The sequence below is a fragment of the Passer domesticus genome, chromosome 3 (genome assembly GCF_036417665.1).
Source record: "Passer domesticus isolate bPasDom1 chromosome 3, bPasDom1.hap1, whole genome shotgun sequence".
Taxonomy (NCBI): Eukaryota; Metazoa; Chordata; class Aves; order Passeriformes; family Passeridae; genus Passer; species Passer domesticus.
In genome coordinates, this window is record NC_087476.1 from 85,185,806 (window position 1) to 85,257,680 (window position 71,875).

The following is a 71,875-nucleotide window of genomic DNA, read 5'->3' on the forward strand; positions in this document are numbered from 1 at the left end:
GCACCTTGCTTCTGGGAGGCATCCTGAGATGTTTGGAATTTTAAGAGGCACCAGGCCACACAGGGCCACCTGAACCGGGAGAAGAACAATGGCCTTTTCCTGTGAGAAACAAAACTCAGCAGGCCAGGTTCCTGATGTCAGTTTGCAGGAGGCATTTGGCACTGTCAAACCAGCCATAGTTGCCTGTGGTGGCATCTTGCTTCAGGGAGGCGTCCTGAGACATTCGGAAATTCAAAATGCACACGGCCACTCCGGGCCACCGGAAGCTGGACACGGTCTATGTCCTTTTCTCTGAGAAAAAAAACTCAGCAGGCCAGGTTCCTGATGTCAGTTTGCAGGAGGCACTTGGCACTCTCAAACAAGCCACATTTGCCCGTGGTGGCACCTTGCTTCCTCAAGGCATCCTGAGACGCGTGGAATTTCGGCAGGCAGCTTGCCACCCCGGGCCACGGGAAGCTGGACATGAACCATGGCCTTTCCTATGAGACACAAAACTCACCAGGCCAACTTCCTGATGTCCGTTTGCAGGAGGCACTTGGCACTCTCATACCAGCCGCAGATGCCTGTGCTGGCACTTTGTGTCTTGGAGGCATCCGGGGACATTCGGAATTTGAGAATGCAGCCGGCCATTGCGTGACAGCAGGCCCTGGACACGAACCATGTCCTTTCCCCAGAGAAGCAAAACTCACCAGGCCAAGTTCCTGATGTCAGTTTGCAAGAGGCACTTGGCACTGTCCAACCAGCCACACTTGCCTCTGGTGGTGTCTTGCTTCTGGCAGGTATCCGGAGATGTTCGGAATTTTAAGACCACCCTGCCGCTATGGTCCACCGGAAGCTGGCCAGGAACTATGGCTGTTCCCCAGAGACACAAAACTCACCAGGCAAGGTTCCTGATGTCAGTTTGCCGGAGGCACTTGGCAATGTCAAACCAGCCACAGTTGCATCTGGTGGCGCCTTGCTTTTTCTGGGAGGCATCCTGAGATATTTGGAATTTCAGGAGGCAGCTGGCCAGACTGGGCCACCGGGGCCTGGACAGAAACAATGTCTTTTCCTCTGAGAAACATAACTCAGCAGGCCAGGTTCCGGATGTCAGTTTGCAGGAGGCACTTGGCACTCTCAAAGCAGCCACGGTTGCCAGTGGTGGCACCTTGCTTCTGGCTGGTATATTGGGACGTTGAGAATTTCAGCAGGCACCAGGCCTCTGCGAGCCACCAGAAACTGGACAGGAAGGATGGCCTTTTCTCTGAGAAACAGAACTCACCAGGCCAGGTTCCTGATGTCAGTTTGCAGGAGGCACTTGGCACCGTCAAACCAGCCACTGTTGACTGTGGTGGCCTCTTGCGTCTGGGAGGTATATGGAGACTTTGGGAATTTCAGCACACAGCCGGCCACTGCGGGAAACCGGAACCTGGCCAGGAAGGATGGCCTTTCCCCAGACAAACAAATCTCACCAGGCCAGGTTCCTGCTGTCAGTTTGCAGGAGTCACTTGGCACTGTTGAACCAGCCATGGTTGCCAGTGGTGGCACCTTGTTTCTGGGAGGTATATTGGGACGTTCAGAATTTCAGCAGGCTCCAGGCCTCTCCGGGCCACCGGAGCCTGAACACCAACGATGGCCTTTTCTCTGAGAAACAAAACTCACCAAGCCAGGTTCCTGATGTCCGTTTGCAGGAGGCACTTGGCACTGTCCAACCAGCCACAGTTGCCTCTGAGGGCACCTTGCTTCTGGAAGGCATCCTGAGACGTGCGGAATTTCAGGAGGCAGCTTGCCATGCCGGGCAACGGGAACCAGGACACGAACAATGGCCTTTCCTATGAGAAACAAAACTCAGCAGGCCAGGTTCCTGATGTCCGTTTGCAGGAGGCACTTGGTGCTGTCAAATCAACCACAGTTTCCTGTGATGGCACCTGGCCTCTGCAAGGCATCCTGAGACGTTCGGAATTTCAGCAGGCAGCCGGCTGCTCCGTGTGACCAGACACTATTTACGAATGATGGCCGTTTCTCTGAGGAACAAAACTCACCAGGCCTGATTTCTGATGTCAGTTTCCAGGAGGCACTCGGCACTGTCCAACCAGCCACTGTTGACTGTGGTGGCCTCTTGTGTCTGGGAGGTATATGGAGACATTGGGAATTTCAGCACACAGCCGGCCAATACGGGAGACCGGAACCTGGCCAAGAACGATGGCATTTCCCCAGAGAAACAAAACTCAGCAGGCCAGGTTCCTGATGTCAGTTTGCCAGAGGCATATGGCACTGTCAAACCAGTCTCATTTGCCTCTGGTGGCGCCTTGCTTCTGGGAGGCATTGGGAGACTTTCTGAATTTAGGCAGGTAGACAGCCACTGCGCAAGACCGGAACCTGGCCAGGAACGATGGCCTTTCCCCAGAGAAACAAAACTCACCAGGCAAGCTTCCTGATGTCAGTTTGCAGGAGGCACTTGGCACTGTCAAATCCGCCACAGTTGCCTGTTGGGGCGCCTTATTTCTACGATGTATATTGAGACGTTCGGAACTACGGCACGCAGCCGGCCACTGCTGGCTACAGGACACGGGACAAGACCAATGTCTTTTACTCTGAGAAACAGAACTCAACAGGCCAGGTTCCTGATGTCAGTTTGCAGGAGGCACTTGGCACTGTCCAACCAGCCACCATTGCCTCTGATGGCACCTTGCTTCTGGGAGGTATATGGCAACATTGGGAATTTCAGCACACAGCCGGCCACCGCGGGAGAGCGGAACCTGGCCAGGAACGATGGCCTTTCCCCAGAGAAACAAAACTCAGCAAGCCAGGTTCCTGAGGTCAGTTTGCCAGAGGCACTTGGCACTTTCAAGCCAGCCACACTTGCCTCTGGCGGCACCTTGCTTCTGGGAGGCATCCTGAGATGTTTGGAATTTTAAGAGGCACCAGGCCACACAGGGCCACCTGAACCGGGAGAAGAACAATGGCCTTTTCCTGTGAGAAACAAAACTCAGCAGGCCAGGTTCCTGATGTCAGTTTGCAGGAGGCATTTGGCACTGTCAAACCAGCCATAGTTGCCTGTGGTGGCATCTTGCTTCAGGGAGGCGTCCTGAGACATTCGGAAATTCAAAATGCACACGGCCACTCCGGGCCACCGGAAGCTGGACACGGTCTATGTCCTTTTCTCTGAGAAAAAAAACTCAGCAGGCCAGGTTCCTGATGTCAGTTTGCAGGAGGCACTTGGCACTCTCAAACAAGCCACATTTGCCCGTGGTGGCACCTTGCTTCCTCAAGGCATCCTGAGACGCGTGGAATTTCGGCAGGCAGCTTGCCACCCCGGGCCACGGGAAGCTGGACATGAACCATGGCCTTTCCTATGAGACACAAAACTCGCCAGGCCAACTTCCTGATGTCCGTTTGCAGGAGGCACTTGGCACTCTCATACCAGCCGCAGATGCCTGTGCTGGCACTTTGTGTCTTGGAGGCATCCGGGGACATTCGGAATTTGAGAATGCAGCCGGCCATTGCGTGACAGCAGGCCCTGGACACGAACCATGTCCTTTCCCCAGAGAAGCAAAACTCACCAGGCCAAGTTCCTGATGTCAGTTTGCAAGAGGCACTTGGCACTGTCCAACCAGCCACACTTGCCTCTGGTGGTGTCTTGCTTCTGGCAGGTATCCGGAGATGTTCGGAATTTTAAGACCACCCTGCCGCTATGGTCCACCGGAAGCTGGCCAGGAACTATGGCTGTTCCCCAGAGACACAAAACTCACCAGGCAAGGTTCCTGATGTCAGTTTGCCGGAGGCACTTGGCAATGTCAAACCAGCCACAGTTGCATCTGGTGGCGCCTTGCTTTTTCTGGGAGGCATCCTGAGATATTTGGAATTTCAGGAGGCAGCTGGCCAGACTGGGCCACCGGGGCCTGGACAGAAACAATGTCTTTTCCTCTGAGAAACATAACTCAGCAGGCCAGGTTCCGGATGTCAGTTTGCAGGAGGCACTTGGCACTCTCAAAGCAGCCACGGTTGCCAGTGGTGGCACCTTGCTTCTGGCTGGTATATTGGGACGTTGAGAATTTCAGCAGGCACCAGGCCTCTGCGAGCCACCAGAAACTGGACAGGAAGGATGGCCTTTTCTCTGAGAAACAGAACTCACCAGGCCAGGTTCCTGATGTCAGTTTGCAGGAGGCACTTGGCACCGTCAAACCAGCCACTGTTGACTGTGGTGGCCTCTTGCGTCTGGGAGGTATATGGAGACTTTGGGAATTTCAGCACACAGCCGGCCACTGCGGGAAACCGGAACCTGGCCAGGAAGGATGGCCTTTCCCCAGACAAACAAATCTCACCAGGCCAGGTTCCTGCTGTCAGTTTGCAGGAGTCACTTGGCACTGTTGAACCAGCCATGGTTGCCAGTGGTGGCACCTTGCTTCTGGGAGGTATATTGGGACGTTGAGAATTTCAGCAGGCTCCAGGCCTCTCCGGGCCACCGGAGCCTGAACACCAACGATGGCCTTTTCTCTGAGAAACAAAACTCACCAAGCCAGGTTCCTGATGTCCGTTTGCAGGAGGCACTTGGCACTGTCCAACCAGCCACAGTTGCCTCTGAGGGCACCTTGCTTCTGGAAGGCATCCTGAGACGTGCGGAATTTCAGGAGGCAGCTTGCCATGCCGGGCAACGGGAACCAGGACCTGAACAATGGCCTTTCCTCTGAGAAAAAAAAGTCACCAGGCAAGGTTCCTGATGTCCGTTTGCAGGAGGCACTTGGCACTCTCAAACCAGCCATAGTTATCTTTGGCTGAACCGTGCTTCTGGGAGGTATATGGGGACGTTCGGAATTTCAGCAGGCAGCCCGCCATCTGGGCCAGTGGTCCTAGACAGCAATGATGGCCTTTGCCCAGACAAACAAAAATCACCAGGCCAGGTTCCTGATGTCCGTTTGCAGGAGGCACTTGGTACTGTCAAATCAACCACAGTTTCCTGTGATGGCACATGGCCTCTGCAAGGCATCCTGAGACGTTCGGAATTTCAGCAGGCAGCCGGCTGCTCCGTGTGACCGGACACTATTTACGAATGATGGCCGTTTCTCTGAGGAACAAAACTCACCCGGCCTGATTTCTGATGTCCATTTCCAGGAGGCACTCGGCACTGTCCAACCAGCCACTGTTGACTGTGGTGGCCTCTTGTGTCTGGGAGGTATATGGAGACATTGGGAATTTCAGCACACAGCCAGCCAATACGGGAGACCGGAACCTGGCCAAGAACGATGGCATTTCCCCAGAGAAACAAAACTCAGCAGGCCAGGTTCCTGATGTCAGTTTGCCAGAGGCATATGGCACTGTCAAACCAGTCTCATTTGCCTCTGGTGGCGCCTTGCTTCTGGGAGGCATTGGGAGACTTTCTGAATTTAGGCAGGTAGACAGCCACTGCGCAAGACCGGAACCTGTCCAGGAACGATGGCCTTTCCCCAGAGAAACAAAACTCACCAGGCAAGCTTCCTGATGTCAGTTTGCAGGAGGCACTTGGCACTGTCAAATCCGCCACAGTTGCCTGTTGGGGCGCCTTATTTCTATGATGTATATTGAGACGTTCGGAACTACGGCACGCAGCCGGCCACTGCTGGCTACAGGACACGGGACAAGACCAATGTCTTTTACTCTGAGAAACAGAACTCAACAGGCCAGGTTCCTGATGTCAGTTTGCAGGAGGCACTTGGCACTGTCCAACCAGCCACCATTGCCTCTGATGGCACCTTGCTTCTGGGAGGTATATGGCACCATTGGGAATTTCAGCACACAGCCGGCCACCGCGGGAGAGCGGAACCTGGCCAGGAACGATGGCCTTTCCCCAGAGAAACAAAACTCAGCAAGCCAGGTTCCTGAGGTCAGTTTGCCAGAGGCACTTGGCACTTTCAAGCCAGCCACACTTGCCTCTGGCGGCACCTTGCTTCTGGGAGGCATCCTGAGATGTTTGGAATTTTAAGAGGCACCAGGCCACACAGGGCCACCTGAACCGGGAGAAGAACAATGGCCTTTTCCTGTGAGAAACAAAACTCAGCAGGCCAGGTTCCTGATGTCAGTTTGCAGGAGGCATTTGGCACTGTCAAACCAGCCATAGTTGCCTGTGGTGGCATCTTGCTTCAGGGAGGCGTCCTGAGACATTCGGAAATTCAAAATGCACACGGCCACTCCGGGCCACCGGAAGCTGGACACGGTCTATGTCCTTTTCTCTGAGAAAAAAAACTCAGCAGGCCAGGTTCCTGATGTCAGTTTGCAGGAGGCACTTGGCACTCTCAAACAAGCCACATTTGCCCGTGGTGGCACCTTGCTTCCTCAAGGCATCCTGAGACGCGTGGAATTTCGGCAGGCAGCTTGCCACCCCGGGCCACGGGAAGCTGGACATGAACCATGGCCTTTCCTATGAGACACAAAACTCACCAGGCCAACTTCCTGATGTCCGTTTGCAGGAGGCACTTGGCACTCTCATACCAGCCGCAGATGCCTGTGCTGGCACTTTGTGTCTTGGAGGCATCCGGGGACATTCGGAATTTGAGAATGCAGCCAGCCATTGCGTGACAGCAGGCCCTGGACACGAACCATGTCCTTTCCCCAGAGAAGCAAAACTCACCAGGCCAAGTTCCTGATGTCAGTTTGCAAGAGGCACTTGGCACTGTCCAACCAGCCACACTTGCCTCTGGTGGTGTCTTGCTTCTGGCAGGTATCCGGAGATGTTCGGAATTTTAAGACCACCCTGCCGCTATGGTCCACCGGAAGCTGGCCAGGAACTATGGCTGTTCCCCAGAGACACAAAACTCACCAGGCAAGGTTCCTGATGTCAGTTTGCCGGAGGCACTTGGCAATGTCAAACCAGCCACAGTTGCATCTGGTGGCGCCTTGCTTTTTCTGGGAGGCATCCTGAGATATTTGGAATTTCAGGAGGCAGCTGGCCAGACTGGGCCACCGGGGCCTGGACAGAAACAATGTCTTTTCCTCTGAGAAACATAACTCAGCAGGCCAGGTTCCGGATGTCAGTTTGCAGGAGGCACTTGGCACTCTCAAAGCAGCCACGGTTGCCAGTGGTGGCACCTTGCTTCTGGCTGGTATATTGGGACGTTGAGAATTTCAGCAGGCACCAGGCCTCTGCGAGCCACCAGAAACTGGACAGGAAGGATGGCCTTTTCTCTGAGAAACAGAACTCACCAGGCCAGGTTCCTGATGTCAGTTTGCAGGAGGCACTTGGCACCGTCAAACCAGCCACTGTTGACTGTGGTGGCCTCTTGCGTCTGGGAGGTATATGGAGACTTTGGGAATTTCAGCACACAGCCGGCCACTGCGGGAAACCGGAACCTGGCCAGGAAGGATGGCCTTTCCCCAGACAAACAAATCTCACCAGGCCAGGTTCCTGCTGTCAGTTTGCAGGAGTCACTTGGCACTGTTGAACCAGCCATGGTTGCCAGTGGTGGCACCTTGTTTCTGGGAGGTATATTGGGACGTTGAGAATTTCAGCAGGCTCCAGGCCTCTCCGGGCCACCGGAGCCTGAACACCAACGATGGCCTTTTCTCTGAGAAACAAAACTCACCAAGCCAGGTTCCTGATGTCCGTTTGCAGGAGGCACTTGGCACTGTCCAACCAGCCACAGTTGCCTCTGAGGGCACCTTGCTTCTGGAAGGCATCCTGAGACGTGCGGAATTTCAGGAGGCAGCTTGCCATGCCGGGCAACGGGAACCAGGACACGAACAATGGCCTTTCCTATGAGAAACAAAACTCAGCAGGCCAGGTTCCTGATGTCCGTTTGCAGGAGGCACTTGGTGCTGTCAAATCAACCACAGTTTCCTGTGATGGCACCTGGCCTCTGCAAGGCATCCTGAGACGTTCGGAATTTCAGCAGGCAGCCGGCTGCTCCGTGTGACCAGACACTATTTACGAATGATGGCCGTTTCTCTGAGGAACAAAACTCACCAGGCCTGATTTCTGATGTCAGTTTCCAGGAGGCACTCGGCACTGTCCAACCAGCCACTGTTGACTGTGGTGGCCTCTTGTGTCTGGGAGGTATATGGAGACATTGGGAATTTCAGCACACAGCCGGCCAATACGGGAGACCGGAACCTGGCCAAGAACGATGGCATTTCCCCAGAGAAACAAAACTCAGCAGGCCAGGTTCCTGATGTCAGTTTGCCAGAGGCATATGGCACTGTCAAACCAGTCTCATTTGCCTCTGGTGGCGCCTTGCTTCTGGGAGGCATTGGGAGACTTTCTGAATTTAGGCAGGTAGACAGCCACTGCGCAAGACCGGAACCTGGCCAGGAACGATGGCCTTTCCCCAGAGAAACAAAACTCACCAGGCAAGCTTCCTGATGTCAGTTTGCAGGAGGCACTTGGCACTGTCAAATCCGCCACAGTTGCCTGTTGGGGCGCCTTATTTCTACGATGTATATTGAGACGTTCGGAACTACGGCACGCAGCCGGCCACTGCTGGCTACAGGACACGGGACAAGACCAATGTCTTTTACTCTGAGAAACAGAACTCAACAGGCCAGGTTCCTGATGTCAGTTTGCAGGAGGCACTTGGCACTGTCCAACCAGCCACCATTGCCTCTGATGGCACCTTGCTTCTGGGAGGTATATGGCAACATTGGGAATTTCAGCACACAGCCGGCCACCGCGGGAGAGCGGAACCTGGCCAGGAACGATGGCCTTTCCCCAGAGAAACAAAACTCAGCAAGCCAGGTTCCTGAGGTCAGTTTGCCAGAGGCACTTGGCACTTTCAAGCCAGCCACACTTGCCTCTGGCGGCACCTTGCTTCTGGGAGGCATCCTGAGATGTTTGGAATTTTAAGAGGCACCAGGCCACACAGGGCCACCTGAACCGGGAGAAGAACAATGGCCTTTTCCTGTGAGAAACAAAACTCAGCAGGCCAGGTTCCTGATGTCAGTTTGCAGGAGGCATTTGGCACTGTCAAACCAGCCATAGTTGCCTGTGGTGGCATCTTGCTTCAGGGAGGCGTCCTGAGACATTCGGAAATTCAAAATGCACACGGCCACTCCGGGCCACCGGAAGCTGGACACGGTCTATGTCCTTTTCTCTGAGAAAAAAAACTCAGCAGGCCAGGTTCCTGATGTCAGTTTGCAGGAGGCACTTGGCACTCTCAAACAAGCCACATTTGCCCGTGGTGGCACCTTGCTTCCTCAAGGCATCCTGAGACGCGTGGAATTTCGGCAGGCAGCTTGCCACCCCGGGCCACGGGAAGCTGGACATGAACCATGGCCTTTCCTATGAGACACAAAACTCGCCAGGCCAACTTCCTGATGTCCGTTTGCAGGAGGCACTTGGCACTCTCATACCAGCCGCAGATGCCTGTGCTGGCACTTTGTGTCTTGGAGGCATCCGGGGACATTCGGAATTTGAGAATGCAGCCGGCCATTGCGTGACAGCAGGCCCTGGACACGAACCATGTCCTTTCCCCAGAGAAGCAAAACTCACCAGGCCAAGTTCCTGATGTCAGTTTGCAAGAGGCACTTGGCACTGTCCAACCAGCCACACTTGCCTCTGGTGGTGTCTTGCTTCTGGCAGGTATCCGGAGATGTTCGGAATTTTAAGACCACCCTGCCGCTATGGTCCACCGGAAGCTGGCCAGGAACTATGGCTGTTCCCCAGAGACACAAAACTCACCAGGCAAGGTTCCTGATGTCAGTTTGCCGGAGGCACTTGGCAATGTCAAACCAGCCACAGTTGCATCTGGTGGCGCCTTGCTTTTTCTGGGAGGCATCCTGAGATATTTGGAATTTCAGGAGGCAGCTGGCCAGACTGGGCCACCGGGGCCTGGACAGAAACAATGTCTTTTCCTCTGAGAAACATAACTCAGCAGGCCAGGTTCCGGATGTCAGTTTGCAGGAGGCACTTGGCACTCTCAAAGCAGCCACGGTTGCCAGTGGTGGCACCTTGCTTCTGGCTGGTATATTGGGACGTTGAGAATTTCAGCAGGCACCAGGCCTCTGCGAGCCACCAGAAACTGGACAGGAAGGATGGCCTTTTCTCTGAGAAACAGAACTCACCAGGCCAGGTTCCTGATGTCAGTTTGCAGGAGGCACTTGGCACCGTCAAACCAGCCACTGTTGACTGTGGTGGCCTCTTGCGTCTGGGAGGTATATGGAGACTTTGGGAATTTCAGCACACAGCCGGCCACTGCGGGAAACCGGAACCTGGCCAGGAAGGATGGCCTTTCCCCAGACAAACAAATCTCACCAGGCCAGGTTCCTGCTGTCAGTTTGCAGGAGTCACTTGGCACTGTTGAACCAGCCATGGTTGCCAGTGGTGGCACCTTGCTTCTGGGAGGTATATTGGGACGTTGAGAATTTCAGCAGGCTCCAGGCCTCTCCGGGCCACCGGAGCCTGAACACCAACGATGGCCTTTTCTCTGAGAAACAAAACTCACCAAGCCAGGTTCCTGATGTCCGTTTGCAGGAGGCACTTGGCACTGTCCAACCAGCCACAGTTGCCTCTGAGGGCACCTTGCTTCTGGAAGGCATCCTGAGACGTGCGGAATTTCAGGAGGCAGCTTGCCATGCCGGGCAACGGGAACCAGGACCTGAACAATGGCCTTTCCTCTGAGAAAAAAAAGTCACTAGGCAAGGTTCCTGATGTCCGTTTGCAGGAGGCACTTGGCACTCTCAAACCAGCCATAGTTATCTTTGGCTGAACCGTGCTTCTGGGAGGTATATGGGGACGTTCGGAATTTCAGCAGGCAGCCCGCCATCTGGGCCAGTGGTCCTAGACAGCAATGATGGCCTTTGCCCAGACAAACAAAAATCACCAGGCCAGGTTCCTGATGTCCGTTTGCAGGAGGCACTTGGTACTGTCAAATCAACCACAGTTTCCTGTGATGGCACATGGCCTCTGCAAGGCATCCTGAGACGTTCGGAATTTCAGCAGGCAGCCGGCTGCTCCGTGTGACCGGACACTATTTACGAATGATGGCCGTTTCTCTGAGGAACAAAACTCACCCGGCCTGATTTCTGATGTCCATTTCCAGGAGGCACTCGGCACTGTCCAACCAGCCACTGTTGACTGTGGTGGCCTCTTGTGTCTGGGAGGTATATGGAGACATTGGGAATTTCAGCACACAGCCAGCCAATACGGGAGACCGGAACCTGGCCAAGAACGATGGCATTTCCCCAGAGAAACAAAACTCAGCAGGCCAGGTTCCTGATGTCAGTTTGCCAGAGGCATATGGCACTGTCAAACCAGTCTCATTTGCCTCTGGTGGCGCCTTGCTTCTGGGAGGCATTGGGAGACTTTCTGAATTTAGGCAGGTAGACAGCCACTGCGCAAGACCGGAACCTGTCCAGGAACGATGGCCTTTCCCCAGAGAAACAAAACTCACCAGGCAAGCTTCCTGATGTCAGTTTGCAGGAGGCACTTGGCACTGTCAAATCCGCCACAGTTGCCTGTTGGGGCGCCTTATTTCTATGATGTATATTGAGACGTTCGGAACTACGGCACGCAGCCGGCCACTGCTGGCTACAGGACACGGGACAAGACCAATGTCTTTTACTCTGAGAAACAGAACTCAACAGGCCAGGTTCCTGATGTCAGTTTGCAGGAGGCACTTGGCACTGTCCAACCAGCCACCATTGCCTCTGATGGCACCTTGCTTCTGGGAGGTATATGGCACCATTGGGAATTTCAGCACACAGCCGGCCACCGCGGGAGAGCGGAACCTGGCCAGGAACGATGGCCTTTCCCCAGAGAAACAAAACTCAGCAAGCCAGGTTCCTGAGGTCAGTTTGCCAGAGGCACTTGGCACTTTCAAGCCAGCCACACTTGCCTCTGGCGGCACCTTGCTTCTGGGAGGCATCCTGAGATGTTTGGAATTTTAAGAGGCACCAGGCCACACAGGGCCACCTGAACCGGGAGAAGAACAATGGCCTTTTCCTGTGAGAAACAAAACTCAGCAGGCCAGGTTCCTGATGTCAGTTTGCAGGAGGCATTTGGCACTGTCAAACCAGCCATAGTTGCCTGTGGTGGCATCTTGCTTCAGGGAGGCGTCCTGAGACATTCGGAAATTCAAAATGCACACGGCCACTCCGGGCCACCGGAAGCTGGACACGGTCTATGTCCTTTTCTCTGAGAAAAAAAACTCAGCAGGCCAGGTTCCTGATGTCAGTTTGCAGGAGGCACTTGGCACTCTCAAACAAGCCACATTTGCCCGTGGTGGCACCTTGCTTCCTCAAGGCATCCTGAGACGCGTGGAATTTCGGCAGGCAGCTTGCCACCCCGGGCCACGGGAAGCTGGACATGAACCATGGCCTTTCCTATGAGACACAAAACTCACCAGGCCAACTTCCTGATGTCCGTTTGCAGGAGGCACTTGGCACTCTCATACCAGCCGCAGATGCCTGTGCTGGCACTTTGTGTCTTGGAGGCATCCGGGGACATTCGGAATTTGAGAATGCAGCCAGCCATTGCGTGACAGCAGGCCCTGGACACGAACCATGTCCTTTCCCCAGAGAAGCAAAACTCACCAGGCCAAGTTCCTGATGTCAGTTTGCAAGAGGCACTTGGCACTGTCCAACCAGCCACACTTGCCTCTGGTGGTGTCTTGCTTCTGGCAGGTATCCGGAGATGTTCGGAATTTTAAGACCACCCTGCCGCTATGGTCCACCGGAAGCTGGCCAGGAACTATGGCTGTTCCCCAGAGACACAAAACTCACCAGGCAAGGTTCCTGATGTCAGTTTGCCGGAGGCACTTGGCAATGTCAAACCAGCCACAGTTGCATCTGGTGGCGCCTTGCTTTTTCTGGGAGGCATCCTGAGATATTTGGAATTTCAGGAGGCAGCTGGCCAGACTGGGCCACCGGGGCCTGGACAGAAACAATGTCTTTTCCTCTGAGAAACATAACTCAGCAGGCCAGGTTCCGGATGTCAGTTTGCAGGAGGCACTTGGCACTCTCAAAGCAGCCACGGTTGCCAGTGGTGGCACCTTGCTTCTGGCTGGTATATTGGGACGTTGAGAATTTCAGCAGGCACCAGGCCTCTGCGAGCCACCAGAAACTGGACAGGAAGGATGGCCTTTTCTCTGAGAAACAGAACTCACCAGGCCAGGTTCCTGATGTCAGTTTGCAGGAGGCACTTGGCACCGTCAAACCAGCCACTGTTGACTGTGGTGGCCTCTTGCGTCTGGGAGGTATATGGAGACTTTGGGAATTTCAGCACACAGCCGGCCACTGCGGGAAACCGGAACCTGGCCAGGAAGGATGGCCTTTCCCCAGACAAACAAATCTCACCAGGCCAGGTTCCTGCTGTCAGTTTGCAGGAGTCACTTGGCACTGTTGAACCAGCCATGGTTGCCAGTGGTGGCACCTTGTTTCTGGGAGGTATATTGGGACGTTCAGAATTTCAGCAGGCTCCAGGCCTCTCCGGGCCACCGGAGCCTGAACACCAACGATGGCCTTTTCTCTGAGAAACAAAACTCACCAAGCCAGGTTCCTGATGTCCGTTTGCAGGAGGCACTTGGCACTGTCCAACCAGCCACAGTTGCCTCTGAGGGCACCTTGCTTCTGGAAGGCATCCTGAGACGTGCGGAATTTCAGGAGGCAGCTTGCCATGCCGGGCAACGGGAACCAGGACACGAACAATGGCCTTTCCTATGAGAAACAAAACTCAGCAGGCCAGGTTCCTGATGTCCGTTTGCAGGAGGCACTTGGTGCTGTCAAATCAACCACAGTTTCCTGTGATGGCACCTGGCCTCTGCAAGGCATCCTGAGACGTTCGGAATTTCAGCAGGCAGCCGGCTGCTCCGTGTGACCAGACACTATTTACGAATGATGGCCGTTTCTCTGAGGAACAAAACTCACCAGGCCTGATTTCTGATGTCAGTTTCCAGGAGGCACTCGGCACTGTCCAACCAGCCACTGTTGACTGTGGTGGCCTCTTGTGTCTGGGAGGTATATGGAGACATTGGGAATTTCAGCACACAGCCGGCCAATACGGGAGACCGGAACCTGGCCAAGAACGATGGCATTTCCCCAGAGAAACAAAACTCAGCAGGCCAGGTTCCTGATGTCAGTTTGCCAGAGGCATATGGCACTGTCAAACCAGTCTCATTTGCCTCTGGTGGCGCCTTGCTTCTGGGAGGCATTGGGAGACTTTCTGAATTTAGGCAGGTAGACAGCCACTGCGGGAGACCGGAACCTGGCCAGGAACGATGGCCTTTCCCCAGAGAAACAAAACTCACCAGGCAAGCTTCCTGATGTCAGTTTGCAGGAGGCACTTGGCACTGTCAAATCCGCCACAGTTGCCTGTTGGGGCGCCTTATTTCTACGATGTATATTGAGACGTTCGGAACTACGGCACGCAGCCGGCCACTGCTGGCTACAGGACACGGGACAAGACCAATGTCTTTTACTCTGAGAAACAGAACTCAACAGGCCAGGTTCCTGATGTCAGTTTGCAGGAGGCACTTGGCACTGTCCAACCAGCCACCATTGCCTCTGATGGCACCTTGCTTCTGGGAGGTATATGGCAACATTGGGAATTTCAGCACACAGCCGGCCACCGCGGGAGAGCGGAACCTGGCCAGGAACGATGGCCTTTCCCCAGAGAAACAAAACTCAGCAAGCCAGGTTCCTGAGGTCAGTTTGCCAGAGGCACTTGGCACTTTCAAGCCAGCCACACTTGCCTCTGGCGGCACCTTGCTTCTGGGAGGCATCCTGAGATGTTTGGAATTTTAAGAGGCACCAGGCCACACAGGGCCACCTGAACCGGGAGAAGAACAATGGCCTTTTCCTGTGAGAAACAAAACTCAGCAGGCCAGGTTCCTGATGTCAGTTTGCAGGAGGCATTTGGCACTGTCAAACCAGCCATAGTTGCCTGTGGTGGCATCTTGCTTCAGGGAGGCGTCCTGAGACATTCGGAAATTCAAAATGCACACGGCCACTCCGGGCCACCGGAAGCTGGACACGGTCTATGTCCTTTTCTCTGAGAAAAAAAACTCAGCAGGCCAGGTTCCTGATGTCAGTTTGCAGGAGGCACTTGGCACTCTCAAACAAGCCACATTTGCCCGTGGTGGCACCTTGCTTCCTCAAGGCATCCTGAGACGCGTGGAATTTCGGCAGGCAGCTTGCCACCCCGGGCCACGGGAAGCTGGACATGAACCATGGCCTTTCCTATGAGACACAAAACTCGCCAGGCCAACTTCCTGATGTCCGTTTGCAGGAGGCACTTGGCACTCTCATACCAGCCGCAGATGCCTGTGCTGGCACTTTGTGTCTTGGAGGCATCCGGGGACATTCGGAATTTGAGAATGCAGCCGGCCATTGCGTGACAGCAGGCCCTGGACACGAACCATGTCCTTTCCCCAGAGAAGCAAAACTCACCAGGCCAAGTTCCTGATGTCAGTTTGCAAGAGGCACTTGGCACTGTCCAACCAGCCACACTTGCCTCTGGTGGTGTCTTGCTTCTGGCAGGTATCCGGAGATGTTCGGAATTTTAAGACCACCCTGCCGCTATGGTCCACCGGAAGCTGGCCAGGAACTATGGCTGTTCCCCAGAGACACAAAACTCACCAGGCAAGGTTCCTGATGTCAGTTTGCCGGAGGCACTTGGCAATGTCAAACCAGCCACAGTTGCATCTGGTGGCGCCTTGCTTTTTCTGGGAGGCATCCTGAGATATTTGGAATTTCAGGAGGCAGCTGGCCAGACTGGGCCACCGGGGCCTGGACAGAAACAATGTCTTTTCCTCTGAGAAACATAACTCAGCAGGCCAGGTTCCGGATGTCAGTTTGCAGGAGGCACTTGGCACTCTCAAAGCAGCCACGGTTGCCAGTGGTGGCACCTTGCTTCTGGCTGGTATATTGGGACGTTGAGAATTTCAGCAGGCACCAGGCCTCTGCGAGCCACCAGAAACTGGACAGGAAGGATGGCCTTTTCTCTGAGAAACAGAACTCACCAGGCCAGGTTCCTGATGTCAGTTTGCAGGAGGCACTTGGCACCGTCAAACCAGCCACTGTTGACTGTGGTGGCCTCTTGCGTCTGGGAGGTATATGGAGACTTTGGGAATTTCAGCACACAGCCGGCCACTGCGGGAAACCGGAACCTGGCCAGGAAGGATGGCCTTTCCCCAGACAAACAAATCTCACCAGGCCAGGTTCCTGCTGTCAGTTTGCAGGAGTCACTTGGCACTGTTGAACCAGCCATGGTTGCCAGTGGTGGCACCTTGCTTCTGGGAGGTATATTGGGACGTTGAGAATTTCAGCAGGCTCCAGGCCTCTCCGGGCCACCGGAGCCTGAACACCAACGATGGCCTTTTCTCTGAGAAACAAAACTCACCAAGCCAGGTTCCTGATGTCCGTTTGCAGGAGGCACTTGGCACTGTCCAACCAGCCACAGTTGCCTCTGAGGGCACCTTGCTTCTGGAAGGCATCCTGAGACGTGCGGAATTTCAGGAGGCAGCTTGCCATGCCGGGCAACGGGAACCAGGACCTGAACAATGGCCTTTCCTCTGAGAAAAAAAAGTCACCAGGCAAGGTTCCTGATGTCCGTTTGCAGGAGGCACTTGGCACTCTCAAACCAGCCATAGTTATCTTTGGCTGAACCGTGCTTCTGGGAGGTATATGGGGACGTTCGGAATTTCAGCAGGCAGCCCGCCATCTGGGCCAGTGGTCCTAGACAGCAATGATGGCCTTTGCCCAGACAAACAAAAATCACCAGGCCAGGTTCCTGATGTCCGTTTGCAGGAGGCACTTGGTACTGTCAAATCAACCACAGTTTCCTGTGATGGCACCTGGCCTCTGCAAGGCATCCTGAGACGTTCGGAATTTCAGCAGGCAGCCGGCTGCTCCGTGTGACCGGACACTATTTACGAATGATGGCCGTTTCTCTGAGGAACAAAACTCACCAGGCCTGATTTCTGATGTCAGTTTCCAGGAGGCACTCGGCACTGTCCAACCAGCCACTGTTGACTGTGGTGGCCTCTTGTGTCTGGGAGGTATATGGAGACATTGGGAATTTCAGCACACAGCCGGCCAATACGGGAGACCGGAACCTGGCCAAGAACGATGGCATTTCCCCAGAGAAACAAAACTCAGCAGGCCAGGTTCCTGATGTCAGTTTGCCAGAGGCATATGGCACTGTCAAACCAGTCTCATTTGCCTCTGGTGGCGCCTTGCTTCTGGGAGGCATTGGGAGACTTTCTGAATTTAGGCAGGTAGACAGCCACTGCAGGAGACCGGAACCTGGCCAGGAACGATGGCCTTTCCCCAGAGAAACAAAACTCACCAGGCAAGCTTCCTGATGTCAGTTTGCAGGAGGCACTTGGCACTGTCAAATCCGCCACAGTTGCCTGTTGGGGCGCCTTATTTCTATGATGTATATTGAGACGTTCGGAACTACGGCACGCAGCCGGCCACTGCTGGCTACAGGACACGGGACAAGACCAATGTCTTTTACTCTGAGAAACAGAACTCAACAGGCCAGGTTCCTGATGTCAGTTTGCAGGAGGCACTTGGCACTGTCCAACCAGCCACCATTGCCTCTGATGGCACCTTGCTTCTGGGAGGTATATGGCAACATTGGGAATTTCAGCACACAGCCGGCCACCGCGGGAGAGCGGAACCTGGCCAGGAACGATGGCCTTTCCCCAGAGAAACAAAACTCAGCAAGCCAGGTTCCTGAGGTCAGTTTGCCAGAGGCACTTGGCACTTTCAAGCCAGCCACACTTGCCTCTGGCGGCACCTTGCTTCTGGGAGGCATCCTGAGATGTTTGGAATTTTAAGAGGCACCAGGCCACACAGGGCCACCTGAACCGGGAGAAGAACAATGGCCTTTTCCTGTGAGAAACAAAACTCAGCAGGCCAGGTTCCTGATGTCAGTTTGCAGGAGGCATTTGGCACTGTCAAACCAGCCATAGTTGCCTGTGGTGGCATCTTGCTTCAGGGAGGCGTCCTGAGACATTCGGAAATTCAAAATGCACACGGCCACTCCGGGCCACCGGAAGCTGGACACGGTCTATGTCCTTTTCTCTGAGAAAAAAAACTCAGCAGGCCAGGTTCCTGATGTCAGTTTGCAGGAGGCACTTGGCACTCTCAAACAAGCCACATTTGCCCGTGGTGGCACCTTGCTTCCTCAAGGCATCCTGAGACGCGTGGAATTTCGGCAGGCAGCTTGCCACCCCGGGCCACGGGAAGCTGGACATGAACCATGGCCTTTCCTATGAGACACAAAACTCACCAGGCCAACTTCCTGATGTCCGTTTGCAGGAGGCACTTGGCACTCTCATACCAGCCGCAGATGCCTGTGCTGGCACTTTGTGTCTTGGAGGCATCCGGGGACATTCGGAATTTGAGAATGCAGCCGGCCATTGCGTGACAGCAGGCCCTGGACACGAACCATGTCCTTTCCCCAGAGAAGCAAAACTCACCAGGCCAAGTTCCTGATGTCAGTTTGCAAGAGGCACTTGGCACTGTCCAACCAGCCACACTTGCCTCTGGTGGTGTCTTGCTTCTGGCAGGTATCTGGAGATGTTCGGAATTTTAAGACCACCCTGCCGCTATGGTCCACCGGAAGCTGGCCAGGAACTATGGCTGTTCCCCAGAGACACAAAACTCACCAGGCAAGGTTCCTGATGTCAGTTTGCCGGAGGCACTTGGCAATGTCAAACCAGCCACAGTTGCATCTGGTGGCGCCTTGCTTTTTCTGGGAGGCATCCTGAGATATTTGGAATTTCAGGAGGCAGCTGGCCAGACTGGGCCACCGGGGCCTGGACAGAAACAATGTCTTTTCCTCTGAGAAACATAACTCAGCAGGCCAGGTTCCGGATGTCAGTTTGCAGGAGGCACTTGGCACTCTCAAAGCAGCCACGGTTGCCAGTGGTGGCACCTTGCTTCTGGCTGGTATATTGGGACGTTGAGAATTTCAGCAGGCACCAGGCCTCTGCGAGCCACCAGAAACTGGACAGGAAGGATGGCCTTTTCTCTGAGAAACAGAACTCACCAGGCCAGGTTCCTGATGTCAGTTTGCAGGAGGCACTTGGCACCGTCCAACCAGCCACTGTTGACTGTGGTGGCCTCTTGCGTCTGGGAGGTATATGGAGACTTTGGGAATTTCAGCACACAGCCGGCCACTGCGGGAAACCGGAACCTGGCCAGGAAGGATGGCCTTTCCCCAGACAAACAAATCTCACCAGGCCAGGTTCCTGCTGTCAGTTTGCAGGAGTCACTTGGCACTGTTGAACCAGCCATGGTTGCCAGTGGTGGCACCTTGTTTCTGGGAGGTATATTGGGACGTTCAGAATTTCAGCAGGCTCCAGGCCTCTCCGGGCCACCGGAGCCTGAACACCAACGATGGTCTTTTCTCTGAGAAACAAAACTCACCAAGCCAGGTTCCTGATGTCCGTTTGCAGGAGGCACTTGGCACTGTCCAACCAGCCACAGTTGCCTCTGAGGGCACCTTGCTTCTGGAAGGCATCCTGAGACGTGCGGAATTTCAGGAGGCAGCTTGCCATGCCGGGCAACGGGAACCAGGACACGAACAATGGCCTTTCCTATGAGAAACAAAACTCAGCAGGCCAGGTTCCTGATGTCCGTTTGCAGGAGGCACTTGGTGCTGTCAAATCAACCACAGTTTCCTGTGATGGCACCTGGCCTCTGCAAGGCATCCTGAGACGTTCGGAATTTCAGCAGGCAGCCGGCTGCTCCGTGTGACCAGACACTATTTACGAATGATGGCCGTTTCTCTGAGGAACAAAACTCACCAGGCCTGATTTCTGATGTCAGTTTCCAGGAGGCACTCGGCACTGTCCAACCAGCCACTGTTGACTGTGGTGGCCTCTTGTGTCTGGGAGGTATATGGAGACATTGGGAATTTCAGCACACAGCCGGCCAATACGGGAGACCGGAACCTGGCCAAGAACGATGGCATTTCCCCAGAGAAACAAAACTCAGCAGGCCAGGTTCCTGATGTCAGTTTGCCAGAGGCATATGGCACTGTCAAACCAGTCTCATTTGCCTCTGGTGGCGCCTTGCTTCTGGGAGGCATTGGGAGACTTTCTGAATTTAGGCAGGTAGACAGCCACTGCGCAAGACCGGAACCTGGCCAGGAACGATGGCCTTTCCCCAGAGAAACAAAACTCACCAGGCAAGCTTCCTGATGTCAGTTTGCAGGAGGCACTTGGCACTGTCAAATCCGCCACAGTTGCCTGTTGGGGCGCCTTATTTCTATGATGTATATTGAGACGTTCGGAACTACGGCACGCAGCCGGCCACTGCTGGCTACAGGACACGGGACAAGACCAATGTCTTTTACTCTGAGAAACAGAACTCAACAGGCCAGGTTCCTGATGTCAGTTTGCAGGAGGCACTTGGCACTGTCCAACCAGCCACCATTGCCTCTGATGGCACCTTGCTTCTGGGAGGTATATGGCAACATTGGGAATTTCAGCACACAGCCGGCCACCGCGGGAGAGCGGAACCTGGCCAGGAACGATGGCCTTTCCCCAGAGAAACAAAACTCAGCAAGCCAGGTTCCTGAGGTCAGTTTGCCAGAGGCACTTGGCAATTTCAAGCCAGCCACACTTGCCTCTGGCGGCACCTTGCTTCTGGGAGGCATCCTGAGATGTTTGGAATTTTAAGAGGCACCAGGCCACACAGGGCCACCTGAACCGGGAGAAGAACAATGGCCTTTTCCTGTGAGAAACAAAACTCAGCAGGCCAGGTTCCTGATGTCAGTTTGCAGGAGGCATTTGGCACTGTCAAACCAGCCATAGTTGCCTGTGGTGGCATCTTGCTTCAGGGAGGCGTCCTGAGACATTCGGAAATTCAAAATGCACACGGCCACTCCGGGCCACCGGAAGCTGGACACGGTCTATGTCCTTTTCTCTGAGAAAAAAAAACTCAGCAGGCCAGGTTCCTGATGTCAGTTTGCAGGAGGCACTTGGCACTCTCAAACAAGCCACATTTGCCCGTGGTGGCACCTTGCTTCCTCAAGGCATCCTGAGACGCGTGGAATTTCGGCAGGCAGCTTGCCACCCCGGGCCACGGGAAGCTGGACATGAACCATGGCCTTTCCTATGAGACACAAAACTCGCCAGGCCAACTTCCTGATGTCCGTTTGCAGGAGGCACTTGGCACTCTCATACCAGCCGCAGATGCCTGTGCTGGCACTTTGTGTCTTGGAGGCATCCGGGGACATTCGGAATTTGAGAATGCAGCCGGCCATTGCGTGACAGCAGGCCCTGGACACGAACCATGTCCTTTCCCCAGAGAAGCAAAACTCACCAGGCCAAGTTCCTGATGTCAGTTTGCAAGAGGCATTTGGCACTGTCCAACCAGCCACACTTGCCTCTGGTGGTGTCTTGCTTCTGGCAGGTATCCGGAGATGTTCGGAATTTTAAGACCACCCTGCCGCTATGGTCCACCGGAAGCTGGCCAGGAACTATGGCTGTTCCCCAGAGACACAAAACTCACCAGGCAAGGTTCCTGATGTCAGTTTGCCGGAGGCACTTGGCAATGTCAAACCAGCCACAGTTGCATCTGGTGGCGCCTTGCTTTTTCTGGGAGGCATCCTGAGATATTTGGAATTTCAGGAGGCAGCTGGCCAGACTGGGCCACCGGGGCCTGGACAGAAACAATGTCTTTTCCTCTGAGAAACATAACTCAGCAGGCCAGGTTCCGGATGTCAGTTTGCAGGAGGCACTTGGCACTCTCAAAGCAGCCACGGTTGCCAGTGGTGGCACCTTGCTTCTGGCTGGTATATTGGGACGTTGAGCATTTCAGCAGGCACCAGGCCTCTGCGAGCCACCAGAAACTGGACAGGAAGGATGGCCTTTTCTCTGAGAAACAGAACTCACCAGGCCAGGTTCCTGATGTCAGTTTGCAGGAGGCACTTGGCACCGTCAAACCAGCCACTGTTGACTGTGGTGGCCTCTTGCGTCTGGGAGGTATATGGAGACTTTGGGAATTTCAGCACACAGCCGGCCACTGCGGGAAACCGGAACCTGGCCAGGAAGGATGGCCTTTCCCCAGACAAACAAATCTCACCAGGCCAGGTTCCTGCTGTCAGTTTGCAGGAGTCACTTGGCACTGTTGAACCAGCCATGGTTGCCAGTGGTGGCACCTTGCTTCTGGGAGGTATATTGGGACGTTGAGAATTTCAGCAGGCTCCAGGCCTCTCCGGGCCACCGGAGCCTGAACACCAACGATGGCCTTTTCTCTGAGAAACAAAACTCACCAAGCCAGGTTCCTGATGTCCGTTTGCAGGAGGCACTTGGCACTGTCCAACCAGCCACAGTTGCCTCTGAGGGCACCTTGCTTCTGGAAGGCATCCTGAGACGTGCGGAATTTCAGGAGGCAGCTTGCCATGCCGGGCAACGGGAACCAGGACCTGAACAATGGCCTTTCCTCTGAGAAAAAAAAGTCACCAGGCAAGGTTCCTGATGTCGGTTTGCAGGAGGCACTTGGCACTCTCAAACCAGCCATAGTTATCTCTGGCTGAACCGTGCTTCTGGGAGGTATATGGGGACGTTCGGAATTTCAGCAGGCAGCCCGCCATCTGGGCCAGTGGTCCTAGACAGCAATGATGGCCTTTGCCCAGACAAACAAAAATCACCAGGCCAGGTTCCTGATGTCCGTTTGCAGGAGGCACTTGGTACTGTCAAATCAACCACAGTTTCCTGTGATGGCACCTGGCCTCTGCAAGGCATCCTGAGACGTTCGGAATTTCAGCAGGCAGCCGGCTGCTCCGTGTGACCGGACACTATTTACGAATGATGGCCGTTTCTCTGAGGAACAAAACTCACCAGGCCTGATTTCTGATGTCAGTTTCCAGGAGGCACTCGGCACTGTCCAACCAGCCACTGTTGACTGTGGTGGCCTCTTGTGTCTGGGAGGTATATGGAGACATTGGGAATTTCAGCACACAGCCGGCCAATACGGGAGACCGGAACCTGGCCAAGAACGATGGCATTTCCCCAGAGAAACAAAACTCAGCAGGCCAGGTTCCTGATGTCAGTTTGCCAGAGGCATATGGCACTGTCAAACCAGTCTCATTTGCCTCTGGTGGCGCCTTGCTTCTGGGAGGCATTGGGAGACTTTCTGAATTTAGGCAGGTAGACAGCCACTGCGGGAGACCGGAACCTGGCCAGGAACGATGGCCTTTCCCCAGAGAAACAAAACTCACCAGGCAAGCTTCCTGATGTCAGTTTGCAGGAGGCACTTGGCACTGTCAAATCCGCCACAGTTGCCTGTTGGGGCGCCTTATTTCTATGATGTATATTGAGACGTTCGGAACTACGGCACGCAGCCGGCCACTGCTGGCTACAGGACACGGGACAAGACCAATGTCTTTTACTCTGAGAAACAGAACTCAACAGGCCAGGTTCCTGATGTCAGTTTGCAGGAGGCACTTGGCACTGTCCAACCAGCCACCATTGCCTCTGATGGCACCTTGCTTCTGGGAGGTATATGGCAACATTGGGAATTTCAGCACACAGCCGGCCACCGCGGGAGAGCGGAACCTGGCCAGGAACGATGGCCTTTCCCCAGAGAAACAAAACTCAGCAAGCCAGGTTCCTGAGGTCAGTTTGCCAGAGGCACTTGGCACTTTCAAGCCAGCCACACTTGCCTCTGGCGGCACCTTGCTTCTGGGAGGCATCCTGAGATGTTTGGAATTTTAAGAGGCACCAGGCCACACAGGGCCACCTGAACCGGGAGAAGAACAATGGCCTTTTCCTGTGAGAAACAAAACTCAGCAGGCCAGGTTCCTGATGTCAGTTTGCAGGAGGCATTTGGCACTGTCAAACCAGCCATAGTTGCCTGTGGTGGCATCTTGCTTCAGGGAGGCGTCCTGAGACATTCGGAAATTCAAAATGCACACGGCCACTCCGGGCCACCGGAAGCTGGACACGGTCTATGTCCTTTTCTCTGAGAAAAAAAACTCAGCAGGCCAGGTTCCTGATGTCAGTTTGCAGGAGGCACTTGGCACTCTCAAACAAGCCACATTTGCCCGTGGTGGCACCTTGCTTCCTCAAGGCATCCTGAGACGCGTGGAATTTCGGCAGGCAGCTTGCCACCCCGGGCCACGGGAAGCTGGACATGAACCATGGCCTTTCCTATGAGACACAAAACTCACCAGGCCAACTTCCTGATGTCCGTTTGCAGGAGGCACTTGGCACTCTCATACCAGCCGCAGATGCCTGTGCTGGCACTTTGTGTCTTGGAGGCATCCGGGGACATTCGGAATTTGAGAATGCAGCCGGCCATTGCGTGACAGCAGGCCCTGGACACGAACCATGTCCTTTCCCCAGAGAAGCAAAACTCACCAGGCCAAGTTCCTGATGTCAGTTTGCAAGAGGCACTTGGCACTGTCCAACCAGCCACACTTGCCTCTGGTGGTGTCTTGCTTCTGGCAGGTATCTGGAGATGTTCGGAATTTTAAGACCACCCTGCCGCTATGGTCCACCGGAAGCTGGCCAGGAACTATGGCTGTTCCCCAGAGACACAAAACTCACCAGGCAAGGTTCCTGATGTCAGTTTGCCGGAGGCACTTGGCAATGTCAAACCAGCCACAGTTGCATCTGGTGGCGCCTTGCTTTTTCTGGGAGGCATCCTGAGATATTTGGAATTTCAGGAGGCAGCTGGCCAGACTGGGCCACCGGGGCCTGGACAGAAACAATGTCTTTTCCTCTGAGAAACATAACTCAGCAGGCCAGGTTCCGGATGTCAGTTTGCAGGAGGCACTTGGCACTCTCAAAGCAGCCACGGTTGCCAGTGGTGGCACCTTGCTTCTGGCTGGTATATTGGGACGTTGAGAATTTCAGCAGGCACCAGGCCTCTGCGAGCCACCAGAAACTGGACAGGAAGGATGGCCTTTTCTCTGAGAAACAGAACTCAGCAGGCCAGGTTCCTGATGTCAGTTTGCAGGAGGCACTTGGCACCGTCCAACCAGCCACTGTTGACTGTGGTGGCCTCTTGCGTCTGGGAGGTATATGGAGACTTTGGGAATTTCAGCACACAGCCGGCCACTGCGGGAAACCGGAACCTGGCCAGGAAGGATGGCCTTTCCCCAGACAAACAAATCTCACCAGGCCAGGTTCCTGCTGTCAGTTTGCAGGAGTCACTTGGCACTGTTGAACCAGCCATGGTTGCCAGTGGTGGCACCTTGTTTCTGGGAGGTATATTGGGACGTTCAGAATTTCAGCAGGCTCCAGGCCTCTCCGGGCCACCGGAGCCTGAACACCAACGATGGTCTTTTCTCTGAGAAACAAAACTCACCAAGCCAGGTTCCTGATGTCCGTTTGCAGGAGGCACTTGGCACTGTCCAACCAGCCACAGTTGCCTCTGAGGGCACCTTGCTTCTGGAAGGCATCCTGAGACGTGCGGAATTTCAGGAGGCAGCTTGCCATGCCGGGCAACGGGAACCAGGACACGAACAATGGCCTTTCCTATGAGAAACAAAACTCAGCAGGCCAGGTTCCTGATGTCCGTTTGCAGGAGGCACTTGGTGCTGTCAAATCAACCACAGTTTCCTGTGATGGCACCTGGCCTCTGCAAGGCATCCTGAGACGTTCGGAATTTCAGCAGGCAGCCGGCTGCTCCGTGTGACCAGACACTATTTACGAATGATGGCCGTTTCTCTGAGGAACAAAACTCACCAGGCCTGATTTCTGATGTCAGTTTCCAGGAGGCACTCGGCACTGTCCAACCAGCCACTGTTGACTGTGGTGGCCTCTTGTGTCTGGGAGGTATATGGAGACATTGGGAATTTCAGCACACAGCCGGCCAATACGGGAGACCGGAACCTGGCCAAGAACGATGGCATTTCCCCAGAGAAACAAAACTCAGCAGGCCAGGTTCCTGATGTCAGTTTGCCAGAGGCATATGGCACTGTCAAACCAGTCTCATTTGCCTCTGGTGGCGCCTTGCTTCTGGGAGGCATTGGGAGACTTTCTGAATTTAGGCAGGTAGACAGCCACTGCGCAAGACCGGAACCTGGCCAGGAACGATGGCCTTTCCCCAGAGAAACAAAACTCACCAGGCAAGCTTCCTGATGTCAGTTTGCAGGAGGCACTTGGCACTGTCAAATCCGCCACAGTTGCCTGTTGGGGCGCCTTATTTCTATGATGTATATTGAGACGTTCGGAACTACGGCACGCAGCCGGCCACTGCTGGCTACAGGACACGGGACAAGACCAATGTCTTTTACTCTGAGAAACAGAACTCACCAGGCCAGGTTCCTGATGTCAGTTTGCAGGAGCCACTTGGCACTGTCCAACCAGCCACCATTGCCTCTGATGGCACCTTGCTTCTGGGAGGTATATGGCAACATTGGGAATTTCAGCACACAGCCGGCCACCGCGGGAGAGCGGAACCTGGCCAGGAACGATGGCCTTTCCCCAGAGAAACAAAACTCAGCAAGCCAGGTTCCTGAGGTCAGTTTGCCAGAGGCACTTGGCACTTTCAAGCCAGCCACACTTGCCTCTGGCGGCACCTTGCTTCTGGGAGGCATCCTGAGATGTTTGGAATTTTAAGAGGCACCAGGCCACACAGGGCCACCTGAACCGGGAGAAGAACAATGGCCTTTTCCTGTGAGAAACAAAACTCAGCAGGCCAGGTTCCTGATGTCAGTTTGCAGGAGGCATTTGGCACTGTCAAACCAGCCATAGTTGCCTGTGGTGGCATCTTGCTTCAGGGAGGCGTCCTGAGACATTCGGAAATTCAAAATGCACACGGCCACTCCGGGCCACCGGAAGCTGGACACGGTCTATGTCCTTTTCTCTGAGAAAAAAAAACTCAGCAGGCCAGGTTCCTGATGTCAGTTTGCAGGAGGCACTTGGCACTCTCAAACAAGCCACATTTGCCCGTGGTGGCACCTTGCTTCCTCAAGGCATCCTGAGACGCGTGGAATTTCGGCAGGCAGCTTGCCACCCCGGGCCACGGGAAGCTGGACATGAACCATGGCCTTTCCTATGAGACACAAAACTCGCCAGGCCAACTTCCTGATGTCCGTTTGCAGGAGGCACTTGGCACTCTCATACCAGCCGCAGATGCCTGTGCTGGCACTTTGTGTCTTGGAGGCATCCGGGGACATTCGGAATTTGAGAATGCAGCCGGCCATTGCGTGACAGCAGGCCCTGGACACGAACCATGTCCTTTCCCCAGAGAAGCAAAACTCACCAGGCCAAGTTCCTGATGTCAGTTTGCAAGAGGCACTTGGCACTGTCCAACCAGCCACACTTGCCTCTGGTGGTGTCTTGCTTCTGGCAGGTATCCGGAGATGTTCGGAATTTTAAGACCACCCTGCCGCTATGGTCCACCGGAAGCTGGCCAGGAACTATGGCTGTTCCCCAGAGACACAAAACTCACCAGGCAAGGTTCCTGATGTCAGTTTGCCGGAGGCACTTGGCAATGTCAAACCAGCCACAGTTGCATCTGGTGGCGCCTTGCTTTTTCTGGGAGGCATCCTGAGATATTTGGAATTTCAGGAGGCAGCTGGCCAGACTGGGCCACCGGGGCCTGGACAGAAACAATGTCTTTTCCTCTGAGAAACATAACTCAGCAGGCCAGGTTCCGGATGTCAGTTTGCAGGAGGCACTTGGCACTCTCAAAGCAGCCACGGTTGCCAGTGGTGGCACCTTGCTTCTGGCTGGTATATTGGGACGTTGAGCATTTCAGCAGGCACCAGGCCTCTGCGAGCCACCAGAAACTGGACAGGAAGGATGGCCTTTTCTCTGAGAAACAGAACTCACCAGGCCAGGTTCCTGATGTCAGTTTGCAGGAGGCACTTGGCACCGTCAAACCAGCCACTGTTGACTGTGGTGGCCTCTTGCGTCTGGGAGGTATATGGAGACTTTGGGAATTTCAGCACACAGCCGGCCACTGCGGGAAACCGGAACCTGGCCAGGAAGGATGGCCTTTCCCCAGACAAACAAATCTCACCAGGCCAGGTTCCTGCTGTCAGTTTGCAGGAGTCACTTGGCACTGTTGAACCAGCCATGGTTGCCAGTGGTGGCACCTTGCTTCTGGGAGGTATATTGGGACGTTCAGAATTTCAGCAGGCTCCAGGCCTCTCCGGGCCACCGGAGCCTGAACACCAACGATGGCCTTTTCTCTGAGAAACAAAACTCACCAAGCCAGGTTCCTGATGTCCGTTTGCAGGAGGCACTTGGCACTGTCCAACCAGCCACAGTTGCCTCTGAGGGCACCTTGCTTCTGGAAGGCATCCTGAGACGTGCGGAATTTCAGGAGGCAGCTTGCCATGCCGGGCAACGGGAACCAGGACCTGAACAATGGCCTTTCCTCTGAGAAAAAAAAGTCACCAGGCAAGGTTCCTGATGTCGGTTTGCAGGAGGCACTTGGCACTCTCAAACCAGCCATAGTTATCTCTGGCTGAACCGTGCTTCTGGGAGGTATATGGGGACGTTCGGAATTTCAGCAGGCCGCCCGCCATCTGGGCCAGTGGTCCTAGACAGCAATGATGGCCTTTGCCCAGACAAACAAAAATCACCAGGCCAGGTTCCTGATGTCCGTTTGCAGGAGGCACTTGGTACTGTCAAATCAACCACAGTTTCCTGTGATGGCACCTGGCCTCTGCAAGGCATCCTGAGACGTTCGGAATTTCAGCAGGCAGCCGGCTGCTCCGTGTGACCGGACACTATTTACGAATGATGGCCGTTTCTCTGAGGAACAAAACTCACCAGGCCTGATTTCTGATGTCAGTTTCCAGGAGGCACTCGGCACTGTCCAACCAGCCACTGTTGACTGTGGTGGCCTCTTGTGTCTGGGAGGTATATGGAGACATTGGGAATTTCAGCACACAGCCGGCCAATACGGGAGACCGGAACCTGGCCAAGAACGATGGCATTTCCCCAGAGAAACAAAACTCAGCAGGCCAGGTTCCTGATGTCAGTTTGCCAGAGGCATATGGCACTGTCAAACCAGTCTCATTTGCCTCTGGTGGCGCCTTGCTTCTGGGAGGCATTGGGAGACTTTCTGAATTTAGGCAGGTAGACAGCCACTGCGGGAGACCGGAACCTGGCCAGGAACGATGGCCTTTCCCCAGAGAAACAAAACTCACCAGGCAAGCTTCCTGATGTCAGTTTGCAGGAGGCACTTGGCACTGTCAAATCCGCCACAGTTGCCTGTTGGGGCGCCTTATTTCTATGATGTATATTGAGACGTTCGGAACTACGGCACGCAGCCGGCCACTGCTGGCTACAGGACACGGGACAAGACCAATGTCTTTTACTCTGAGAAACAGAACTCAACAGGCCAGGTTCCTGATGTCAGTTTGCAGGAGGCACTTGGCACTGTCCAACCAGCCACCATTGCCTCTGATGGCACCTTGCTTCTGGGAGGTATATGGCAACATTGGGAATTTCAGCACACAGCCGGCCACCGCGGGAGAGCGGAACCTGGCCAGGAACGATGGAATTTCAGCACACAGCCGGCCACCGCGGGAGAGCGGAACCTGGCCAGGAACGATGGCCTTTCCCCAGAGAAACAAAACTCAGCAAGCCAGGTTCCTGAGGTCAGTTTGCCAGAGGCACTTGGCACTTTCAAGCCAGCCACACTTGCCTCTGGCGGCACCTTGCTTCTGGGAGGCATCCTGAGATGTTTGGAATTTTAAGAGGCACCAGGCCACACAGGGCCACCTGAACCGGGAGAAGAACAATGGCCTTTTCCTGTGAGAAACAAAACTCAGCAGGCCAGGTTCCTGATGTCAGTTTGCAGGAGGCATTTGGCACTGTCAAACCAGCCATAGTTGCCTGTGGTGGCATCTTGCTTCAGGGAGGCGTCCTGAGACATTCGGAAATTCAAAATGCACACGGCCACTCCGGGCCACCGGAAGCTGGACACGGTCTATGTCCTTTTCTCTGAGAAAAAAAACTCAGCAGGCCAGGTTCCTGATGTCAGTTTGCAGGAGGCACTTGACACTCTCAAACAAGCCACATTTGCCCGTGGTGGCACCTTGCTTCCTCAAGGCATCCTGAGACGCGTGGAATTTCGGCAGGCAGCTTGCCACCCCGGGCCACGGGAAGCTGGACATGAACCATGGCCTTTCCTATGAGACACAAAACTCACCAGGCCAACTTCCTGATGTCCGTTTGCAGGAGGCACTTGGCACTCTCATACCAGCCGCAGATGCCTGTGCTGGCACTTTGTGTCTTGGAGGCATCCGGGGACATTCGGAATTTGAGAATGCAGCCGGCCATTGCGTGACAGCAGGCCCTGGACACGAACCATGTCCTTTCCCCAGAGAAGCAAAACTCACCAGGCCAAGTTCCTGATGTCAGTTTGCAAGAGGCACTTGGCACTGTCCAACCAGCCACACTTGCCTCTGGTGGTGTCTTGCTTCTGGCAGGTATCCGGAGATGTTCGGAATTTTAAGACCACCCTGCCGCTATGGTCCACCGGAAGCTGGCCAGGAACTATGGCTGTTCCCCAGAGACACAAAACTCACCAGGCAAGGTTCCTGATGTCAGTTTGCCGGAGGCACTTGGCAATGTCAAACCAGCCACAGTTGCATCTGGTGGCGCCTTGCTTTTTCTGGGAGGCATCCTGAGATATTTGGAATTTCAGGAGGCAGCTGGCCAGACTGGGCCACCGGGGCCTGGACAGAAACAATGTCTTTTCCTCTGAGAAACATAACTCAGCAGGCCAGGTTCCGGATGTCAGTTTGCAGGAGGCACTTGGCACTCTCAAAGCAGCCACGGTTGCCAGTGGTGGCACCTTGCTTCTGGCTGGTATATTGGGACGTTGAGCATTTCAGCAGGCACCAGGCCTCTGCGAGCCACCAGAAACTGGACAGGAAGGATGGCCTTTTCTCTGAGAAACAGAACTCACCAGGCCAGGTTCCTGATGTCAGTTTGCAGGAGGCACTTGGCACCGTCAAACCAGCCACTGTTGACTGTGGTGGCCTCTTGCGTCTGGGAGGTATATGGAGACTTTGGGAATTTCAGCACACAGCCGGCCAATACGGGAAACCGGAACCTGGCCAGGAAGGATGGCCTTTCCCCAGACAAACAAATCTCACCAGGCCAGGTTCCTGCTGTCAGTTTGCAGGAGTCACTTGGCACTGTTGAACCAGCCATGGTTGCCAGTGGTGGCACCTTGCTTCTGGGAGGTATATTGGGACGTTGAGAATTTCAGCAGGCTCCAGGCCTCTCCGGGCCACCGGAGCCTGAACACCAACGATGGCCTTTTCTCTGAGAAACAAAACTCACCAAGCCAGGTTCCTGATGTCCGTTTGCAGGAGGCACTTGGCACTGTCCAACCAGCCACAGTTGCCTCTGAGGGCACCTTGCTTCTGGAAGGCATCCTGAGACGTGCGGAATTTCAGGAGGCAGCTTGCCATGCCGGGCAACGGGAACCAGGACCTGAACAATGGCCTTTCCTCTGAGAAAAAAAAGTCACCAGGCAAGGTTCCTGATGTCCGTTTGCAGGAGGCACTTGGCACTCTCAAACCAGCCATAGTTATCTTTGGCTGAACCGTGCTTCTGGGAGGTATATGGGGACGTTCGGAATTTCAGCAGGCAGCCCGCCATCTGGGCCAGTGGTCCTAGACAGCAATGATGGCCTTTGCCCAGACAAACAAAAATCACCAGGCCAGGTTCCTGATGTCCGTTTGCAGGAGGCACTTGGTACTGTCAAATCAACCACAGTTTCCTGTGATGGCACCTGGCCTCTGCAAGGCATCCTGAGACGTTCGGAATTTCAGCAGGCAGCCGGCTGCTCCGTGTGACCAGACACTATTTACGAATGATGGCCGTTTCTCTGAGGAACAAAACTCACCAGGCCTGATTTCTGATGTCAGTTTCCAGGAGGCACTCGCCACTGTCCAACCAGCCACTGTTGACTGTGGTGGCCTCTTGTGTCTGGGAGGTATATGGAGACATTGGGAATTTCAGCACACAGCCGGCCAATACGGGAGACCGGAACCTGGCCAAGAACGATGGCATTTCCCCAGAGAAACAAAACTCAGCAGGCCAGGTTCCTGATGTCAGTTTGCCAGAGGCATATGGCACTGTCAAACCAGTCTCATTTGCCTCTGGTGGCGCCTTGCTTCTGGGAGGCATTGGGAGACTTTCTGAATTTAGGCAGGTAGACAGCCACTGCAGGAGACCGGAACCTGGCCAGGAACGATGGCCTTTCCCCAGAGAAACAAAACTCACCAGGCAAGCTTCCTGATGTCAGTTTGCAGGAGGCACTTGGCACTGTCAAATCCGCCACAGTTGCCTGTTGGGGCGCCTTATTTCTATGATGTATATTGAGACGTTCGGAACTACGGCACGCAGCCGGCCACTGCTGGCTACAGGACACGGGACAAGACCAATGTCTTTTACTCTGAGAAACAGAACTCAACAGGCCAGGTTCCTGATGTCAGTTTGCAGGAGGCACTTGGCACTGTCCAACCAGCCACCATTGCCTCTGATGGCACCTTGCTTCTGGGAGGTATATGGCAACATTGGGAATTTCAGCACACAGCCGGCCACCGCGGGAGAGCGGAACCTGGCCAGGAACGATGGCCTTTCCCCAGAGAAACAAAACTCAGCAAGCCAGGTTCCTGAGGTCAGTTTGCCAGAGGCACTTGGCACTTTCAAGCCAGCCACACTTGCCTCTGGCGGCACCTTGCTTCTGGGAGGCATCCTGAGATGTTTGGAATTTTAAGAGGCACCAGGCCACACAGGGCCACCTGAACCGGGAGAAGAACAATGGCCTTTTCCTGTGAGAAACAAAACTCAGCAGGCCAGGTTCCTGATGTCAGTTTGCAGGAGGCATTTGGCACTGTCAAACCAGCCATAGTTGCCTGTGGTGGCATCTTGCTTCAGGGAGGCGTCCTGAGACATTCGGAAATTCAAAATGCACACGGCCACTCCGGGCCACCGGAAGCTGGACACGGTCTATGTCCTTTTCTCTGAGAAAAAAAAACTCAGCAGGCCAGGTTCCTGATGTCAGTTTGCAGGAGGCACTTGGCACTCTCAAACAAGCCACATTTGCCCGTGGTGGCACCTTGCTTCCTCAAGGCATCCTGAGACGCGTGGAATTTCGGCAGGCAGCTTGCCACCCCGGGCCACGGGAAGCTGGACATGAACCATGGCCTTTCCTATGAGACACAAAACTCGCCAGGCCAACTTCCTGATGTCCGTTTGCAGGAGGCACTTGGCACTCTCATACCAGCCGCAGATGCCTGTGCTGGCACTTTGTGTCTTGGAGGCATCCGGGGACATTCGGAATTTGAGAATGCAGCCGGCCATTGCGTGACAGCAGGCCCTGGACACGAACCATGTCCTTTCCCCAGAGAAGCAAAACTCACCAGGCCAAGTTCCTGATGTCAGTTTGCAAGAGGCACTTGGCACTGTCCAACCAGCCACACTTGCCTCTGGTGGTGTCTTGCTTCTGGCAGGTATCCGGAGATGTTCGGAATTTTAAGACCACCCTGCCGCTATGGTCCACCGGAAGCTGGCCAGGAACTATGGCTGTTCCCCAGAGACACAAAACTCACCAGGCAAGGTTCCTGATGTCAGTTTGCCGGAGGCACTTGGCAATGTCAAACCAGCCACAGTTGCATCTGGTGGCGCCTTGCTTTTTCTGGGAGGCATCCTGAGATATTTGGAATTTCAGGAGGCAGCTGGCCAGACTGGGCCACCGGGGCCTGGACAGAAACAATGTCTTTTCCTCTGAGAAACATAACTCAGCAGGCCAGGTTCCGGATGTCAGTTTGCAGGAGGCACTTGGCACTCTCAAAGCAGCCACGGTTGCCAGTGGTGGCACCTTGCTTCTGGCTGGTATATTGGGACGTTGAGCATTTCAGCAGGCACCAGGCCTCTGCGAGCCACCAGAAACTGGACAGGAAGGATGGCCTTTTCTCTGAGAAACAGAACTCACCAGGCCAGGTTCCTGATGTCAGTTTGCAGGAGGCACTTGGCACCGTCAAACCAGCCACTGTTGACTGTGGTGGCCTCTTGCGTCTGGGAGGTATATGGAGACTTTGGGAATTTCAGCACACAGCCGGCCACTGCGGGAAACCGGAACCTGGCCAGGAAGGATGGCCTTTCCCCAGACAAACAAATCTCACCAGGCCAGGTTCCTGCTGTCAGTTTGCAGGAGTCACTTGGCACTGTTGAACCAGCCATGGTTGCCAGTGGTGGCACCTTGCTTCTGGGAGGTATATTGGGACGTTGAGAATTTCAGCAGGCTCCAGGCCTCTCCGGGCCACCGGAGCCTGAACACCAACGATGGCCTTTTCTCTGAGAAACAAAACTCACCAAGCCAGGTTCCTGATGTCCGTTTGCAGGAGGCACTTGGCACTGTCCAACCAGCCACAGTTGCCTCTGAGGGCACCTTGCTTCTGGAAGGCATCCTGAGACGTGCGGAATTTCAGGAGGCAGCTTGCCATGCCGGGCAACGGGAACCAGGACCTGAACAATGGCCTTTCCTCTGAGAAAAAAAAGTCACCAGGCAAGGTTCCTGATGTCGGTTTGCAGGAGGCACTTGGCACTCTCAAACCAGCCATAGTTATCTCTGGCTGAACCGTGCTTCTGGGAGGTATATGGGGACGTTCGGAATTTCAGCAGGCAGCCCGCCATCTGGGCCAGTGGTCCTAGACAGCAATGATGGCCTTTGCCCAGACAAACAAAAATCACCAGGCCAGGTTCCTGATGTCCGTTTGCAGGAGGCACTTGGTACTGTCAAATCAACCACAGTTTCCTGTGATGGCACCTGGCCTCTGCAAGGCATCCTGAGACGTTCGGAATTTCAGCAGGCAGCCGGCTGCTCCGTGTGACCGGACACTATTTACGAATGATGGCCGTTTCTCTGAGGAACAAAACTCACCAGGCCTGATTTCTGATGTCAGTTTCCAGGAGGCACTCGCCACTGTCCAACCAGCCACTGTTGACTGTGGTGGCCTCTTGTGTCTGGGAGGTATATGGAGACATTGGGAATTTCAGCACACAGCCGGCCAATACGGGAGACCGGAACCTGGCCAAGAACGATGGCATTTCCCCAGAGAAACAAAACTCAGCAGGCCAGGTTCCTGATGTCAGTTTGCCAGAGGCATATGGCACTGTCAAACCAGTCTCATTTGCCTCTGGTGGCGCCTTGCTTCTGGGAGGCATTGGGAGACTTTCTGAATTTAGGCAGGTAGACAGCCACTGCGCAAGACCGGAACCTGGCCAGGAACGATGGCCTTTCCCCAGAGAAACAAAACTCACCAGGCAAGCTTCCTGATGTCAGTTTGCAGGAGGCACTTGGCACTGTCAAATCCGCCACAGTTGCCTGTTGGGGCGCCTTATTTCTATGATGTATATTGAGACGTTCGGAACTACGGCACGCAGCCGGCCACTGCTGGCTACAGGACACGGGACAAGACCAATGTCTTTTACTCTGAGAAACAGAACTCAACAGGCCAGGTTCCTGATGTCAGTTTGCAGGAGGCACTTGGCACTGTCCAACCAGCCACCATTGCCTCTGATGGCACCTTGCTTCTGGGAGGTATATGGCAACATTGGGAATTTCAGCACACAGCCGGCCACCGCGGGAGAGCGGAACCTGGCCAGGAACGATGGAATTTCAGCACACAGCCGGCCACCGCGGGAGAGCGGAACCTGGCCAGGAACGATGGCCTTTCCCCAGAGAAACAAAACTCAGCAAGCCAGGTTCCTGAGGTCAGTTTGCCAGAGGCACTTGGCACTTTCAAGCCAGCCACACTTGCCTCTGGCGGCACCTTGCTTCTGGGAGGCATCCTGAGATGTTTGGAATTTTAAGAGGCACCAGGCCACACAGGGCCACCTGAACCGGGAGAAGAACAATGGCCTTTTCCTGTGAGAAACAAAACTCAGCAGGCCAGGTTCCTGATGTCAGTTTGCAGGAGGCATTTGGCACTGTCAAACCAGCCATAGTTGCCTGTGGTGGCATCTTGCTTCAGGGAGGCGTCCTGAGACATTCGGAAATTCAAAATGCACACGGCCACTCCGGGCCACCGGAAGCTGGACACGGTCTATGTCCTTTTCTCTGAGAAAAAAAACTCAGCAGGCCAGGTTCCTGATGTCAGTTTGCAGGAGGCACTTGGCACTCTCAAACAAGCCACATTTGCCCGTGGTGGCACCTTGCTTCCTCAAGGCATCCTGAGACGCGTGGAATTTCGGCAGGCAGCTTGCCACCCCGGGCCACGGGAAGCTGGACATGAACCATGGCCTTTCCTATGAGACACAAAACTCACCAGGCCAACTTCCTGATGTCCGTTTGCAGGAGGCACTTGGCACTCTCATACCAGCCACAGATGCCTGTGCTGGCACTTTGTGTCTTGGAGGCATCCGGGGACATTCGGAATTTGAGAATGCAGCCGGCCATTGCGTGACAGCAGGCCCTGGACACGAACCATGTCCTTTCCCCAGAGAAGCAAAACTCACCAGGCCAAGTTCCTGATGTCAGTTTGCAAGAGGCACTTGGCACTGTCCAACCAGCCACACTTGCCTCTGGTGGTGTCTTGCTTCTGGCAGGTATCCGGAGATGTTCGGAATTTTAAGACCACCCTGCCGCTATGGTCCACCGGAAGCTGGCCAGGAACTATGGCTGTTCCCCAGAGACACAAAACTCACCAGGCAAGGTTCCTGATGTCAGTTTGCCGGAGGCACTTGGCAATGTCAAACCAGCCACAGTTGCATCTGGTGGCGCCTTGCTTTTTCTGGGAGGCATCCTGAGATATTTGGAATTTCAGGAGGCAGCTGGCCAGACTGGGCCACCGGGGCCTGGACAGAAACAATGTCTTTTCCTCTGAGAAACATAACTCAGCAGGCCAGGTTCCGGATGTCAGTTTGCAGGAGGCACTTGGCACTCTCAAAGCAGCCACGGTTGCCAGTGGTGGCACCTTGCTTCTGGCTGGTATATTGGGACGTTGAGCATTTCAGCAGGCACCAGGCCTCTGCGAGCCACCAGAAACTGGACAGGAAGGATGGCCTTTTCTCTGAGAAACAGAACTCACCAGGCCAGGTTCCTGATGTCAGTTTGCAGGAGGCACTTGGCACCGTCAAACCAGCCACTGTTGACTGTGGTGGCCTCTTGCGTCTGGGAGGTATATGGAGACTTTGGGAATTTCAGCACACAGCCGGCCAATACGGGAAACCGGAACCTGGCCAGGAAGGATGGCCTTTCCCCAGACAAACAAATCTCACCAGGCCAGGTTCCTGCTGTCAGTTTGCAGGAGTCACTTGGCACTGTTGAACCAGCCATGGTTGCCAGTGGTGGCACCTTGCTTCTGGGAGGTATATTGGGACGTTGAGAATTTCAGCAGGCTCCAGGCCTCTCCGGGCCACCGGAGCCTGAACACCAACGATGGCCTTTTCTCTGAGAAACAAAACTCACCAAGCCAGGTTCCTGATGTCCGTTTGCAGGAGGCACTTGGCACTGTCCAACCAGCCACAGTTGCCTCTGAGGGCACCTTGCTTCTGGAAGGCATCCTGAGACGTGCGGAATTTCAGGAGGCAGCTTGCCATGCCGGGCAACGGGAACCAGGACCTGAACAATGGCCTTTCCTCTGAGAAAAAAAAGTCACCAGGCAAGGTTCCTGATGTCCGTTTGCAGGAGGCACTTGGCACTCTCAAACCAGCCATAGTTATCTTTGGCTGAACCGTGCTTCTGGGAGGTATATGGGGACGTTCGGAATTTCAGCAGGCAGCCCGCCATCTGGGCCAGTGGTCCTAGACAGCAATGATGGCCTTTGCCCAGACAAACAAAAATCACCAGGCCAGGTTCCTGATGTCCGTTTGCAGGAGGCACTTGGTACTGTCAAATCAACCACAGTTTCCTGTGATGGCACCTGGCCTCTGCAAGGCATCCTGAGACGTTCGGAATTTCAGCAGGCAGCCGGCTGCTCCGTGTGACCAGACACTATTTACGAATGATGGCCGTTTCTCTGAGGAACAAAACTCACCAGGCCTGATTTCTGATGTCAGTTTCCAGGAGGCACTCGGCACTGTCCAACCAGCCACTGTTGACTGTGGTGGCCTCTTGTGTCTGGGAGGTATATGGAGACATTGGGAATTTCAGCACACAGCCGGCCAATACGGGAGACCGGAACCTGGCCAAGAACGATGGCATTTCCCCAGAGAAACAAAACTCAGCAGGCCAGGTTCCTGATGTCAGTTTGCCAGAGGCATATGGCACTGTCAAACCAGTCTCATTTGCCTCTGGTGGCGCCTTGCTTCTGGGAGGCATTGGGAGACTTTCTGAATTTAGGCAGGTAGACAGCCACTGCAGGAGACCGGAACCTGGCCAGGAACGATGGCCTTTCCCCAGAGAAACAAAACTCACCAGGCAAGCTTCCTGATGTCAGTTTGCAGGAGGCACTTGGCACTGTCAAATCCGCCACAGTTGCCTGTTGGGGCGCCTTATTTCTATGATGTATATTGAGACGTTCGGAACTACGGCACGCAGCCGGCCACTGCTGGCTACAGGACACGGGACAAGACCAATGTCTTTTACTCTGAGAAACAGAACTCAACAGGCCAGGTTCCTGATGTCAGTTTGCAGGAGGCACTTGGCACTGTCCAACCAGCCACCATTGCCTCTGATGGCACCTTGCTTCTGGGAGGTATATGGCAACATTGGGAATTTCAGCACACAGCCGGCCACCGCGGGAGAGCGGAACCTGGCCAGGAACGATGGCCTTTCCCCAGAGAAACAAAACTCAGCAAGCCAGGTTCCTGAGGTCAGTTTGCCAGAGGCACTTGGCACTTTCAAGCCAGCCACACTTGCCTCTGGCGGCACCTTGCTTCTGGGAGGCATCCTGAGATGTTTGGAATTTTAAGAGGCACCAGGCCACACAGGGCCACCTGAACCGGGAGAAGAACAATGGCCTTTTCCTGTGAGAAACAAAACTCAGCAGGCCAGGTTCCTGATGTCAGTTTGCAGGAGGCATTTGGCACTGTCAAACCAGCCATAGTTGCCTGTGGTGGCATCTTGCTTCAGGGAGGCGTCCTGAGACATTCGGAAATTCAAAATGCACACGGCCACTCCGGGCCACCGGAAGCTGGACACGGTCTATGTCCTTTTCTCTGAGAAAAAAAAACTCAGCAGGCCAGGTTCCTGATGTCAGTTTGCAGGAGGCACTTGGCACTCTCAAACAAGCCACATTTGCCCGTGGTGGCACCTTGCTTCCTCAAGGCATCCTGAGACGCGTGGAATTTCGGCAGGCAGCTTGCCACCCCGGGCCACGGGAAGCTGGACATGAACCATGGCCTTTCCTATGAGACACAAAACTCGCCAGGCCAACTTCCTGATGTCCGTTTGCAGGAGGCACTTGGCACTCTCATACCAGCCGCAGATGCCTGTGCTGGCACTTTGTGTCTTGGAGGCATCCGGGGACATTCGGAATTTGAGAATGCAGCCGGCCATTGCGTGACAGCAGGCCCTGGACACGAACCATGTCCTTTCCCCAGAGAAGCAAAACTCACCAGGCCAAGTTCCTGATGTCAGTTTGCAAGAGGCACTTGGCACTGTCCAACCAGCCACACTTGCCTCTGGTGGTGTCTTGCTTCTGGCAGGTATCCGGAGATGTTCGGAATTTTAAGACCACCCTGCCGCTATGGTCCACCGGAAGCTGGCCAGGAACTATGGCTGTTCCCCAGAGACACAAAACTCACCAGGCAAGGTTCCTGATGTCAGTTTGCCGGAGGCACTTGGCAATGTCAAACCAGCCACAGTTGCATCTGGTGGCGCCTTGCTTTTTCTGGGAGGCATCCTGAGATATTTGGAATTTCAGGAGGCAGCTGGCCAGACTGGGCCACCGGGGCCTGGACAGAAACAATGTCTTTTCCTCTGAGAAACATAACTCAGCAGGCCAGGTTCCGGATGTCAGTTTGCAGGAGGCACTTGGCACTCTCAAAGCAGCCACGGTTGCCAGTGGTGGCACCTTGCTTCTGGCTGGTATATTGGGACGTTGAGCATTTCAGCAGGCACCAGGCCTCTGCGAGCCACCAGAAACTGGACAGGAAGGATGGCCTTTTCTCTGAGAAACAGAACTCACCAGGCCAGGTTCCTGATGTCAGTTTGCAGGAGGCACTTGGCACCGTCAAACCAGCCACTGTTGACTGTGGTGGCCTCTTGCGTCTGGGAGGTATATGGAGACTTTGGGAATTTCAGCACACAGCCGGCCACTGCGGGAAACCGGAACCTGGCCAGGAAGGATGGCCTTTCCCCAGACAAACAAATCTCACCAGGCCAGGTTCCTGCTGTCAGTTTGCAGGAGTCACTTGGCACTGTTGAACCAGCCATGGTTGCCAGTGGTGGCACCTTGCTTCTGGGAGGTATATTGGGACGTTGAGAATTTCAGCAGGCTCCAGGCCTCTCCGGGCCACCGGAGCCTGAACACCAACGATGGCCTTTTCTCTGAGAAACAAAACTCACCAAGCCAGGTTCCTGATGTCCGTTTGCAGGAGGCACTTGGCACTGTCCAACCAGCCACAGTTGCCTCTGAGGGCACCTTGCTTCTGGAAGGCATCCTGAGACGTGCGGAATTTCAGGAGGCAGCTTGCCATGCCGGGCAACGGGAACCAGGACCTGAACAATGGCCTTTCCTCTGAGAAAAAAAAGTCACCAGGCAAGGTTCCTGATGTCGGTTTGCAGGAGGCACTTGGCACTCTCAAACCAGCCATAGTTATCTCTGGCTGAACCGTGCTTCTGGGAGGTATATGGGGACGTTCGGAATTTCAGCAGGCAGCCCGCCATCTGGGCCAGTGGTCCTAGACAGCAATGATGGCCTTTGCCCAGACAAACAAAAATCACCAGGCCAGGTTCCTGATGTCCGTTTGCAGGAGGCACTTGGTACTGTCAAATCAACCACAGTTTCCTGTGATGGCACCTGGCCTCTGCAAGGCATCCTGAGACGTTCGGAATTTCAGCAGGCAGCCGGCTGCTCCGTGTGACCGGACACTATTTACGAATGATGGCCGTTTCTCTGAGGAACAAAACTCACCAGGCCTGATTTCTGATGTCAGTTTCCAGGAGGCACTCGCCACTGTCCAACCAGCCACTGTTGACTGTGGTGGCCTCTTGTGTCTGGGAGGTATATGGAGACATTGGGAATTTCAGCACACAGCCGGCCAATACGGGAGACCGGAACCTGGCCAAGAACGATGGCATTTCCCCAGAGAAACAAAACTCAGCAGGCCAGGTTCCTGATGTCAGTTTGCCAGAGGCATATGGCACTGTCAAACCAGTCTCATTTGCCTCTGGTGGCGCCTTGCTTCTGGGAGGCATTGGGAGACTTTCTGAATTTAGGCAGGTAGACAGCCACTGCGCAAGACCGGAACCTGGCCAGGAACGATGGCCTTTCCCCAGAGAAACAAAACTCACCAGGCAAGCTTCCTGATGTCAGTTTGCAGGAGGCACTTGGCACTGTCAAATCCGCCACAGTTGCCTGTTGGGGCGCCTTATTTCTATGATGTATATTGAGACGTTCGGAACTACGGCACGCAGCCGGCCACTGCTGGCTACAGGACACGGGACAAGACCAATGTCTTTTACTCTGAGAAACAGAACTCAACAGGCCAGGTTCCTGATGTCAGTTTGCAGGAGGCACTTGGCACTGTCCAACCAGCCACCATTGCCTCTGATGGCACCTTGCTTCTGGGAGGTATATGGCAACATTGGGAATTTCAGCACACAGCCGGCCACCGCGGGAGAGCGGAACCTGGCCAGGAACGATGGAATTTCAGCACACAGCCGGCCACCGCGGGAGAGCGGAACCTGGCCAGGAACGATGGCCTTTCCCCAGAGAAACAAAACTCAGCAAGCCAGGTTCCTGAGGTCAGTTTGCCAGAGGCACTTGGCACTTTCAAGCCAGCCACACTTGCCTCTGGCGGCACCTTGCTTCTGGGAGGCATCCTGAGATGTTTGGAATTTTAAGAGGCACCAGGCCACACAGGGCCACCTGAACCGGGAGAAGAACAATGGCCTTTTCCTGTGAGAAACAAAACTCAGCAGGCCAGGTTCCTGATGTCAGTTTGCAGGAGGCATTTGGCACTGTCAAACCAGCCATAGTTGCCTGTGGTGGCATCTTGCTTCAGGGAGGCGTCCTGAGACATTCGGAAATTCAAAATGCACACGGCCACTCCGGGCCACCGGAAGCTGGACACGGTCTATGTCCTTTTCTCTGAGAAAAAAAACTCAGCAGGCCAGGTTCCTGATGTCAGTTTGCAGGAGGCACTTGACACTCTCAAACAAGCCACATTTGCCCGTGGTGGCACCTTGCTTCCTCAAGGCATCCTGAGACGCGTGGAATTTCGGCAGGCAGCTTGCCACCCCGGGCCACGGGAAGCTGGACATGAACCATGGCCTTTCCTATGAGACACAAAACTCACCAGGCCAACTTCCTGATGTCCGTTTGCAGGAGGCACTTGGCACTCTCATACCAGCCACAGATGCCTGTGCTGGCACTTTGTGTCTTGGAGGCATCCGGGGACATTCGGAATTTGAGAATGCAGCCGGCCATTGCGTGACAGCAGGCCCTGGACACGAACCATGTCCTTTCCCCAGAGAAGCAAAACTCACCAGGCCAAGTTCCTGATGTCAGTTTGCAAGAGGCACTTGGCACTGTCCAACCAGCCACACTTGCCTCTGGTGGTGTCTTGCTTCTGGCAGGTATCCGGAGATGTTCGGAATTTTAAGACCACCCTGCCGCTATGGTCCACCGGAAGCTGGCCAGGAACTATGGCTGTTCCCCAGAGACACAAAACTCACCAGGCAAGGTTCCTGATGTCAGTTTGCCGGAGGCACTTGGCAATGTCAAACCAGCCACAGTTGCATCTGGTGGCGCCTTGCTTTTTCTGGGAGGCATCCTGAGATATTTGGAATTTCAGGAGGCAGCTGGCCAGACTGGGCCACCGGGGCCTGGACAGAAACAATGTCTTTTCCTCTGAGAAACATAACTCAGCAGGCCAGGTTCCGGATGTCAGTTTGCAGGAGGCACTTGGCACTCTCAAAGCAGCCACGGTTGCCAGTGGTGGCACCTTGCTTCTGGCTGGTATATTGGGACGTTGAGCATTTCAGCAGGCACCAGGCCTCTGCGAGCCACCAGAAACTGGACAGGAAGGATGGCCTTTTCTCTGAGAAACAGAACTCACCAGGCCAGGTTCCTGATGTCAGTTTGCAGGAGGCACTTGGCACCGTCAAACCAGCCACTGTTGACTGTGGTGGCCTCTTGCGTCTGGGAGGTATATGGAGACTTTGGGAATTTCAGCACACAGCCGGCCAATACGGGAAACCGGAACCTGGCCAGGAAGGATGGCCTTTCCCCAGACAAACAAATCTCACCAGGCCAGGTTCCTGCTGTCAGTTTGCAGGAGTCACTTGGCACTGTTGAACCAGCCATGGTTGCCAGTGGTGGCACCTTGCTTCTGGGAGGTATATTGGGACGTTGAGAATTTCAGCAGGCTCCAGGCCTCTCCGGGCCACCGGAGCCTGAACACCAACGATGGCCTTTTCTCTGAGAAACAAAACTCACCAAGCCAGGTTCCTGATGTCCGTTTGCAGGAGGCACTTGGCACTGTCCAACCAGCCACAGTTGCCTCTGAGGGCACCTTGCTTCTGGAAGGCATCCTGAGACGTGCGGAATTTCAGGAGGCAGCTTGCCATGCCGGGCAACGGGAACCAGGACCTGAACAATGGCCTTTCCTCTGAGAAAAAAAAGTCACCAGGCAAGGTTCCTGATGTCCGTTTGCAGGAGGCACTTGGCACTCTCAAACCAGCCATAGTTATCTTTGGCTGAACCGTGCTTCTGGGAGGTATATGGGGACGTTCGGAATTTCAGCAGGCAGCCCGCCATCTGGGCCAGTGGTCCTAGACAGCAATGATGGCCTTTGCCCAGACAAACAAAAATCACCAGGCCAGGTTCCTGATGTCCGTTTGCAGGAGGCACTTGGTACTGTCAAATCAACCACAGTTTCCTGTGATGGCACCTGGCCTCTGCAAGGCATCCTGAGACGTTCGGAATTTCAGCAGGCAGCCGGCTGCTCCGTGTGACCGGACACTATTTACGAATGATGGCCGTTTCTCTGAGGAACAAAACTCACCAGGCCTGATTTCTGATGTCAGTTTCCAGGAGGCACTCGGCACTGTCCAACCAGCCACTGTTGACTGTGGTGGCCTCTTGTGTCTGGGAGGTATATGGAGACATTGGGAATTTCAGCACACAGCCGGCCAATACGGGAGACCGGAACCTGGCCAAGAACGATGGCATTTCCCCAGAGAAACAAAACTCAGCAGGCCAGGTTCCTGATGTCAGTTTGCCAGAGGCATATGGCACTGTCAAACCAGTCTCATTTGCCTCTGGTGGCGCCTTGCTTCTGGGAGGCATTGGGAGACTTTCTGAATTTAGGCAGGTAGACAGCCACTGCGGGAGACCGGAACCTGGCCAGGAACGATGGCCTTTCCCCAGAGAAACAAAACTCACCAGGCAAGCTTCCTGATGTCAGTTTGCAGGAGGCACTTGGCACTGTCAAATCCGCCACAGTTGCCTGTTGGGGCGCCTTATTTCTATGATGTATATTGAGACGTTCGGAACTACGGCACGCAGCCGGCCACTGCTGGCTACAGGACACGGGACAAGACCAATGTCTTTTACTCTGAGAAACAGAACTCAACAGGCCAGGTTCCTGATGTCAGTTTGCAGGAGGCACTTGGCACTGTCCAACCAGCCACCATTGCCTCTGATGGCACCTTGCTTCTGGGAGGTATATGGCAACATTGGGAATTTCAGCACACAGCCGGCCACCGCGGGAGAGCGGAACCTGGCCAGGAACGATGGCCTTTCCCCAGAGAAACAAAACTCAGCAAGCCAGGTTCCTGAGGTCAGTTTGCCAGAGGCACTTGGCACTTTCAAGCCAGCCACACTTGCCTCTGGCGGCACCTTGCTTCTGGGATGCATCCTGAGATGTTTGGAATTTTAAGAGGCACCAGGCCACACAGGGCCACCTGAACCGGGAGAAGAACAATGGCCTTTTCCTGTGAGAAACAAAACTCAGCAGGCCAGGTTCCTGATGTCAGTTTGCAGGAGGCATTTGGCACTGTCAAACCAGCCATAGTTGCCTGTGGTGGCATCTTGCTTCAGGGAGGCGTCCTGAGACATTCGGAAATTCAAAATGCACACGGCCACTCCGGGCCACCGGAAGCTGGACACGGTCTATGTCCTTTTCTCTGAGAAAAAAAACTCAGCAGGCCAGGTTCCTGATGTCAGTTTGCAGGAGGCACTTGGCACTCTCAAACAAGCCACTTTTGCCCGTGGTGGCACCTTGCTTCCTCAAGGCATCCTGAGACGCGTGGAATTTCGGCAGGCAGCTTGCCACCCCGGGCCACGGGAAGCTGGACATGAACCATGGCCTTTCCTATGAGACACAAAACTCACCAGGCCAACTTCCTGATGTCCGTTTGCAGGAGGCACTTGGCACTCTCATACCAGCCGCAGATGCCTGTGCTGGCACTTTGTGTCTTGGAGGCATCCGGGGACATTCGGAATTTGAGAATGCAGCCGGCCATTGCGTGACAGCAGGCCCTGGACACGAACCATGTCCTTTCCCCAGAGAAGCAAAACTCACCAGGCCAAGTTCCTGATGTCAGTTTGCAAGAGGCACTTGGCACTGTCCAACCAGCCACACTTGCCTCTGGTGGTGTCTTGCTTCTGGCAGGTGTCCGGAGATGTTCGGAATTTTAAGACCACCCTGCCGCTATGGTCCACCGGAAGCTGGCCAGGAACTATGGCTGTTCCCCAGAGACACAAAACTCACCAGGCAAGGTTCCTGATGTCAGTTTGCCGGAGGCACTTGGCAATGTCAAACCAGCCACAGTTGCATCTGGTGGCGCCTTGCTTTTTCTGGGAGGCATCCTGAGATATTTGGAATTTCAGGAGGCAGCTGGCCAGACTGGGCCACCGGGGCCTGGACAGAAACAATGTCTTTTCCTCTGAGAAACATAACTCAGCAGGCCAGGTTCCGGATGTCAGTTTGCAGGAGGCACTTGGCACTCTCAAAGCAGCCACGGTTGCCAGTGGTGGCACCTTGCTTCTGGCTGGTATATTGGGACGTTGAGAATTTCAGCAGGCACCAGGCCTCTGCGAGCCACCAGAAACTGGACAGGAAGGATGGCCTTTTCTCTGAGAAACAGAACTCACCAGGCCAGGTTCCTGATGTCAGTTTGCAGGAGGCACTTGGCACCGTCAAACCAGCCACTGTTGACTGTGGTGGCCTCTTGCGTCTGGGAGGTATATGGAGACTTTGGGAATTTCAGCACACAGCCGGCCACTGCGGGAAACCGGAACCTGGCCAGGAAGGATGGCCTTTCCCCAGACAAACAAATCTCACCAGGCCAGGTTCCTGCTGTCAGTTTGCAGGAGTCACTTGGCACTGTTGAACCAGCCATGGTTGCCAGTGGTGGCACCTTGTTTCTGGGAGGTATATTGGGACGTTGAGAATTTCAGCAGGCTCCAGGCCTCTCCGGGCCACCGGAGCCTGAACACCAACGATGGCCTTTTCTCTGAGAAACAAAACTCACCAAGCCAGGTTCCTGATGTCCGTTTGCAGGAGGCACTTGGCACTGTCCAACCAGCCACAGTTGCCTCTGAGGGCACCTTGCTTCTGGAAGGCATCCTGAGACGTGCGGAATTTCAGGAGGCAGCTTGCCATGCCGGGCAACGGGAACCAGGACCTGAACAATGGCCTTTCCTATGAGAAACAAAACTCAGCAGGCCAGGTTCCTGATGTCCGTTTGCAGGAGGCACTTGGCACTCTCAAACCAGCCATAGTTATCTTTGGCTGAACCGTGCTTCTGGGAGGTATATGGGGACGTTCGGAATTTCAGCAGGCAGCCCGCCATCTGGGCCAGTGGTCCTAGACAGCAATGATGGCCTTTGCCCAGACGAACAAAAATCACCAGGCCAGGTTCCTGATGTCAGTTTGCAGGAGGCACTTGGCACTGTCAAACCAGCCACAGTTGCCTCTGATGGCACCTTGCTTCTGGAAGGCATCCTGAGACGTGCGGAATTTCAGGAGGCAGCTTGCCATGCCGGGCAACGGGAACCAGGACACGAACAATGGCCTTTCCTATGAGAAACAAAACTCAGCAGGCCAGGTTCCTGATGTCCGTTTGCAGGAGGCACTTGGTACTGTCAAATCAACCACAGTTTCCTGTGATGGCACCTGGCCTCTGCAAGGCATCCTGAGACGTTCGGAATTTCAGCAGGCAGCCGGCTGCTCCGTGTGACCGGACACTATTTACGAATGATGGCCGTTTCTCTGAGGAACAAAACTCACCAGGCCTGATTTCTGATGTCAGTTTCCAGGAGGCACTCGCCACTGTCCAACCAGCCACTGTTGACTGTGGTGGCCTCTTGTGTCTGGGAGGTATATGGAGACATTGGGAATTTCAGCACACAGCCGGCCAATACGGGAGACCGGAACCTGGCCAAGAACGATGGCATTTCCCCAGAGAAACAAAACTCAGCAGGCCAGGTTCCTGATGTCAGTTTGCCAGAGGCATATGGCACTGTCAAACCAGTCTCATTTGCCTCTGGTGGCGCCTTGCTTCTGGGAGGCATTGGGAGACTTTCTGAATTTAGGCAGGTAGACAGCCACTGCGGGAGACCGGAACCTGGCCAGGAACGATGGCCTTTCCCCAGAGAAACAAAACTCACCAGGCAAGCTTCCTGATGTCAGTTTGCAGGAGGCACTTGGCACTGTCAAATCCGCCACAGTTGCCTGTTGGGGCGCCTTATTTCTATGATGTATATTGAGACGTTCGGAACTACGGCACGCAGCCGGCCACTGCTGGCTACAGGACACGGGACAAGACCAATGTCTTTTACTCTGAGAAACAGAACTCACCAGGCCAGGTTCCTGATGTCAGTTTGCAGGAGGCACTTGGCACTGTCCAACCAGCCACCATTGCCTCTGATGGCACCTTGCTTCTGGGAGGTATATGGCAACATTGGGAATTTCAGCACACAGCCGGCCACCGCGGGAGAGCGGAACCTGGCCAGGAACGATGGCCTTTCCCCAGAGAAACAAAACTCAGCAAGCCAGGTTCCTGAGGTCAGTTTGCCAGAGGCACTTGGCACTTTCAAGCCAGCCACACTTGCCTCTGGCGGCACCTTGCTTCTGGGATGCATCCTGAGATGTTTGGAATTTTAAGAGGCACCAGGCCACACAGGGCCACCTGAACCGGGAGAAGAACAATGGCCTTTTCCTGTGAGAAACAAAACTCAGCAGGCCAGGTTCCTGATGTCAGTTTGCAGGAGGCATTTGGCACTGTCAAACCAGCCATAGTTGCCTGTGGTGGCATCTTGCTTCAGGGAGGCGTCCTGAGACATTCGGAAATTCAAAATGCACACGGCCACTCCGGGCCACCGGAAGCTGGACACGGTCTATGTCCTTTTCTCTGAGAAAAAAAACTCAGCAGGCCAGGTTCCTGATGTCAGTTTGCAGGAGGCACTTGGCACTCTCAAACAAGCCACATTTGCCCGTGGTGGCACCTTGCTTCCTCAAGGCATCCTGAGACGCGTGGAATTTCGGCAGGCAGCTTGCCACCCCGGGCCACGGGAAGCTGGACATGAACCATGGCCTTTCCTATGAGACACAAAACTCACCAGGCCAACTTCCTGATGTCCGTTTGCAGGAGGCACTTGGCACTCTCATACCAGCCACAGATGCCTGTGCTGGCACTTTGTGTCTTGGAGGCATCCGGGGACATTCGGAATTTGAGAATGCAGCCGGCCATTGCGTGACAGCAGGCCCTGGACACGAACCATGTCCTTTCCCCAGAGAAGCAAAACTCACCAGGCCAAGTTCCTGATGTCAGTTTGCAAGAGGCACTTGGCACTGTCCAACCAGCCACACTTGCCTCTGGTGGTGTCTTGCTTCTGGCAGGTATCCGGAGATGTTCGGAATTTTAAGACCACCCTGCCGCTATGGTCCACCGGAAGCTGGCCAGGAACTATGGCTGTTCCCCAGAGACACAAAACTCACCAGGCAAGGTTCCTGATGTCAGTTTGCCGGAGGCACTTGGCAATGTCAAACCAGCCACAGTTGCATCTGGTGGCGCCTTGCTTTTTCTGGGAGGCATCCTGAGATATTTGGAATTTCAGGAGGCAGCTGGCCAGACTGGGCCACCGGGGCCTGGACAGAAACAATGTCTTTTCCTCTGAGAAACATAACTCAGCAGGCCAGGTTCCGGATGTCAGTTTGCAGGAGGCACTTGGCACTCTCAAAGCAGCCACGGTTGCCAGTGGTGGCACCTTGCTTCTGGCTGGTATATTGGGACGTTGAGCATTTCAGCAGGCACCAGGCCTCTGCGAGCCACCAGAAACTGGACAGGAAGGATGGCCTTTTCTCTGAGAAACAGAACTCACCAGGCCAGGTTCCTGATGTCAGTTTGCAGGAGGCACTTGGCACCGTCAAACCAGCCACTGTTGACTGTGGTGGCCTCTTGCGTCTGGGAGGTATATGGAGACTTTGGGAATTTCAGCACACAGCCGGCCAATACGGGAAACCGGAACCTGGCCAGGAAGGATGGCCTTTCCCCAGACAAACAAATCTCACCAGGCCAGGTTCCTGCTGTCAGTTTGCAGGAGTCACTTGGCACTGTTGAACCAGCCATGGTTGCCAGTGGTGGCACCTTGCTTCTGGGAGGTATATTGGGACGTTGAGAATTTCAGCAGGCTCCAGGCCTCTCCGGGCCACCGGAGCCTGAACACCAACGATGGCCTTTTCTCTGAGAAACAAAACTCACCAAGCCAGGTTCCTGATGTCCGTTTGCAGGAGGCACTTGGCACTGTCCAACCAGCCACAGTTGCCTCTGAGGGCACCTTGCTTCTGGAAGGCATCCTGAGACGTGCGGAATTTCAGGAGGCAGCTTGCCATGCCGGGCAACGGGAACCAGGACCTGAACAATGGCCTTTCCTCTGAGAAAAAAAAGTCACCAGGCAAGGTTCCTGATGTCCGTTTGCAGGAGGCACTTGGCACTCTCAAACCAGCCATAGTTATCTTTGGCTGAACCGTGCTTCTGGGAGGTATATGGGGACGTTCGGAATTTCAGCAGGCAGCCCGCCATCTGGGCCAGTGGTCCTAGACAGCAATGATGGCCTTTGCCCAGACAAACAAAAATCACCAGGCCAGGTTCCTGATGTCCGTTTGCAGGAGGCACTTGGTACTGTCAAATCAACCACAGTTTCCTGTGATGGCACCTGGCCTCTGCAAGGCATCCTGAGACGTTCGGAATTTCAGCAGGCAGCCGGCTGCTCCGTGTGACCGGACACTATTTACGAATGATGGCCGTTTCTCTGAGGAACAAAACTCACCAGGCCTGATTTCTGATGTCAGTTTCCAGGAGGCACTCGGCACTGTCCAACCAGCCACTGTTGACTGTGGTGGCCTCTTGTGTCTGGGAGGTATATGGAGACATTGGGAATTTCAGCACACAGCCGGCCAATACGGGAGACCGGAACCTGGCCAAGAACGATGGCATTTCCCCAGAGAAACAAAACTCAGCAGGCCAGGTTCCTGATGTCAGTTTGCCAGAGGCATATGGCACTGTCAAACCAGTCTCATTTGCCTCTGGTGGCGCCTTGCTTCTGGGAGGCATTGGGAGACTTTCTGAATTTAGGCAGGTAGACAGCCACTGCGGGAGACCGGAACCTGGCCAGGAACGATGGCCTTTCCCCAGAGAAACAAAACTCACCAGGCAAGCTTCCTGATGTCAGTTTGCAGGAGGCACTTGGCACTGTCAAATCCGCCACAGTTGCCTGTTGGGGCGCCTTATTTCTATGATGTATATTGAGACGTTCGGAACTACGGCACGCAGCCGGCCACTGCTGGCTACAGGACACGGGACAAGACCAATGTCTTTTACTCTGAGAAACAGAACTCAACAGGCCAGGTTCCTGATGTCAGTTTGCAGGAGGCACTTGGCACTGTCCAACCAGCCACCATTGCCTCTGATGGCACCTTGCTTCTGGGAGGTATATGGCAACATTGGGAATTTCAGCACACAGCCGGCCACCGCGGGAGAGCGGAACCTGGCCAGGAACGATGGCCTTTCCCCAGAGAAACAAAACTCAGCAAGCCAGGTTCCTGAGGTCAGTTTGCCAGAGGCACTTGGCACTTTCAAGCCAGCCACACTTGCCTCTGGCGGCACCTTGCTTCTGGGATGCATCCTGAGATGTTTGGAATTTTAAGAGGCACCAGGCCACACAGGGCCACCTGAACCGGGAGAAGAACAATGGCCTTTTCCTGTGAGAAACAAAACTCAGCAGGCCAGGTTCCTGATGTCAGTTTGCAGGAGGCATTTGGCACTGTCAAACCAGCCATAGTTGCCTGTGGTGGCATCTTGCTTCAGGGAGGCGTCCTGAGACATTCGGAAATTCAAAATGCACACGGCCACTCCGGGCCACCGGAAGCTGGACACGGTCTATGTCCTTTTCTCTGAGAAAAAAAACTCAGCAGGCCAGGTTCCTGATGTCAGTTTGCAGGAGGCACTTGGCACTCTCAAACAAGCCACTTTTGCCCGTGGTGGCACCTTGCTTCCTCAAGGCATCCTGAGACGCGTGGAATTTCGGCAGGCAGCTTGCCACCCCGGGCCACGGGAAGCTGGACATGAACCATGGCCTTTCCTATGAGACACAAAACTCACCAGGCCAACTTCCTGATGTCCGTTTGCAGGAGGCACTTGGCACTCTCATACCAGCCGCAGATGCCTGTGCTGGCACTTTGTGTCTTGGAGGCATCCGGGGACATTCGGAATTTGAGAATGCAGCCGGCCATTGCGTGACAGCAGGCCCTGGACACGAACCATGTCCTTTCCCCAGAGAAGCAAAACTCACCAGGCCAAGTTCCTGATGTCAGTTTGCAAGAGGCACTTGGCACTGTCCAACCAGCCACACTTGCCTCTGGTGGTGTCTTGCTTCTGGCAGGTGTCCGGAGATGTTCGGAATTTTAAGACCACCCTGCCGCTATGGTCCACCGGAAGCTGGCCAGGAACTATGGCTGTTCCCCAGAGACACAAAACTCACCAGGCAAGGTTCCTGATGTCAGTTTGCCGGAGGCACTTGGCAATGTCAAACCAGCCACAGTTGCATCTGGTGGCGCCTTGCTTTTTCTGGGAGGCATCCTGAGATATTTGGAATTTCAGGAGGCAGCTGGCCAGACTGGGCCACCGGGGCCTGGACAGAAACAATGTCTTTTCCTCTGAGAAACATAACTCAGCAGGCCAGGTTCCGGATGTCAGTTTGCAGGAGGCACTTGGCACTCTCAAAGCAGCCACGGTTGCCAGTGGTGGCACCTTGCTTCTGGCTGGTATATTGGGACGTTGAGAATTTCAGCAGGCACCAGGCCTCTGCGAGCCACCAGAAACTGGACAGGAAGGATGGCCTTTTCTCTGAGAAACAGAACTCACCAGGCCAGGTTCCTGATGTCAGTTTGCAGGAGGCACTTGGCACCGTCAAACCAGCCACTGTTGACTGTGGTGGCCTCTTGCGTCTGGGAGGTATATGGAGACTTTGGGAATTTCAGCACACAGCCGGCCACTGCGGGAAACCGGAACCTGGCCAGGAAGGATGGCCTTTCCCCAGACAAACAAATCTCACCAGGCCAGGTTCCTGCTGTCAGTTTGCAGGAGTCACTTGGCACTGTTGAACCAGCCATGGTTGCCAGTGGTGGCACCTTGTTTCTGGGAGGTATATTGGGACGTTGAGAATTTCAGCAGGCTCCAGGCCTCTCCGGGCCACCGGAGCCTGAACACCAACGATGGCCTTTTCTCTGAGAAACAAAACTCACCAAGCCAGGTTCCTGATGTCCGTTTGCAGGAGGCACTTGGCACTGTCCAACCAGCCACAGTTGCCTCTGAGGGCACCTTGCTTCTGGAAGGCATCCTGAGACGTGCGGAATTTCAGGAGGCAGCTTGCCATGCCGGGCAACGGGAACCAGGACCTGAACAATGGCCTTTCCTATGAGAAACAAAACTCAGCAGGCCAGGTTCCTGATGTCCGTTTGCAGGAGGCACTTGGCACTCTCAAACCAGCCATAGTTATCTTTGGCTGAACCGTGCTTCTGGGAGGTATATGGGGACGTTCGGAATTTCAGCAGGCAGCCCGCCATCTGGGCCAGTGGTCCTAGACAGCAATGATGGCCTTTGCCCAGACGAACAAAAATCACCAGGCCAGGTTCCTGATGTCAGTTTGCAGGAGGCACTTGGCACTGTCAAACCAGCCACAGTTGCCTCTGATGGCACCTTGCTTCTGGAAGGCATCCTGAGACGTGCGGAATTTCAGGAGGCAGCTTGCCATGCCGGGCAACGGGAACCAGGACACGAACAATGGCCTTTCCTATGAGAAACAAAACTCAGCAGGCCAGGTTCCTGATGTCCGTTTGCAGGAGGCACTTGGTACTGTCAAATCAACCACAGTTTCCTGTGATGGCACCTGGCCTCTGCAAGGCATCCTGAGACGTTCGGAATTTCAGCAGGCAGCCGGCTGCTCCGTGTGACCGGACACTATTTACGAATGATGGCCGTTTCTCTGAGGAACAAAACTCACCAGGCCTGATTTCTGATGTCAGTTTCCAGGAGGCACTCGCCACTGTCCAACCAGCCACTGTTGACTGTGGTGGCCTCTTGTGTCTGGGAGGTATATGGAGACATTGGGAATTTCAGCACACAGCCGGCCAATACGGGAGACCGGAACCTGGCCAAGAACGATGGCATTTCCCCAGAGAAACAAAACTCAGCAGGCCAGGTTCCTGATGTCAGTTTGCCAGAGGCATATGGCACTGTCAAACCAGTCTCATTTGCCTCTGGTGGCGCCTTGCTTCTGGGAGGCATTGGGAGACTTTCTGAATTTAGGCAGGTAGACAGCCACTGCGGGAGACCGGAACCTGGCCAGGAACGATGGCCTTTCCCCAGAGAAACAAAACTCACCAGGCAAGCTTCCTGATGTCAGTTTGCAGGAGGCACTTGGCACTGTCAAATCCGCCACAGTTGCCTGTTGGGGCGCCTTATTTCTATGATGTATATTGAGACGTTCGGAACTACGGCACGCAGCCGGCCACTGCTGGCTACAGGACACGGGACAAGACCAATGTCTTTTACTCTGAGAAACAGAACTCACCAGGCCAGGTTCCTGATGTCAGTTTGCAGGAGGCACTTGGCACTGTCCAACCAGCCACCATTGCCTCTGATGGCACCTTGCTTCTGGGAGGTATATGGCAACATTGGGAATTTCAGCACACAGCCGGCCACCGCGGGAGAGCGGAACCTGGCCAGGAACGATGGCCTTTCCCCAGAGAAACAAAACTCAGCAAGCCAGGTTCCTGAGGTCAGTTTGCCAGAGGCACTTGGCACTTTCAAGCCAGCCACACTTGCCTCTGGCGGCACCTTGCTTCTGGGATGCATCCTGAGATGTTTGGAATTTTAAGAGGCACCAGGCCACACAGGGCCACCTGAACCGGGAGAAGAACAATGGCCTTTTCCTGTGAGAAACAAAACTCAGCAGGCCAGGTTCCTGATGTCAGTTTGCAGGAGGCATTTGGCACTGTCAAACCAGCCATAGTTGCCTGTGGTGGCATCTTGCTTCAGGGAGGCGTCCTGAGACATTCGGAAATTCAAAATGCACACGGCCACTCCGGGCCACCGGAAGCTGGACACGGTCTATGTCCTTTTCTCTGAGAAAAAAAACTCAGCAGGCCAGGTTCCTGATGTCAGTTTGCAGGAGGCACTTGGCACTCTCAAACAAGCCACATTTGCCCGTGGTGGCACCTTGCTTCCTCAAGGCATCCTGAGACGCGTGGAATTTCGGCAGGCAGCTTGCCACCCCGGGCCACGGGAAGCTGGACATGAACCATGGCCTTTCCTATGAGACACAAAACTCACCAGGCCAACTTCCTGATGTCCGTTTGCAGGAGGCACTTGGCACTCTCATACCAGCCACAGATGCCTGTGCTGGCACTTTGTGTCTTGGAGGCATCCGGGGACATTCGGAATTTGAGAATGCAGCCGGCCATTGCGTGACAGCAGGCCCTGGACACGAACCATGTCCTTTCCCCAGAGAAGCAAAACTCACCAGGCCAAGTTCCTGATGTCAGTTTGCAAGAGGCACTTGGCACTGTCCAACCAGCCACACTTGCCTCTGGTGGTGTCTTGCTTCTGGCAGGTATCCGGAGATGTTCGGAATTTTAAGACCACCCTGCCGCTATGGTCCACCGGAAGCTGGCCAGGAACTATGGCTGTTCCCCAGAGACACAAAACTCACCAGGCAAGGTTCCTGATGTCAGTTTGCCGGAGGCACTTGGCAATGTCAAACCAGCCACAGTTGCATCTGGTGGCGCCTTGCTTTTTCTGGGAGGCATCCTGAGATATTTGGAATTTCAGGAGGCAGCTGGCCAGACTGGGCCACCGGGGCCTGGACAGAAACAATGTCTTTTCCTCTGAGAAACATAACTCAGCAGGCCAGGTTCCGGATGTCAGTTTGCAGGAGGCACTTGGCACTCTCAAAGCAGCCACGGTTGCCAGTGGTGGCACCTTGCTTCTGGCTGGTATATTGGGACGTTGAGCATTTCAGCAGGCACCAGGCCTCTGCGAGCCACCAGAAACTGGACAGGAAGGATGGCCTTTTCTCTGAGAAACAGAACTCACCAGGCCAGGTTCCTGATGTCAGTTTGCAGGAGGCACTTGGCACCGTCAAACCAGCCACTGTTGACTGTGGTGGCCTCTTGCGTCTGGGAGGTATATGGAGACTTTGGGAATTTCAGCACACAGCCGGCCACTGCGGGAAACCGGAACCTGGCCAGGAAGGATGGCCTTTCCCCAGACAAACAAATCTCACCAGGCCAGGTTCCTGCTGTCAGTTTGCAGGAGTCACTTGGCACTGTTGAACCAGCCATGGTTGCCAGTGGTGGCACCTTGTTTCTGGGAGGTATATTGGGACGTTCAGAATTTCAGCAGGCTCCAGGCCTCTCCGGGCCACCGGAGCCTGAACACCAACGATGGCCTTTTCTCTGAGAAACAAAACTCACCAAGCCAGGTTCCTGATGTCCGTTTGCAGGAGGCGCTTGGCACTGTCCAACCAGCCACAGTTGCCTCTGAGGGCACCTTGCTTCTGGAAGGCATCCTGAGACGTGCGGAATTTCAGGAGGCAGCTTGCCATGCCGGGCAACGGGAACCAGGACACGAACAATGGCCTTTCCTATGAGAAACAAAACTCAGCAGGCCAGGTTCCTGATGTCCGTTTGCAGGAGGCACTTGGTACTGTCAAATCAACCACAGTTTCCTGTGATGGCACCTGGCCTCTGCAAGGCATCCTGAGACGTTCGGAATTTCAGCAGGCAGCCGGCTGCTCCGTGTGACCAGACACTATTTACGAATGATGGCCGTTTCTCTGAGGAACAAAACTCACCAGGCCTGATTTCTGATGTCAGTTTCCAGGAGGCACTCGCCACTGTCCAACCAGCCACTGTTGACTGTGGTGGCCTCTTGTGTCTGGGAGGTATATGGAGACATTGGGAATTTCAGCACACAGCCGGCCAATACGGGAGACCGGAACCTGGCCAAGAACGATGGCATTTCCCCAGAGAAACAAAACTCAGCAGGCCAGGTTCCTGATGTCAGTTTGCCAGAGGCATATGGCACTGTCAAACCAGTCTCATTTGCCTCTGGTGGCGCCTTGCTTCTGGGAGGCATTGGGAGACTTTCTGAATTTAGGCAGGTAGACAGCCACTGCGGGAGACCGGAACCTGGCCAGGAACGATGGCCTTTCCCCAGAGAAACAAAACTCACCAGGCAAGCTTCCTGATGTCAGTTTGCAGGAGGCACTTGGCACTGTCAAATCCGCCACAGTTGCCTGTTGGGGCGCCTTATTTCTATGATGTATATTGAGACATTCGGAACTACGGCACGCAGCCGGCCACTGCTGGCTACAGGACACAGGACAAGACCAATGTCTTTTACTCTGAGAAACAGAACTCACCAGGCCAGGTTCCTGATGTCAGTTTGCAGGAGGCACTTGGCACTGTCCAACCAGCCACCATTGCCTCTGATGGCACCTTGCTTCTGGGAGGTATATGGCAACATTGGGAATTTCAGCACACAGCCGGCCACCGCGGGAGAGCGGAACCTGGCCAGGAACGATGGCCTTTCCCCAGAGAAACAAAACTCAGCAAGCCAGGTTCCTGAGGTCAGTTTGCCAGAGGCACTTGGCACTTTCAAGCCAGCCACACTTGCCTCTGGCGGCACCTTGCTTCTGGGAGGCATCCTGAGATGTTTGGAATTTTAAGAGGCACCAGGCCACACAGGGCCACCTGAACCGGGAGAAGAACAATGGCCTTTTCCTGTGAGAAACAAAACTCAGCAGGCCAGGTTCCTGATGTCAGTTTGCAGGAGGCATTTGGCACTGTCAAACCAGCCATAGTTGCCTGTGGTGGCATCTTGCTTCAGGGAGGCGTCCTGAGACATTCGGAAATTCAAAATGCACACGGCCACTCCGAGCCACCGGAAGCTGGACACGGTCTATGTCCTTTTCTCTGAGAAAAAAAACTCAGCAGGCCAGGTTCCTGATGTCAGTTTGCAGGAGGCACTTGGCACTCTCAAACAAGCCACATTTGCCCGTGGTGGCACCTTGCTTCCTCAAGGCATCCTGAGACGCGTGGAATTTCGGCAGGCAGCTTGCCACCCCGGGCCACGGGAAGCTGGACATGAACCATGGCCTTTCCTATGAGACACAAAACTCACCAGGCCAACTTCCTGATGTCTGTTTGCAGGAGGCACTTGGCACTCTCATACCAGCCACAGATGCCTGTGCTGGCACTTTGTGTCTTGGAGGCATCCGGGGACATTCGGAATTTGAGAATGCAGCCGGCCATTGCGTGACAGCAGGCCCTGGACACGAACCATGTCCTTTCCCCAGAGAAGCAAAACTCACCAGGCCAAGTTCCTGATGTCAGTTTGCAAGAGGCACTTGGCACTGTCCAACCAGCCACACTTGCCTCTGGTGGTGTCTTGCTTCTGGCAGGTATCCGGAGATGTTCGGAATTTTAAGACCACCCTGCCGCTATGGTCCACCGGAAGCTGGCCAGGAACTATGGCTGTTCCCCAGAGACACAAAACTCACCAGGCAAGGTTCCTGATGTCAGTTTGCCGGAGGCACTTGGCAATGTCAAACCAGCCACAGTTGCATCTGGTGGCGCCTTGCTTTTTCTGGGAGGCATCCTGAGATATTTGGAATTTCAGGAGGCAGCTGGCCAGACTGGGCCACCGGGGCCTGGACAGAAACAATGTCTTTTCCTCTGAGAAACATAACTCAGCAGGCCAGGTTCCGGATGTCAGTTTGCAGGAGGCACTTGGCACTCTCAAAGCAGCCACGGTTGCCAGTGGTGGCACCTTGCTTCTGGCTGGTATATTGGGACGTTGAGCATTTCAGCAGGCACCAGGCCTCTGCGAGCCACCAGAAACTGGACAGGAAGGATGGCCTTTTCTCTGAGAAACAGAACTCACCAGGCCAGGTTCCTGATGTCAGTTTGCAGGAGGCACTTGGCACCGTCAAACCAGCCACTGTTGACTGTGGTGGCCTCTTGCGTCTGGGAGGTATATGGAGACATTGGGAATTTCAGCACACAGCCGGCCAATACGGGAGACCGGAACCTGGCCAAGAACGATGGCATTTCCCCAGAGAAACAAAACTCAGCAGGCCAGGTTCCTGATGTCAGTTTGCCAGAGGCATATGGCACTGTCAAACCAGTCTCATTTGCCTCTGGTGGCGCCTTGCTTCTGGGAGGCATTGGGAGACTTTCTGAATTTAGGCAGGTAGACAGCCACTGCAGGAGACCGGAACCTGGCCAGGAACGATGGCCTTTCCCCAGAGAAACAAAACTCACCAGGCAAGCTTCCTGATGTCAGTTTGCAGGAGGCACTTGGCACTGTCAAATCCGCCACAGTTGCCTGTTGGGGCGCCTTATTTCTATGATGTATATTGAGACGTTCGGAACTACGGCACGCAGCCGGCCACTGCTGGCTACAGGACACGGGACAAGACCAATGTCTTTTACTCTGAGAAACAGAACTCAACAGGCCAGGTTCCTGATGTCAGTTTGCAGGAGGCACTTGGCACTGTCCAACCAGCCACCATTGCCTCTGATGGCACCTTGCTTCTGGGAGGTATATGGCAACATTGGGAATTTCAGCACACAGCCGGCCACCGCGGGAGAGCGGAACCTGGCCAGGAACGATGGCCTTTCCCCAGAGAAACAAAACTCAGCAAGCCAGGTTCCTGAGGTCAGTTTGCCAGAGGCACTTGGCACTTTCAAGCCAGCCACACTTGCCTCTGGCGGCACCTTGCTTCTGGGAGGCATCCTGAGATGTTTGGAATTTTAAGAGGCACCAGGCCACACAGGGCCACCTGAACCGGGAGAAGAACAATGGCCTTTTCCTGTGAGAAACAAAACTCAGCAGGCCAGGTTCCTGATGTCAGTTTGCAGGAGGCATTTGGCACTGTCAAACCAGCCATAGTTGCCTGTGGTGGCATCTTGCTTCAGGGAGGCGTCCTGAGACATTCGGAAATTCAAAATGCACACGGCCACTCCGGGCCACCGGAAGCTGGACACGGTCTATGTCCTTTTCTCTGAGAAAAAAAACTCAGCAGGCCAGGTTCCTGATGTCAGTTTGCAGGAGGCACTTGGCACTCTCAAACAAGCCACATTTGCCCGTGGTGGCACCTTGCTTCCTCAAGGCATCCTGAGACGCGTGGAATTTCGGCAGGCAGCTTGCCACCCCGGGCCACGGGAAGCTGGACATGAACCATGGCCTTTCCTATGAGACACAAAACTCACCAGGCCAACTTCCTGATGTCCGTTTGCAGGAGGCACTTGGCACTCTCATACCAGCCACAGATGCCTGTGCTGGCACTTTGTGTCTTGGAGGCATCCGGGGACATTCGGAATTTGAGAATGCAGCCGGCCATTGCGTGACAGCAGGCCCTGGACACGAACCATGTCCTTTCCCCAGAGAAGCAAAACTCACCAGGCCAAGTTCCTGATGTCAGTTTGCAAGAGGCACTTGGCACTGTCCAACCAGCCACACTTGCCTCTGGTGGTGTCTTGCTTCTGGCAGGTATCCGGAGATGTTCGGAATTTTAAGACCACCCTGCCGCTATGGTCCACCGGAAGCTGGCCAGGAACTATGGCTGTTCCCCAGAGACACAAAACTCACCAGGCAAGGTTCCTGATGTCAGTTTGCCGGAGGCACTTGGCAATGTCAAACCAGCCACAGTTGCATCTGGTGGCGCCTTGCTTTTTCTGGGAGGCATCCTGAGATATTTGGAATTTCAGGAGGCAGCTGGCCAGACTGGGCCACCGGGGCCTGGACAGAAACAATGTCTTTTCCTCTGAGAAACATAACTCAGCAGGCCAGGTTCCGGATGTCAGTTTGCAGGAGGCACTTGGCACTCTCAAAGCAGCCACGGTTGCCAGTGGTGGCACCTTGCTTCTGGCTGGTATATTGGGACGTTGAGAATTTCAGCAGGCACCAGGCCTCTGCGAGCCACCAGAAACTGGACAGGAAGGATGGCCTTTTCTCTGAGAAACAGAACTCACCAGGCCAGGTTCCTGATGTCAGTTTGCAGGAGGCACTTGGCACCGTCAAACCAGCCACTGTTGACTGTGGTGGCCTCTTGCGTCTGGGAGGTATATGGAGACATTGGGAATTTCAGCACACAGCCGGCCACTGCGGGAAACCGGAACCTGGCCAGGAAGGATGGCCTTTCCCCAGACAAACAAATCTCACCAGGCCAGGTTCCTGCTGTCAGTTTGCAGGAGTCACTTGGCACTGTTGAACCAGCCATGGTTGCCAGTGGTGGCACCTTGTTTCTGGGAGGTATATTGGGACGTTCAGAATTTCAGCAGGCTCCAGGCCTCTCCGGGCCACCGGAGCCTGAACACCAACGATGGCCTTTTCTCTGAGAAACAAAACTCACCAAGCCAGGTTCCTGATGTCCGTTTGCAGGAGGCACTTGGCACTGTCCAACCAGCCACAGTTGCCTCTGAGGGCACCTTGCTTCTGGAAGGCATCCTGAGACGTGCGGAATTTCAGGAGGCAGCTTGCCATGCCGGGCAACGGGAACCAGGACCTGAACAATGGCCTTTCCTCTGAGAAAAAAAAGTCACCAGGCAAGGTTCCTGATGTCGGTTTGCAGGAGGCACTTGGCACTCTCCAACCAGCCATAGTTATCTTTGGCTGAACCGTGCTTCTGGGAGGTATATGGGGACGTTCGGAATTTCAGCAGGCAGCCCGCCATCTGGGCCAGTGGTCCTAGACAGCAATGATGGCCTTTGCCCAGACGAACAAAAATCACCAGGCCAGGTTCCTGATGTCAGTTTGCAGGAGGCACTTGGCACTGTCAAACCAGCCACAGTTGCCTCTGATGGCACCTTGCTTCTGGAAGGCATCCTGAGACGTGCGGAATTTCAGGAGGCAGCTTGCCATGCCGGGCAACGGGAACCAGGACACGAACAATGGCCTTTCCTATGAGAAACAAAACTCAGCAGGCCAGGTTCCTGATGTCCGTTTGCAGGAGGCACTTGGTACTGTCAAATCAACCACAGTTTCCTGTGATGGCACCTGGCCTCTGCAAGGCATCCTGAGACGTTCGGAATTTCAGCAGGCAGCCGGCTGCTCCGTGTGACCGGACACTATTTAAGAATGATGGCCGTTTCTCTGAGGAACAACACTCACCAGGCCTGATTTCTGATGTCAGTTTCCAGGAGGCACTCGGCACTGTCCAACCAGCCACTGTTGACTGTGGTGGCCTCTTGTGTCTGGGAGGTATATGGAGACATTGGGAATTTCAGCACACAGCCGGCCAATACGGGAGACCGGAACCTGGCCAAGAACGATGGCATTTCCCCAGAGAAACAAAACTCAGCAGGCCAGGTTCCTGATGTCAGTTTGCCAGAGGCATATGGCACTGTCAAACCAGTCTCATTTGCCTCTGGTGGCGCCTTGCTTCTGGGAGGCATTGGGAGACTTTCTGAATTTAGGCAGGTAGACAGCCACTGCGGGAGACCGGAACCTGGCCAGGAACGATGGCCTTTCCCCAGAGAAACAAAACTCACCAGGCAAGCTTCCTGATGTCAGTTTGCAGGAGGCACTTAGCACTGTCAAATCCGCCACAGTTGCCTGTTGGAGCGCCTTATTTCTATGATGTATATTGAGACGTTCGGAACTACGGCACGCAGCCGGCCACTGCTGGCTACAGGACACGGGACAAGACCAATGTCTTTTACTCTGAGAAACAGAACTCAACAGGCCAGGTTCCTGATGTCAGTTTGCAGGAGGCACTTGGCACTGTCCAACCAGCCACCATTGCCTCTGATGGCACCTTGCTTCTGGGAGGTATATGGCAACATTGGGAATTTCAGCACACAGCCGGCCACCGCGGGAGAGCGGAACCTGGCCAGGAACGATGGCCTTTCCCCAGAGAAACAAAACTCAGCAAGCCAGGTTCCTGAGGTCAGTTTGCAGGAGGCATTTGGCACTGTCAAACCAGCCATAGTTGCCTCTGGCGGCACCTTGCTTCTGGGAGGCATCCTGAGACATTCGGAAATTCAAAATGCACACGGCCACTCCGGGCCACCGGAAGCTGGACACGGTCTATGTCCTTTTCTCTGAGAAAAAAAACTCAGCAGGCCAGGTTCCTGATGTCAGTTTGCAGGAGGCACTTGGCACTCTCAAACAAGCCACATTTGCCCGTGGTGGCACCTTGCTTCCTCAAGGCATCCTGAGACGCGTGGAATTTCGGCAGGCAGCTTGCCACCCCGGGCCACGGGAAGCTGGACATGAACCATGGCCTTTCCTATGAGACACAAAACTCACCAGGCCAACTTCCTGATGTCCGTTTGCAGGAGGCACTTGGCACTCTCATACCAGCCACAGATGCCTGTGCTGGCACTTTGTGTCTTGGAGGCATCCGGGGACATTCGGAATTTGAGAATGCAGCCGGCCATTGCGTGACAGCAGGCCCTGGACACGAACCAGGTCCTTTCCCCAGAGAAGCAAAACTCACCAGGCCAAGTTCCTGATGTCAGTTTGCAAGAGGCACTTGGCACTGTCCAACCAGCCACACTTGCCTCTGGTGGTGTCTTGCTTCTGGCAGGTATCCGGAGATGTTCGGAATTTTAAGACCACCCTGCCGCTATGGTCCACCGGAAGCTGGCCAGGAACTATGGCTGTTCCCCAGAGACACAAAACTCACCAGGCAAGGTTCCTGATGTCAGTTTGCCGGAGGCACTTGGCAATGTCAAACCAGCCACAGTTGCATCTGGTGGCGCCTTGCTTTTTCTGGGAGGCATCCTGAGATATTTGGAATTTCAGGAGGCAGCTGGCCAGACTGGGCCACTGGGGCCTGGACAGAAACAATGTCTTTTCCTCTGAGAAACATAACTCAGCAGGCCAGGTTCTGGATGTCAGTTTGCAGGAGGCACTTGGCACTCTCAAAGCAGCCACGGTTGCCAGTGGTGGCATCTTGCTTCTGGCTGGTATATTGGGACGTTGAGAATTTCAGCAGGCACCAGGCCTCTGCGAGCCACCAGAAACTGGACAGGAAGGATGGCCTTTTCTCTGAGAAACAGAACTCACCAGGCCAGGTTCCTGATGTCAGTTTGCAGGAGGCACTTGGCACCGTCAAACCAGCCACTGTTGACTGTGGTGGCCTCTTGCGTCTGGGAGGTATATGGAGACTTTGGGAATTTCAGCACACAGCCGGCCACTGCGGGAAACCGGAACCTGGCCAGGAAGGATGGCCTTTCCCCAGACAAACAAATCTCACCAGGCCAGGTTCCTGCTGTCGGTTTGCAGGAGTCACTTGGCACTGTTGAACCAGCCATGGTTGCCAGTGGTGGCACCTTGTTTCTGGGAGGTATATTGGGACGTTCAGAATTTCAGCAGGCTCCAGGCCTCTCCGGGCCACCGGAGCCTGAACACCAACGATGGCCTTTTCTCTGAGAAACAAAACTCACCAAGCCAGGTTCCTGATGTCCGTTTGCAGGAGGCACTTGGCACTGTCCAACCAGCCACAGTTGCCTCTGAGGGCACCTTGCTTCTGGAAGGCATCCTGAGACGTGCGGAATTTCAGGAGGCAGCTTGCCATGCCGGGCAACGGGAACCAGGACCTGAACAATGGCCTTTCCTCTGAGAAAAAAAAGTCACCAGGCAAGGTTCCTGATGTCCGTTTGCAGGAGGCACTTGGCACTCTCAAACCAGCCATAGTTATCTTTGGCTGAACCGTGCTTCTGGGAGGTATATGGGGACGTTCGGAATTTCAGCAGGCAGCCCGCCATCTGGGCCAGTGGTCCTAGACAGCAATGATGGCCTTTGCCCAAACGAACAAAAATCACCAGGCCAGGTTCCTGATGTCAGTTTGCAGGAGGCACTTGGCACTGTCAAACCAGCCACAGTTGCCTCTGATGGCACCTTGCTTCTGGAAGGCATCCTGAGACGTGCGGAATTTCAGGAGGCAGCTTGCCATGCCGGGCAACGGGAACCAGGACACGAACAATGGCCTTTCCTATGAGAAACAAAACTCAGCAGGCCAGGTTCCTGATGTCCGTTTGCAGGAGGCACTTGGTACTGTCAAATCAACCACAGTTTCCTGTGATGGCACCTGGCCTCTGCAAGGCATCCTGAGACGTTCGGAATTTCAGCAGGCAGCCGGCTGCTCCGTGTGACCGGACACTATTTAAGAATGATGGCCGTTTCTCTGAGGAACAACACTCACCAGGCCTGATTTCTGATGTCAGTTTCCAGGAGGCACTCGGCACTGTCCAACCAGCCACTGTTGACTGTGGTGGCCTCTTGTGTCTGGGAGGTATATGGAGACATTGGGAATTTCAGCACACAGCCGGCCAATACGGGAGACCGGAACCTGGCCAAGAACGATGGCATTTCCCCAGAGAAACAAAACTCAGCAGGCCAGGTTCCTGATGTCAGTTTGCCAGAGGCATATGGCACTGTCAAACCAGTCTCATTTGCCTCTGGTGGCGCCTTGCTTCTGGGAGGCATTGGGAGACTTTCTGAATTTAGGCAGGTAGACAGCCACTGCGGGAGACCGGAACCTGGCCAGGAACGATGGCCTTTCCCCAGAGAAACAAAACTCACCAGGCAAGCTTCCTGATGTCAGTTTGCAGGAGGCACTTGGCACTGTCAAATCCGCCACAGTTGCCTGTTGGGGCGCCTTATTTCTATGATGTATATTGAGACGTTCGGAACTACGGCACGCAGCCGGCCACTGCTGGCTACAGGACACGGGACAAGACCAATGTCTTTTACTCTGAGAAACAGAACTCAACAGGCCAGGTTCCTGATGTCAGTTTGCAGGAGGCACTTGGCACTGTCCAACCAGCCACCATTGCCTCTGATGGCACCTTGCTTCTGGGAGGTATATGGCAACATTGGGAATTTCAGCACACAGCCGGCCACCGCGGGAGAGCGGAACCTGGCCAGGAACGATGGCCTTTCCCCAGAGAAACAAAACTCAGCAAGCCAGGTTCCTGAGGTCAGTTTGCCAGAGGCACTTGGCACTTTCAAGCCAGCCACACTTGCCTCTGGCGGCACCTTGCTTCTGGGAGGCATCCTGAGACATTCGGAAATTCAAAATGCACACGGCCACTCCGGGCCACCGGAAGCTGGACACGGTCTATGTCCTTTTCTCTGAGAAAAAAAACTCAGCAGGCCAGGTTCCTGATGTCAGTTTGCAGGAGGCACTTGCCACTCTCAAACAAGCCACATTTGCCCGTGGTGGCACCTTGCTTCCTCAAGGCATCCTGAGACGCGTGGAATTTCGGCAGGCAGCTTGCCACCCCGGGCCACGGGAAGCTGGACATGAACCATGGCCTTTCCTATGAGACACAAAACTCACCAGGCCAACTTCCTGATGTCCGTTTGCAGGAGGCACTTGGCACTCTCATACCAGCCGCAGATGCCTGTGCTGGCACTTTGTGTCTTGGAGGCATCCGGGGACATTCGGAATTTGAGAATGCAGCCGGCCATTGCGTGACAGCAGGCCCTGGACACGAACCATGTCCTTTCCCCAGAGAAGCAAAACTCACCAGGCCAAGTTCCTGATGTCAGTTTGCAAGAGGCACTTGGCACTGTCCAACCAGCCACACTTGCCTCTGGTGGTGTCTTGCTTCTGGCAGGTATCCGGAGATGTTCGGAATTTTAAGACCACCCTGCCGCTATGGTCCACCGGAAGCTGGCCAGGAACTATGGCTGTTCCCCAGAGACACAAAACTCACCAGGCAAGGTTCCTGATGTCAGTTTGCCGGAGGCACTTGGCAATGTCAAACCAGCCACAGTTGCATCTGGTGGCGCCTTGCTTTTTCTGGGAGGCATCCTGAGATATTTGGAATTTCAGGAGGCAGCTGGCCAGACTGGGCCACCGGGGCCTGGACAGAAACAATGTCTTTTCCTCTGAGAAACATAACTCAGCAGGCCAGGTTCCGGATGTCAGTTTGCAGGAGGCACTTGGCACTCTCAAAGCAGCCACGGTTGCCAGTGGTGGCACCTTGCTTCTGGCTGGTATATTGGGACGTTGAGAATTTCAGCAGGCACCAGGCCTCTGCGAGCCACCAGAAACTGGACAGGAAGGATGGCCTTTTCTCTGAGAAACAGAACTCACCAGGCCAGGTTCCTGATGTCAGTTTGCAGGAGGCACTTGGCACCGTCAAACCAGCCACTGTTGACTGTGGTGGCCTCTTGCGTCTGGGAGGTATATGGAGACATTGGGAATTTCAGCACACAGCCGGCCACTGCGGGAAACCGGAACCTGGCCAGGAAGGATGGCCTTTCCCCAGACAAACAAATCTCACCAGGCCAGGTTCCTGCTGTCAGTTTGCAGGAGTCACTTGGCACTGTTGAACCAGCCATGGTTGCCAGTGGTGGCACCTTGTTTCTGGGAGGTATATTGGGACGTTCAGAATTTCAGCAGGCTCCAGGCCTCTCCGGGCCACCGGAGCCTGAACACCAACGATGGCCTTTTCTCTGAGAAACAAAACTCACCAAGCCAGGTTCCTGATGTCCGTTTGCAGGAGGCACTTGGCACTGTCCAACCAGCCACAGTTGCCTCTGAGGGCACCTTGCTTCTGGAAGGCATCCTGAGACGTGCGGAATTTCAGGAGGCAGCGTGCCATGCCGGGCAACGGGAACCAGGACCTGAACAATGGCCTTTCCTCTGAGAAAAAAAAGTCACCAGGCAAGGTTCCTGATGTCCGTTTGCAGGAGGCACTTGGCACTCTCCAACCAGCCATAGTTATCTTTGGCTGAACCGTGCTTCTGGGAGGTATATGGGGACGTTCGGAATTTCAGCAGGCAGCCCGCCATCTGGGCCAGTGGTCCTAGACAGCAATGATGGCCTTTGCCCAGACGAACAAAAATCACCAGGCCAGGTTCCTGATGTCAGTTTGCAGGAGGCACTTGGCACTGTCAAACCAGCCACAGTTGCCTCTGATGGCACCTTGCTTCTGGAAGGCATCCTGAGACGTGCGGAATTTCAGGAGGCAGCTTGCCATGCCGGGCAACGGGAACCAGGACACGAACAATGGCCTTTCCTATGAGAAACAAAACTCAGCAGGCCAGGTTCCTGATGTCCGTTTGCAGGAGGCACTTGGTACTGTCAAATCAACCACAGTTTCCTGTGATGGCACCTGGCCTCTGCAAGGCATCCTGAGACGTTCGGAATTTCAGCAGGCAGCCGGCTGCTCCGTGTGACCGGACACTATTTAAGAATGATGGCCGTTTCTCTGAGGAACAACACTCACCAGGCCTGATTTCTGATGTCAGTTTCCAGGAGGCACTCGGCACTGTCCAACCAGCCACTGTTGACTGTGGTGGCCTCTTGTGTCTGGGAGGTATATGGAGACATTGGGAATTTCAGCACACAGCCGGCCAATACGGGAGACCGGAACCTGGCCAAGAACGATGGCATTTCCCCAGAGAAACAAAACTCAGCAGGCCAGGTTCCTGATGTCAGTTTGCCAGAGGCATATGGCACTGTCAAACCAGTCTCATTTGCCTCTGGTGGCGCCTTGCTTCTGGGAGGCATTGGGAGACTTTCTGAATTTAGGCAGGTAGACAGCCACTGCGGGAGACCGGAACCTGGCCAGGAACGATGGCCTTTCCCCAGAGAAACAAAACTCACCAGGCAAGCTTCCTGATGTCAGTTTGCAGGAGGCACTTGGCACTGTCAAATCCGCCACAGTTGCCTGTTGGGGCGCCTTATTTCTATGATGTATATTGAGACGTTCGGAACTACGGCACGCAGCCGGCCACTGCTGGCTACAGGACACGGGACAAGACCAATGTCTTTTACTCTGAGAAACAGAACTCAACAGGCCAGGTTCCTGATGTCAGTTTGCAGGAGGCACTTGGCACTGTCCAACCAGCCACCATTGCCTCTGATGGCACCTTGCTTCTGGGAGGTATATGGCAACATTGGGAATTTCAGCACACAGCCGGCCACCGCGGGAGAGCGGAACCTGGCCAGGAACGATGGCCTTTCCCCAGAGAAACAAAACTCAGCAAGCCAGGTTCCTGAGGTCAGTTTGCCAGAGGCACTTGGCACTTTCAAGCCAGCCACACTTGCCTCTGGCGGCACCTTGCTTCTGGGAGGCATCCTGAGACATTCGGAAATTCAAAATGCACACGGCCACTCCGGGCCACCGGAAGCTGGACACGGTCTATGTCCTTTTCTCTGAGAAAAAAAACTCAGCAGGCCAGGTTCCTGATGTCAGTTTGCAGGAGGCACTTGCCACTCTCAAACAAGCCACATTTGCCCGTGGTGGCACCTTGCTTCCTCAAGGCATCCTGAGACGCGTGGAATTTCGGCAGGCAGCTTGCCACCCCGGGCCACGGGAAGCTGGACATGAACCATGGCCTTTCCTATGAGACACAAAACTCACCAGGCCAACTTCCTGATGTCCGTTTGCAGGAGGCACTTGGCACTCTCATACCAGCCACAGATGCCTGTGCTGGCACTTTGTGTCTTGGAGGCATCCGGGGACATTCGGAATTTGAGAATGCAGCCGGCCATTGCGTGACAGCAGGCCCTGGACACGAACCATGTCCTTTCCCCAGAGAAGCAAAACTCACCAGGCCAAGTTCCTGATGTCAGTTTGCAAGAGGCACTTGGCACTGTCCAACCAGCCACACTTGCCTCTGGTGGTGTCTTGCTTCTGGCAGGTATCCGGAGATGTTCGGAATTTTAAGACCACCCTGCCGCTATGGTCCACCGGAAGCTGGCCAGGAACTATGGCTGTTCCCCAGAGACACAAAACTCACCAGGCAAGGTTCCTGATGTCAGTTTGCCGGAGGCACTTGGCAATGTCAAACCAGCCACAGTTGCATCTGGTGGCGCCTTGCTTTTTCTGGGAGGCATCCTGAGATATTTGGAATTTCAGGAGGCAGCTGGCCAGACTGGGCCACCGGGGCCTGGACAGAAACAATGTCTTTTCCTCTGAGAAACATAACTCAGCAGGCCAGGTTCCGGATGTCAGTTTGCAGGAGGCACTTGGCACTCTCAAAGCAGCCACGGTTGCCAGTGGTGGCACCTTGCTTCTGGCTGGTATATTGGGACGTTGAGAATTTCAGCAGGCACCAGGCCTCTGCGAGCCACCAGAAACTGGACAGGAAGGATGGCCTTTTCTCTGAGAAACAGAACTCACCAGGCCAGGTTCCTGATGTCAGTTTGCAGGAGGCACTTGGCACCGTCAAACCAGCCACTGTTGACTGTGGTGGCCTCTTGCGTCTGGGAGGTATATGGAGACTTTGGGAATTTCAGCACACAGCCGGCCACTGCGGGAAACCGGAACCTGGCCAGGAAGGATGGCCTTTCCCCAGACAAACAAATCTCACCAGGCCAGGTTCCTGCTGTCAGTTTGCAGGAGTCACTTGGCACTGTTGAACCAGCCATGGTTGCCAGTGGTGGCACCTTGTTTCTGGGAGGTATATTGGGACGTTCAGAATTTCAGCAGGCTCCAGGCCTCTCCGGGCCACCGGAGCCTGAACACCAACGATGGCCTTTTCTCTGAGAAACAAAACTCACCAAGCCAGGTTCCTGATGTCCGTTTGCAGGAGGCACTTGGCACTGTCCAACCAGCCACAGTTGCCTCTGAGGGCACCTTGCTTCTGGAAGGCATCCTGAGACGTGCGGAATTTCAGGAGGCAGCGTGCCATGCCGGGCAACGGGAACCAGGACCTGAACAATGGCCTTTCCTCTGAGAAAAAAAAGTCACCAGGCAAGGTTCCTGATGTCCGTTTGCAGGAGGCACTTGGCACTCTCCAACCAGCCATAGTTATCTTTGGCTGAACCGTGCTTCTGGGAGGTATATGGGGACGTTCGGAATTTCAGCAGGCAGCCCGCCATCTGGGCCAGTGGTCCTAGACAGCAATGATGGCCTTTGCCCAGACGAACAAAAATCACCAGGCCAGGTTCCTGATGTCAGTTTGCAGGAGGCACTTGGCACTGTCAAACCAGCCACAGTTGCCTCTGATGGCACCTTGCTTCTGGAAGGCATCCTGAGACGTGCGGAATTTCAGGAGGCAGCTTGCCATGCCGGGCAACGGGAACCAGGACACGAACAATGGCCTTTCCTATGAGAAACAAAACTCAGCAGGCCAGGTTCCTGATGTCCGTTTGCAGGAGGCACTTGGTACTGTCAAATCAACCACAGTTTCCTGTGATGGCACCTGGCCTCTGCAAGGCATCCTGAGACGTTCGGAATTTCAGCAGGCAGCCGGCTGCTCCGTGTGACCGGACACTATTTAAGAATGATGGCCGTTTCTCTGAGGAACAACACTCACCAGGCCTGATTTCTGATGTCAGTTTCCAGGAGGCACTCGGCACTGTCCAACCAGCCACTGTTGACTGTGGTGGCCTCTTGTGTCTGGGAGGTATATGGAGACATTGGGAATTTCAGCACACAGCCGGCCAATACGGGAGACCGGAACCTGGCCAAGAACGATGGCATTTCCCCAGAGAAACAAAACTCAGCAGGCCAGGTTCCTGATGTCAGTTTGCCAGAGGCATATGGCACTGTCAAACCAGTCTCATTTGCCTCTGGTGGCGCCTTGCTTCTGGGAGGCATTGGGAGACTTTCTGAATTTAGGCAGGTAGACAGCCACTGCGGGAGACCGGAACCTGGCCAGGAACGATGGCCTTTCCCCAGAGAAACAAAACTCACCAGGCAAGCTTCCTGATGTCAGTTTGCAGGAGGCACTTGGCACTGTCAAATCCGCCACAGTTGCCTGTTGGGGCGCCTTATTTCTATGATGTATATTGAGACGTTCGGAACTACGGCACGCAGCCGGCCACTGCTGGCTACAGGACACGGGACAAGACCAATGTCTTTTACTCTGAGAAACAGAACTCAGCAGGCCAGGTTCCTGATGTCAGTTTGCAGGAGGCACTTGGCACTGTCCAACCAGCCACCATTGCCTCTGATGGCACCTTGCTTCTGGGAGGTATATGGCAACATTGGGAATTTCAGCACACAGCCGGCCACCGCGGGAGAGCGGAACCTGGCCAGGAACGATGGCCTTTCCCCAGAGAAACAAAACTCAGCAAGCCAGGTTCCTGAGGTCAGTTTGCCAGAGGCACTTGGCACTTTCAAGCCAGCCACACTTGCCTCTGGCGGCACCTTGCTTCTGGGAGGCATCCTGAGATGTTTGGAATTTTAAGAGGCACCAGGCCACACAGGGCCACCTGAACCGGGAGAAGAACAATGGCCTTTTCCTGTGAGAAACAAAACTCAGCAGGCCAGGTTCCTGATGTCAGTTTGCAGGAGGCATTTGGCACTGTCAAACCAGCCATAGTTGCCTGTGGTGGCATCTTGCTTCAGGGAGGCGTCCTGAGACATTCGGA